The 72,089-nt window shown below is 37.2% G+C and overlaps 3 protein-coding genes across 3 annotated transcripts; 1 reads left to right on the forward strand and 2 right to left on the reverse strand.

Annotated features, from left to right (window-relative positions):
- The first annotated feature begins 1,094 nt into the window (after nucleotides 1-1,094).
- Nucleotides 1,095-20,958, forward strand: LOC131157873 (protein OS-9 homolog). The gene is made up of 8 exons (XM_058112303.1): nucleotides 1,095-1,389; nucleotides 15,350-15,426; nucleotides 18,190-18,393; nucleotides 18,617-18,688; nucleotides 19,207-19,322; nucleotides 19,715-19,781; nucleotides 19,858-19,964; nucleotides 20,492-20,958. The coding sequence occupies exons 1-8, from the start codon at nucleotides 1,290-1,292 to the stop codon at nucleotides 20,658-20,660; spliced, it is 912 nt and encodes a 303-aa protein (XP_057968286.1). The 5' UTR covers nucleotides 1,095-1,289; the 3' UTR covers nucleotides 20,661-20,958.
- Nucleotides 20,959-21,330: 372 nt separating this feature from the next.
- LOC131157874 (uncharacterized) lies at nucleotides 21,331-35,655 on the reverse strand. The gene is made up of 11 exons (XM_058112304.1): nucleotides 35,153-35,655; nucleotides 32,262-32,384; nucleotides 31,719-31,815; nucleotides 30,990-31,025; nucleotides 29,988-30,175; nucleotides 29,779-29,881; nucleotides 28,728-28,909; nucleotides 28,567-28,644; nucleotides 27,860-27,962; nucleotides 27,697-27,784; nucleotides 21,331-21,833 (listed from the first exon to the last, which is right to left on the reverse strand). Exons 1-11 carry the CDS (start codon nucleotides 35,452-35,454, stop codon nucleotides 21,475-21,477), a joined length of 1,659 nt encoding a protein of 552 aa, XP_057968287.1. The 5' UTR covers nucleotides 35,455-35,655; the 3' UTR covers nucleotides 21,331-21,474.
- Nucleotides 35,656-48,982: 13,327 nt separating this feature from the next.
- On the reverse strand, nucleotides 48,983-53,094 carry LOC131158756 (calcium uptake protein, mitochondrial-like). The gene is made up of 7 exons (XM_058113611.1): nucleotides 52,686-53,094; nucleotides 51,749-51,816; nucleotides 51,366-51,589; nucleotides 51,127-51,210; nucleotides 50,328-50,541; nucleotides 49,306-49,602; nucleotides 48,983-49,198 (listed from the first exon to the last, which is right to left on the reverse strand). Exons 1-7 carry the CDS (start codon nucleotides 53,092-53,094, stop codon nucleotides 48,983-48,985), a joined length of 1,512 nt encoding a protein of 503 aa, XP_057969594.1.
- Nucleotides 53,095-72,089: the final 18,995 nt, after the last annotated feature.

The raw sequence follows: 72,089 nt of genomic DNA on the forward strand, positions 1-72,089 counted from the left end.
GGTTTTAGATTTGGATTTGGATAATTTTTAATATAATTTTATATTGCATCTTATTCAAACCTAATATAACTTTAAATCCAAGGTCTATCCAAACATAAGGTAAGAACCTCTTGCATCTCATAATATAAAAGGTTCCAAAAAAATCAAACGATTCTTAAGCATGTCAACAGGTCAACTTGGTAAAGGCTCACGAGTTCATTTATTTGTATAATAAAGAATCTTGAGCAAGTATATTAAAGCATGGTTTGAGCTCAACTCAAGCTTGAGTTTGATTAAAATTTTACTAAATAAGTTTCAGCATGACAAAATTTGGCTTGTTTACAACCTTAGATCCATCGTTCTATGTATTTGTGTGGCTATTATTTATGTGCAAGACATGTAGCATATAAATTTCACTTCTTTTAATATAATGCTGATTATGAGCGAGACCCATTGTTTTGCCTTTCACATCGAAAAAATAGATAAAGAAACAATAATGAATGACTTATTAAATTAGACAGTTTAACCACATCAAATTTTAAATGGCCAATCACATTTTGAATTTTGAAGGAATTTGAATATAACTAAGTCACTTAATTTAAATTTTTTAAAAATTACTCAAAATTATTTAAAATTTAAAGATGTAAATTGTGACATTGTTGAAAAGATTAACCTAATATGTTTTTTTTTTATTTACATAGGAACTCCAACCACCAACGAGCCATTTGGACCCCCTGATACGACACCAAACCTACGGATCAACGTCCTCTGTCCCCAAGTCTCACTGATTAGGGTAAAGTCAGGATATGGACATGGTTTCTGTGCAGCAGTTGGACGTTCAGCCAATTCAACTCTCGAGACACATTTCCATTATCATCCATGGTTCCCGCTGACTCATAAAGCGAATTCTCACCATCCACGGTCCCCATTTGCTCACAGAATAAACTCTCACCATCCACAGGTACCACTGGCTCCATGAGTCTATCTATCTGAAATTGATCCCACGATACTCATTCTTATTTGCTAATGTCTTTCCATCATGCCATGCCGTGGGGGCGATTAACCTAATATTTTTTCCTATAAATTTGTGGTCCAAAGTTATAATTGGCAATCTGACTCTCCCTTGCAAGTTTTTTTATAAAATTTTTTTAAGCAACTGCATCATCAAAGCCAGTAGCCAACTGCCACGTTTCAAAAGAGAACAAAGGGGCACGTGGCGAGCATTGATTCGTCGGATCAGAGCAAAGGCAGAAGTCTTCTTCAATGTTCTCTTTGGTTCTTTTAGGGTTTCAGTCCATAGAAACACAAAGATGGAATTACTGTGGTGGACTCTCCATCCACTACTATTATTCTCACTTCATCTGTTCATCGGGCACGGCTTAGCCGATCAGATCTTCCCCACTCATGGAGGTAAAAACCAAAATTTCGAACACATCGTCTTTATTTAACATTTCCTATTTGATCGTGAATTGATGTTTTTGATTATGCTTTAACCAGTTTTTGATTTTTGCATCTCAATTTCATGCGTCTCTTTTTTAATTGTGTTTATCTGGTGTATGCGATAACTAGTTTTGGATTATCATTGGCTATTTTCAATCCTCCCTTTGTTGCATGCGACGGGAAATGATTAGTCTTTTAATCTATAAATTTTGGTCTGGACCCCATGTTAAAGGGAATTAGCAGTTCTGTGGGTGTGTAAGCTGGTGGATACTTCTGTGGTGTTTTGGAGGGTAATTTAATGAGTTGTACGTTGGGACATCACTCACCCATTAGCCCTCACTTCCTCTTTTAAGAGCATAAATTGACATGACCAGTGGTTAGAGGGCCTAGTAGACATATCGAGTTCTAGTTCATCATATCTGTTTTGCCTCTTAACCATTTGATATGAATTTTGATGGAAAGGAAAGCCTGACCGTTGCTTGGGCATGAAGATTAATGAACTTCTTTAACTGTTGCAAATTGTAATTGTAACAAGTTAAAGAGGAACTCAGTCATTTTTCAAATTTTCATTGAAAAATAATCAACAATTTGGTTAGGGATTTTGAGCCAATGAAGGGCCCAATATGGCAAGCTAGAGTGCCACCACAAAATAACCTGACCATGAATGTCAATTGTGTCTTATGCGTAGCTTCAGGTCATCAACCTTAGGGCTTTTGCTCTTCTGTTTAGGTTTTATGTTTTATTATGAATCTTGTAGTTTAAAAACCAAGCTTCATTTGGTAAGTGGCACCCACACAGCCCCCTTCTTGAACACTATGAGGCCCACTTGCCTATTGAATTAAGCATTAAGCCTTGTGTCATGGACCCCCAAAATGGAACTCAAGTAAGGGTCGTGTGACACTCGTTGAGAGCTCTCCCTCGACAAGTTAGCCAAATCTCACACGTTCAAGCTTGCAAGCACGAGCACCAGGTGAGTCTCAATACTCAAAAAAAACATGGAACAATATGATATTACACAAGCAATGTATTCACATACAGGGAATAAGACTATAACAATAAGGGATATCACAATCCAAGGCAACAAAACACCATAATGAAAAGGACTACTTGTATTATTCAAATCCAAGAGAATAACCATACAAACGTTAACACATATAATCATATATTCATTCTAAATCTCTGGAGAATACAATTATAGTAGTATCTCTCTCCCCCTTTTCCCCATTACATTGTCACTCCCTAACATCCTCCCCCACTCATTTTATCGACGTCCTCGTCGATGTGTTGTAGAAGGCCTTCTCACTCTGCTTATGTTGAAGCTAATGTCGTTGTCTTCGAATTTTTGAAATTTTCAATCTTCTGTATGGCATGCTGAAGGTTTTCTGCCTTTTTTCAACTATTCTCTTCTTCCCCTAGCCCCATCCACTGAACCAGATATTGTTGTTGTTGACAACCTTCAACATTGACGACTCTGTCTGCAATGATCTTCTAAACATCTTTGTTTACAGGCTGCCTTCTGGAAATTGCTGATCTTCTTATTTTTTGTCAGTGCGGATCTGCTTCATCTGTGTAGAATGACTTTAAATTGCTTACATGAAACACGGGATGGACTGGTCGTTTGTGGCTTTTCATCCACTCTGGTTGTTCAAGCTGACAAGATGCATGTCCCACATTCTCGATCACTCTGATTAGACTTTCGTAACAGCGTAAAAGTCTTTTATCCTTGCCGTGAAGAAATCGAAATGTCTTTGGCGGCACTTTTACAAGAACCAGATCTTTAGTTTCAAATTGTTGTGGTCGTCTCCCTTTGTCAGCCCATTTCTTCATGCGTTTCGATGCTTTTTCTAACTGAGTTCGGGTGACTTCGATATTTTGCAACCAATTCTTTGTGAATTGGTATGCTTTTGGGCAATTTTTTTTGTATGGACCATCCAGAGTGCACGGGAGAGTTGGTTGTTGACCTGTCACAATCTCAAAAGGGTTTTTATTAGTCGCAGAAGATTTCATTGAGTTAAAACAGAATTGTGCCGTGTCCAGTAAAGTAACCCAATTTTTCTAATTTGAGTTAACAAAATGTCGCAAATATTCCTCCAGCATCCCATTAAAACGTTCGGTTTGACCATCTGTCTGTGGGTGGTAGCTGGTGGACAGATTAAGGTTTGAACCCATCAAGCGAAAGAGTTCACCCTAAAATCCCCCAGTGAATTTGACATCCCTATCACTGATTAGGCTTTTTGGAACACCCCAATATTTCACCACATGCTTGAAGAATAGCTGAGTTGTCTTCTCTGCTGAACATGGCTTAGAGACTAGTATGAAAGTTGCATACTTTGAAAACCGGTCAATCACCACCAAAATTGTGTCATACTCCTCTACTTTTGGCAATGAGGAAATGAATTCCAAAGAGACACTCTCCCATGACCTGGCAAGAACTAGCAATGGCTCCAACAAACTTAAGGTCTTTTTTCTTTCTACCTTGTCTTGTTGACAGATCAAGCAAGTTTTGGTATAACTCATCACATCATCTTGCATATTCAGCCAATAGTACCCCTGTGTAATCAATGCATGAGTTCTTCGCCATCCCGGATGACCAGCCCACAATGTATCATGACATTCTTTTAGTAAGGTTTTCCTCAAGTTTTCAGTTTTGGAAACATAGACTCTCCTGCCTTTAGTCATTATCAGTCCATCTTCTACCCAGAATTGTCGTGTCTTCCCTTCTTCTATTAGTTTGCTCAATGTCTGCACCTGCTGATCTGTACTTAAATGTTTCGTGATAAGATTCTTCAAAGGTAACGCCACCCTACTAGTTGATAAATGACTTATGAGTTTCAATGCTGCCAATTCGATTTTTCTGCTTAAAGCATCAGCCACTTCATTTGTCTTCCTTGCTTTGTATTCAAAATCAAAATTAAATTCAACTAGCTTCTCCTGCCAATGGGCTTGTTTTGAAGTTAGTCCTGGTTGTGACAAGAAGTGAGTAACTGCCACATTATCGGTTTTTACCACAAATTTGGACCCCAAGAGATAGTGCCTCCACACTTGAAGACAATGTACCACCGCGAGAAGCTCCTTTTCCTGCGTTGTATAGTTTCGTTCGGCACTCGTTAATTTTCTACTTTCAAAAGCAACTGGATGCCCTTCTTGCAAAAGAACTCCCCCTAATGCAAAGTCTGAAGCGTCTGCTTGTACTTCAAAAGACTTTGTCACATCAGGAAGGATTAGCATAGGATCTGCTACAATCTTTTCTTTTAATCCAACAAATGCTGATTGACACTCTTCTAACCACCCTCATGGTGCCCCCTTTCTCAGTAAATTTGTTAACGATACAACTCTTCTAGAGTACCTCTCTATAAACTTTCGATAGTAGTTGGCTAGGCCCAAGAAGGATCGCAATTCTCTAACGGATGTAGGTACTCGCCATTCATTAATGGTTTGTACTTTAGCTAAATCTATTTGTATCTGGCCCTCTTCAATGATATGCCCCAAGAATTTAATACGCTTTTGAGCGAAAGCACACTTCTCCCCTTTTACATATAACTGATTTTTTTGGAGTTTTTGAAAGACCTTCCGAAGGTGATCTTTATGCTCTTCTAAGGATGCGCTGAAAATCATTATGTCATCAAGGTAAACGACCACAAATTGATCAAGGTAGTCCCAAAAAACTTGATTCATTAAAGAACAAAAGGTAGCCGGTGCATTTGTTAGCCCAAAAGGCATAACAAGGAATTCAAATGCTCCATACCGGGTGACACAAGTGGTCTTAGGTTCATCTCCCTTTACAATGCGCACTTGATGATATCCCGATCTCAAGTCCAGTTTAGTGAAATATTTAGCTGTACTTAACTGGTCAAAAATATCGGCAATCAGTGGAATAGGATACTTGTTGCGAACCGTCACCTTATTAAGAGCTCGATAATCTACACACAAACGCGAACTGCCATCTTGTTTCTTCTGGAATAACACTGGGGCCCCAAAAGGTGCTTTTGATGGGTGGATGAATCCTGCTGCAATTAGGTCATTTAGTTGCCTTCTAAATTCAACTAACTCAGGCGGCGCCATTCGATAAGGGGCACGTGCTGACAATTTTACCCCCGGCAAAAGCTCAATTTCGTGGTCAATCTGTCGTCGAGGTGGTAAAACCCTAAGTAGCTGTTCTGGGATTACCTCTTTGAACTCTTCTAAAACTTCCTTAATTTCAACTGGATATTCTCCTTTCTCTTCATTTTCTGAAACTACTAGTAGAACTACTAAAGAAGGTTCTCCTCTTTTTACACCCTTCTTGAATTGGAGGGCTAAAAGCAACTTTCTCTCATCGAAACTGTTGTAGGCTGTGGGGACTGCACAAGGTGTATCTCCCACTATCACAAGACAATCCGCAGTTGGGATCGGCATTGAGCGTGTCACTTTAAGAAAATCCATCCCAATACCACATCAAAGTCATCGAGGGGTACTACGGTGAAATCAATTGTTCCAAACCACGACCCCATTTGGTAGGCTACTTTAGGTGCCACTCCCACCATGGTTAACTCTTGAAAATTCACTGCTTTTAACTTTCCCACATCCTTATCTACTTGTAATTCTAACCGTTGGGCTTATGAATCAGCAATGAAATTATGGGTGGTCCCTATATCAATCATGGCCTTGATTTTCTTTCCATTCAAAAGTAGATCAACATACATTAAACCCTTTTCTTGAGACTTGTTGATTACTACTTGGCGCTCTAATGCCCCCAAAAATCTCAATGCACCCACCATATTCTGTTGTTCTTCTAGGGTTGCTATCGGGGTTTCAGTTTTCCCTTGAAGGGCCTTTAGAGCATTTAAAGTCTTTTGTTCAAGGCACTCTGCCACTCGATGTGGTCCCATGCAAAGAAAACATGAGATCGGCACTTGACGCTCTCCACCACTTGTTCGCCCGCCCCTCCACTCCCTATTCATGGGCGCTTTTTTATCCTTCCAAGAACTATTTGTCTTCCTGTCCCTACCCCCATTTGTGGGCTTATACATTTTATTGGGCCTGAAATCATTATTGGCGGATGTGGGGAAATTTTTCTTTCCAGAATTTTCTAAAAAATCATCCAACCGTTCAGCAGCAGCGAGGCGGAAAAGAGATCACTAGCACCTTGCCGGCGCAGTTCATTCTTTGGCCATGTCTTCAAACCCCGAAGAAAATGAAATAGTCTATCCGATTCGGTCATGTCTATGATGTCCAACATCAAGGCCTGATATTCTCGTACATAACTCCTTATTGAGCAGGTTTGTTGCAACTCCATTACTTTGCACCGTGCTATGTACTCCACATTTTTCAGGTAGAATTGGGACTTCAACGCCTGTTTCAACCCCTCCCAAGTAATGACACACTTATTGTGTTGAATATCATTCCATTTAGTTCTCCACCACAATTTGGCATCCCCAACCAGGTATACGGTTGTCATATTTAGCCGGTCCACTTCTAGATCCACTCGTGAGCACATGAAGTAGTGCTCTATATCAAAGAAGAAATTATCCTGTTCCTTTGCATCTCTTGTACCCCCCCTCACTCGGATCTGCAATTGGCCTTCGGGCTATCTGTGCCATTGCATTCACTTTCACCGTCATCTCTTGTAAATCCCTTTGAACCTAGTCCACAGCACTTTGGACATTGCCCATCTCCTTCAAATCTTCCTTCAAAGCAGTAATGAACTCCTTAACATCTTCTGCTAGGAAATCAAAATTATCTGTTAGCCCTCGTAAGGAGGCCTCAAGCTCTATTGGCTTTCCCCATTGGGACAAAGGAGATGGCAATATGCCCTCAATATGTTTCAGCCGATAAGACCTCAGGTTTTTTGGAGCCATTGTTAGTTCCTTCTAGGCTATGGAAGAGTGTCTCTTTGGACTTCATTTCCTCATTGCCAAAAGTAGAGGAGTATGACACAATTTTGGTGGTGATTGACTGGTTTTCAAAGTATGCAACTTTCATACCAGTCTCGAAGCCATGTTTAGTGGAGAAGACAACTCAGCTATTCTTCAAGCATGTGGTGAAATATTGGGGTGTTCCAGAAAGCCTAATCAGTGATAGGGATGTCAGATTCACTAGAGGATTTTGGGGTGAACTCTTTTGCTTGATGGGTTCAAACCTTAATCTGTCCACCAGCTACCACCCATAGACAGATGGTCAAACCGAATGTTTTAATGGGATGTTGGAGGAATACTTGCGACATTTTGTTAACTCAAATAAGAAGAATTGGGTTACTTTACTGGACACGACACAATTCTGTTTTAACTCTATGGAATCTTGTGCAACTAATAGAAGCCCTTTTGAGATTGTGACAGGTCAACAACCGACTCTCCCGCACACTTTGGATGATCTATACAAAGGAAATTGCCCGAAAGCATACCAATTCACAAAGAATTGGTTGCAAAACATTGAAATCACCCGAGCTCAGTTAGAAAAAGCATCGAAGTGCATGAAAAAATGGGTTGACAAAGGGAGACGACCACAACAATTTGAAACTGGAGATCTGGTTCTTATAAAAATGTCACTAGAGCCATTTCGATTTTTTCGCGGCAAGGATAAAAGGCTTTTACGCTATTATGAAGGTCCAATCAGAGTTATCGAGGAGGTGGGAAATGCATCTTATTGGTTTGAACAACCAGAGTGGATGAAAAGCCACAGACGACCAGTCCATCCCGTGTTTCATGTAGCAATTTAAAGTCATTCCACACAGATGAAGCAGATCCGCACCAACAAAAGATAAGGAGATCAGCAATTTCCAGAAGGCAGCCTGTAAACAAAGATGTTAAGGAGATCATTGCAGACAGAGTTGTCAATGCTGAAGGTTGTCAACAACAACAATATCTGGTTCAGTGGATGGGGCTGGGGGAAGAAGAGTATAGTTGGGAAAAAGCAGAAAACCTTCAGCATGCCATACAGAAGATTGAAGATTTCAGAAATTCGAAGACAACGACATTAGCTTCAACATCAGTAGAGTGAGAAGACCTTCTACAACACATCGACGAGGACGTCGATAAAATGAGTGGGGTAGGATGTTAGGGAGTGACAATGTAATGGGGAAAAGGGGGAGAGAGATACTACTATAATTGTATTCTTTAGGGATTTAGAATGAATATATGATTATATGTGTTAACGTTTGTATGGTTATTCTCTTGTAAATCCCTCTGAACCTGGTCCACAGCACTTTGGACATTGCACATCTCCTTCAAATCTTCCTTCAAAGCAGTAATGAACTCTTTAACATCTTCTGCAAGGAAATCAAAATTATCCGTTAGCTCCTGTAAGGAGGCCTCAAGCTCTATTGGCTCTCCCCGTTGGGACGAAAGAGATGGCAATATGCCCTCAATATGTTCTAGCCTACTCTCAAAGGCTTCCAACTGCTCGATACTCCTCTGGAAGGCCTCAAGCTCTCTTGGCCTTTTCTCTAGGGATTTCACACGTGGAATGAATTTTTCAAGTTCCTCAAGTCTCTCTACAAATTTTGATACCCCATAGAGATTTTCTCTAGGGTTTTCTTTAGTGGCCTCAAACTCTGTTGGCATGCCTTTCTCCTTTATCAATGTTGCCACCAACCCTTGGAGTTCACAGCATGTTGTCTCCAAGGTTACAAGTTTTGTCTCAAGCGCCTCAATGCGCTCCACTTTTCTCGACTTGTTTCTCATATTACCACTCATAGTGCTCGCACACACTGTGCTCTGATACCAACCGTCACAGACCCCCAAAATGGGACTCAAGTAAGGGCCGTGTGGCACTCGTTGAGAGCTCTCCCTCGACAAGTCAGCCAAATCTCACACGTTCAAGCCTGCAAGCACGAGCACCAGGTGAGTCTCAATACTCAAGAAAAACAAGGAACAATATGATATCACATAAGCAATGTATTCACATACACGGAATAAGGCTATAACAATCAGGGATATCACAATTCAAGGCAACAAAACATCATAATGAAAAAGACTACTTGTATTATTCAAATCCAAGAGAATAACCATACAAACGTTAACACATATAATATATATATTCATTCTAAATCCCTGGAGAATACACTTATAGCAATATCTCTCTCTCCCTTTTCCCCATTACATTGTCACTCCCTAACACCTTGCCTTGAATGCAATAGTTGCTGAAATGGTTAATGGTGAAAACTGAGCATGGCCAAGGAGGCAAACAGCTAGCTCCACTCCAAATACTATCCAAGAGGATCTTATAAGCTGGGATTCTCACCCCTTCAGGAAAGTTCTACTTCTCTACAGTCTGGAATTCAATTGGAGAAAATCCCCTCCGGTCAGTTGGGCAAAATGCATTTGATAATTGATACAATGCCCAAGCATAATCTCCTCGAACACTCTTTATTGTTTGGCTAGCAATTAGAGCCAAACTTGCTACAATTGGGAAACTGGTAGCATGAGAAAAAAAAAAGGACATCTGTTCTCCAATGTAAACTCTGTGGGACTGAACCAGAAACCCGAAGCCATTTATTCTTTTGCTGCTCAGTCACAGAACAGAAAGCATGGAGTTTGCTCTGCAGTCAAAATCCCTAGACAACTCAAATATTGGGATCTTACTGTCAAATTTCTAGCTATCTTTGGAGATTCTCCAACTGAAGAACTCTACAAGCTGGCCTGAAACTCTGCAATCTACCACACCTGGCGAGCTAGGAATTGTCTTCTCTATGAGAAATCAAATTTCAGCATTGACTCCATCATTCAAAAAGGAATATTGAATGTGAGAAGTGTTTGCATGGAAAGTAGGAACAACTGATTTGGTACTGAAATTGCTAAAAAGTCTCAAACTTGAAATGTAAATTTTTTTCTTCTGCTTGTTTCTATTTTGTAAAACCTGTATGGAGTCTTCCCTTTGGCAATAAAATATGCTTCTAGCCTTCTCCAAAAAATGAGTTTGGTGATATGGATACATGCTTTAAGAAGAGGCAAGAATATAGAGTGTCATTCAAGAGTGGAAAAATAAAAGCCAAATAGATTTCTCTTAACTAGTAGTGTAGATTGTTTGTCATGTAAGTATTGTAAAGCAGCTAAAAGCTTAGCTACACAACATAAGAGTATTAGTCTTAGATATATGAACTAAAAAAGATGGAAGAGAGGGGGTAAAGTGATCAATCTAAGAAAACTATGTGGTGGAACCAAAAGGGGAAAAATATAATAAAATTTAAAGTCAAATGATAAAAGATAGTGACTAAACAATAGGAGATAAAGTAGACACAAACACTCGTCAGAGTAGCATACATAGTTCTACTAAAGTGACAGGAAAAAATAGGTTTAAATGAATCTGAGAGGATTCTTGACTGGTAAAGAGAGTTGGTGGTAGGATCAATACGTCCGAAATGCCATTAATATAAAAAGAAATGGTTTCAGACATGGACAAAGTGTAGAAACATGGAAAATTTTGAAAAATATAAAGAGGCAAGAACATGCAAAAAAGGTTGCTGGTGAAACTAAACATGGAGCATAAAATAATATAAATATTAGACTAGTTATATGAAGGAGGGGGAAAAAGACATTTAAACTTGCTACAGTTAGACAAAGGAAGAGCACGAACTTCAGGAAATATCAAAAGTATTAAAAAAAAAAAAATGAAGATGGTAGTGTTTTAGTTAAAGATAAAGATATGAAAGAAAGATGTCAGGCTTATTTTGATAATTTATTTAACGAACACCAAGTAGAAGACCTAAACTTAGAATTGACAAATGATGAAAAGGCTATAAATTTGATATATATCCACAAAATTATGGTCAAAGAAGTTAATTTTTTTAATAAATAAGATGAAAAATGGTCATATTAATGGACTGGATGATATCCCAATTGAAGTTTGGAAATGCCTAGGTAATACATAATTGTTAGTTAACTAATTTATTTAATACAGGTATAAAAACGGAGAGAATGCATAAGGGATGGAAGCTAAAGTTGGGGTTAATATTACTCATGCGAGTCCTTGGGAGTTCATGTCTTAGATTTATGTTTATTTTTTTCCAAAAGTCCAAATAATGGGGAGTGAATTTGTTTTTGGGAGGATCTTTGGGTTGGGGAGATGCCTCTGGCTATTTCTTTCCTTTTCTTTATCGAGTCTCTATTCTTCATGGTATTCCAATTTCTGATTTTTTTTAGTTTTATAAGGGAATAGCCTCTCTTGGAATTTCTATTTTGGGGGAAATCTGACTCACATAGAGATTAATGAGTTAGCTCTATTAACCGTTTGTTTGATTCCTTTCATGCTCATTTGGGGAGTGATAAAAGATATTGGAGTTCAAATCCTTTTGGGGGGATTCTCTTGTAAATCTTTTTTTTCTCCTACTTGACTAGTGACCCTATTGTGGATCCTATTGATTTATATTCTTCGATCTAGAAAGCTAAAGCTCCTTAAAAAAATAAAAGCTTTTATTTGGATTGTGTTTCTTGAAACAATTCATACTAATGATTTGCTTCAGAAGAGGAAACCTAGGAAGGCCCTGTCTTTAGATATTTGTGTCCTTTGTTTGATGAGTGATGAAACTTGTTCGCATCTGTTTCTTCATTGCCCTTTTACTTGGGTTGTCTAGAATAAATTTTTTGGTATTTTTGGTGAAGATTGAGTTTGACCTTCCACTTTAAAGGCTTTTTGTATGATCACATTCCGGGGTTTTTGTAAAGGGAAGGATAGGAAAGCCTTGTGGTGATGGTTATTATTTTGTGTCTGGTTGGAGAGGAACTCTGGACTTTTAAAAGGGATGGCTATTGCTAATAATTTGTTTTGGAATAGAGTGGTATATCTTGTGTCACTGAGGGTGTTGGCTAACAGATTTTTTCATCATGTTTCTTTGCAAGACCTGCAGCAGGACTGGTTGGCTCTACTTCATTGAGCTGGCTTTCAGTTTATGATGAATTTTTCATGCAATGTATTGTTATTGATGTATCTGTTCTATTTTCCATTTTTTTCTTTTCTCTTTCTTTTTTCTGTTGTACATTCTTCTCTCTTCTAATAAATTCTCTTTCTATAAATAAATATAAAGAATGCTAGATGAGTGCAAAAAAGCACTTTAATACTTATGCAAAAATGAAGGAGATTTTTAAAATTATAGTAATTATAGAGGAATTGAACTAATTTCATACAATGAGACTTTGAGAAACGGCAGTTGAACAAAGACTAAGACTAGAAATGAGGTTTCAGAAAACTAGCCATGCCTGAGAGATCAACTTCCAAAGCTATATATATATATATTAAGAAATTAATGGAAAAAGTTTGAAAAAAAAGAAGAGGGATTTGCATGTGATTTTTATGGACCTAGGGAAAGCCCATGATGCGATACCTAGGGAAGTTCATGTTGGGTTCTAGAAGAAAAGGATTATGTAGCAGGTATAGAGCTGTCATTAGGGATATGTATAATACAGTAATGACTAGTGTTAGTATTATAGGTGGAGAGTCCTTGGGAATTTTCAATTGCAATAGGTACATTAGTGGTCTACTTTGAGTTCTTATCTCTTTTTATTTGTGATTGATGAACTTATTAGGGATATCCAAAATGAGGTTCTGTGTATGTTGTTTGCAAATGATATTGTCTTGATTGATGAAACTAGAGGAGGAGTAGAATCTAAGTTAGAATTATGGAGGAAAGCTTTAGAATCTTGATGTTTAAAGGTAAATTAGAAATACGAAAAAATATATATAATATATGAAATGTAAATTTAGTGATTTTAGGAGGAGAGAAAATATTAAACTAGATGGTTAAGAAATTATTAACACTGGTAGATTGCGATACCTTGGTTTAGTCGTTTCCTTCCTCTTTTTAAAGCAGGCAATGGGGATAAAATTCAACTACGGGAGGACATTTGAGTTGGTGAGTCTTCTTTGGAGTTGTTGGTGCTGCATCTGTTTAGACTTTCCACTGTTCACAATGCACCAAATCAGCTTTTTATTCTTTTGAGAGGGGCACTCTTTCTTGGGATTTTCTTTTCTTTAGAAGTCTCAATGTTAAGAGAGGTTGGTGAGTTAGCATTTTTACAGGGTATGCTTGATTCTTTCATGCTAAATTCACAGGGGAATACAACGCTTTGGATTGGGGATGCTTTAGGGTCTTTCTTTTCAAAGTCTTTTTTTCCAATCTCATAAAATCCACAAATCCCAGCACTTCCCTCTTACACAAAGCTGTTTGGAAAGCTGAGATTCCTTTCAAAATCCAAGCCTTCATTTGGACTTTAATTCTTTACAAGATCAACACAAATGATATCATACAAAACTACAAATAAGGAGGCCTTACAAAGCCTTTCGTTTAGACATTTGTATACTGTGCAAGGAGTTGAATGAGACTATTAGTCATTTGTTCATTCATTGAAAGGTAGCAAGATTGGAATAATATGTTTTCATATTCTGGTGAAGTTTGGGTGGCTGCAACTACAATTCAAGATTTTTTGAAGGTGAAGGTTTGGGATTTTGGGAAGAAGGAGAGAGAGGATATTTTGGGACTCTACTGTTTTTACAATCTCTTGGTCGCTTTGGCTGGAAAGGAATGGTAGAGTTTTTAGAGGTCAAAAGGCTTCTTCAAGATTGCTTTGGGATAAATTTATTTTTCTTGCTTCTTTTAGGGCTCATTCTTTTGGGGTTTTGGGTGGTATTTTGCTGTGCAATATTCAAATGGATTGGAAGGCAGCCTTGATGTAATTTTTAAAATTTTCCTTTTATTTTTTTCTTTTGCACTTTTTTTCTTGGGTAATTTTTTGTCTTCATTTCATTGTAATTATGTTTTTCTTTTTAATAACTTGTTTTATGATCTATAAAATAATAAAATGTAAAAGTGTTTTGGGCGACCATAGAATACCTTTAAATTAAAAAGGATGTTCTATTGTAAGACTAGCTATGTTATATGGATCAAAATATTGGCAACTAAGAAACAACATATCTGAAAAGCAAAAAATGCTAAAATGAGAATGCCGAGGTGGATGAGTGGTCTACTACTCTAAAGGATAAATTAAGGAATAAACATATTTGTGGTAAGTTAGTGTAGTACCTCTAAAAGATAAGGGAAGGGTGGTTAAGATGGTTTGGGCACTTTCAAATTGCAAAGTAGACCAAAGAGCAGATTAGTGAGGACAAGTGAGCTAGTTACTGTTAGTGGCATTAGGAGGGAGAAGGGTGGAGATATTGAGTAGTAAGTATTTGACAGCCCTCCATTTTTCAGAGGATATTCTAGATCCTGTGGGACTTAAGGCTTGGTAGTTGTTGTTGACCTATTTACCTAATGTTGTTCCATCCAAATACATTCTTTTATTCGGAATACTTTGATCTCCTTCAAAGTTTAGGTTTTTACGTGGACTGTTCTAGAACGAATCAGTACTGATTATATTTTATAAAGAAGGCCAAATAAAGTTTTATCTCAAGTGTGTGTGCACTCTGCTATTGGAACAAGGAGACATTCTCACTTGTTCTTGCATTATCCCTTTTCTGGTGACATCTTTAATAAATCATTTGGTTTCAGGGAGCATTGGATCTGGCCTCCCTCTGCACACAATATGTGCTCTTTCTTTTGGGGATTTTGGAGAAGGGTAGATCAGAAATTTTTTGTGGAGAAGTGCTATTTTTGCAATGATTTGGTGCACTTGGATGGAGCATAATGCTAGAATCTTCAAGGGTTCTGTCATCCGGTGTAGATTGGTGTTCTTCGTGCGAGGCACCGCTCTGGGTCTGATATTCAACTAACAGTTTCTTTAATGGAATGTTTCTGACTGACCTGAGGGACTGGAGTCCTGTTTTCATTAGTTTTCTTGTTCTTGTTTTTGGTCTTTCAATATGGCATATTTTTTTTAGTGGGGGATGCATCGTCCTCCCATTTGTATCTTTACTCTTTTCTTGCTTAATATAATTCTTTGTTTATCTAAAAAAAAAATTGGATGTTGTAGCACTATTTTTATTTGGCCACTGTCCTAAGTTCTGACTAACTTCTCATAAGCAGGTGGGACATTTGGTCGCAGCTCTCGTGAGCCGAAATACAAGATTGAATTCCATCCTGAAGACGCCCCTTTTCATCCTGTAAGCTAGCTTCGAAACTTTTAAAATGGTTGGAACTAATATCATGTTGTTGCACCCTGCTGACAAGAGTAGAAACATTCTTTGATATGGATGAATGGTTTGCACTAATTTTGGCGGTTTCTTAAGAAGTTTGTTTCATGATACTTATGGATTTGTGGTCTGCCTTTTGGAGTTTCCATTTCTCTAGCTGAGACTCAGAAGCAGTATTACCATAAAGAACTATAATGAGTTTAACACACATAATTATCACATAAAAGCTCCCAAGGCATAAAGTTAAATACAAAGCTCCTGGAGTTGGAGACTGTTCTTTATTTTAGCACATAGGTTTGGAAGAGATACTCTCTACCAATCAGAGCTGACATAGCATGTTCCAAATGAGGAATTGAAATAAGCACTACCCATATTGGTAGCCCCCCACTTCTTTTTTCCTTTTTTTTTTGTGAGTACTAATTTGTCTGTATGAAGCATTAAACATTAGTTCTCTTTCTCTGCAAAGTGTGAATTTTGTGTCAGTGCTTGATAAAGTTTATAAAGTCTATAAAATATTAGAAAGTGGTCGAAGAATAGTGGCGCAATATTTCTTTCTGCAAGATATGGGGTGTGGTCGGTGTCTAGAGAGATGAGCATATTCGCATCATTAAGCACTACATTATGATTGGTTCTCATAATGGAATTGAAATGGAAGAGGAATTGAGTTAGGAACAGAATCAAGTTAGGATTGTAGTCACTGTTGGAATGCAATTAATGCCTTTTGGTTATTCATTCAGAATGATTGCCAGAATTGCAATTTTGATTCCTTTTCTACATTTGATTTGATTTTTTATTTTTTCAATGGTGGCAGCAATGGATTGAAAACAAACCATTTTTCAAAAATGTCACTAATTAGAATTATCTAACTTTTTAATAATAATAATAATAATATATTATTGCTGTTGTGGTGGTGGTGACAACGGGGGCAAGGCTGACAGAGTCAAGAATGGAATTAACATTCTGACCGGAATGCACTTCTGCCCTCATTTAGGCTAAGCAACTTCAGAATGAGAATCTGAATTTTGTTCTCATTCGAGCCCAAATTCCGGGAATCAAACATAGTGTTAGTATTATTGGGGAAGGCAGTGGGGGCCTTAATATATGCAGTTTCGGCCAACAACAACGACGACAAACCAAGCCCTAAGTCCCACTAGGTGGAGTTGGCTACATAAATCCTTTTCCGTCAATTTGCCCAATGGAGGGCAGTTTCCTATGATAATTTAAGGGCTATTAAATCTATTAAGGTTTAATTTACAATGTTGCCCCATAAACTAATAGCTTAAGACTTTAGGTAAAATGGTAATCAAACAAAATCGTTACTTACTATCTTAATCAAATTAATTTAGGACTACCACTACCCTTTTTGCCACTAGCAGTTACTAGCTCACTCCTCCTCATCGGTGCACCGTTTGGCTGAAATTGCAAATGTCCAAACCATGTGAGTCGCCCCTTTTATCTTATCTTCTATAGGGCTTTGCATAATTTACCACAAATATGTTTATTTCTTAATTTTTTTGGATCAAAGATTTTGTTTGGTGAAAAGAAACGAAAAGAAAATAAGAAGGAAACTCATTTTCCACTATATTTTCTATCTATATCAAATACTATTCAAAATGAAAAATTGTTCTAATATGATTAAAAAATAAAAATAAAAACAATCAAATGTTAATGATGTGTGAAATTTATACTTTTGTTCATTGATTTGGTATATTTTTATTTCCTTTTTCAATTTCTTTGATAACCAAACATAAAAAAAGTGAATTCTTTCGTATTTACCTTTCTCTAACATTTGCCAAGTTCCCAATGGGGCGTTAATGTTATGCTGCTCATCCACCTTAGAATTCTCATTTTGGCAACTTTTCCTTTTTATATATGTTGTTTCTTAGTTGCCCAATATTTTGATCCATATATCATGGCTGGTCTTATAGCCGTCCTACATAACTTTCCTTTTAACTTTAAAGATATTCTATGATCACACAACACACCTGAAACAGTTCTCCATTTTGCTCATTTTGTTTTTACTCTATATTTAACATCGTCTTTGATTTCTCCTTTTGGCTTGCATAATAGATTCAAGGTATTGAAATCTAACAGTATTATTAATTTTTTGACCATCATGTTTGATCTTTTCACCATTAATCTTGCTACCATGACTGAAGTTACATTTCATATATTCTATCTTATTTCTACTCATCCTAAAACCTCTAGATTCTAAAGTTTCTTTTCATAATCTAACTTAAATTGTACTCCATCCCTAGCTTCATCAATCAAGACAATATCATTTGCAAACAGCATAAACCTCATTTTGGATACTCCTAGTAAGTTCATCCATCACTATTGCAAAATGATAAGGGCTCAAAGCAAATCCTTGATATAAACTTATTATGATTGGAAATTTCCTAAAATCTCCATATAGTCCTAACACTAGTCACTGTTCTATCGTACATGTCCTTAATGATATTGTATACCTACTACATACTCCCTAGCATTTTCTTTTCAGCTCAAGCAAACACTTAAGCTGCTAGTTAATCACAAACCAGGAAGCCCACGTTGGAGCCTTGTTTCCACAACTTTCTATTCATTTTGATGCGCTGCTGTAAACAATGACTCATCTTTGCTTTTGCTTTTGCTTTTCCTTCCTGTCTGTTATGTGTCTGGCTCATTTTCCATTTGTTGACTGCAGAAAGCAAAGTAACTATTATGACCTAAAAAATAGGTGAAATTCATTTTCAGGATGATGGCCAGGAGTCGGTGGTCATGCCAAATAAAAATGGACAGAATTTCTTATGTTTTTTACCTAAAATAGAGAGAGCCAAGACAGGGAAACCAGTCTCTCAAATGAATACGAGTAGCATGATTATGGAAACTCAGAAACGGGTTAAACTTAAGACACCAGATGAGCTGCTTGAAGTACTAAAAGATCGATGCTTTGTCAGAGTAAGGATCTTTGCCAAAACTGTCTTCGTTATGCCATTGCTTTGGATAATACTTTATGCTTTCTGGGATTTTCTGAAAATAAATAGATCCCTGTTTCCACTGGATTCTTTGGTGGCTGAAAAACTGTGCTTGATTTTTCTTTCCCTATTTATCAGAACTGCTCTATAAACATTTTGCTTTTTCCATTAAGTACTGCACTTACATTACCAATTCTTTTTTGCAGCAAGAGGGTTGGTGGTCATATGAATTCTGCTATCAGCAGAAGCTTCGGCAATTTCATTTGGAGGACGATAAGGTAGCCTCTGTGATAGAATACAGTAATATTTCTAACATCTTATGGTGTTCTGCTTCTTAGTCTTTTCAAGTAGTTTCTTTGACAGAATTGTTATTTTAGTTTTTTAAATTACTTTGGAGAATATCTTAACCCCAGTGTTGTAACTTCTCTTTCTCTCTCTCTTCAATAAATTCTTTTTATTAAAAAAAAAAAAAAGGAAAGAAATAATGACGAAATCATCCTGCTATTGAAAATTAACTTTTTCATACAAGTGTTTTTTGTATTATGTTATTCCCTTAGCGTTTTTATAATTTTATTTGTGTTATTTAATATATTTTCCTCCATTCTATGTAATTTTTTCTCTTTTCTGTTAATGAAGTTTCTATTCAATCAATATATCATGATTTTTTATTTGTTGTTCTTATGGTTGTTGTCACTGGCACTTTGAAACTGTTTCCCACTTCTCGACTCGTGGAATATTAACAGCAGATGGTTAAATGACCTACGGAATAGAAAAATATGCAATTGCTTTGTTACAGGTTGTCCAGGAGTTCATCTTGGGTTTGTATGATGATGAGGCCACAGCTGCTGTCAACCAGAACCTGTCTGGCATTTCTACATTAAAAGATCCTCACTCAAAAGATGCATCACAGAGGTATGATTTCCTTATTACCAGCATAGAGACGGATGAATGTGAGAAAATACTTGGTTTTAAGGGCCCATTTGGATCAAGGATTTTGTTTGGGGAAAGGAAAGGAAAATAAGAAGAAAATTGATTTTCCATTGTATTTTCTCTTTATATTAAATATTATTAAACATAAAAAAATTGTTCTAATATAGTTAGAAATTTTAAAAAATCAAATGTTAATAATGTGTAAAATTAAAATTTTGCTCTTTGATTTGGTATATTTTTATTTTCTTTCTCCCTTTGATAACCAAATGTGAGAAAATGGAATCCTTGGTATTTTCCTTTAAATTTTCTAAGTTTCAAACAGGCTGTAAAAGAAACTAGGGAAAAGAATAGTTTCACATTGCATTGTTATGCAGGTATCATGCTCATCAGTATACTAATGGAACTATGTGTGATCTTACGAACCAGCCTCGAGAAACTGAGGTATGAAGTAAAGGAAGTCTTAAAGTAGCTTGCCTTTCCCTTTTCTTACAAGTCCCCTCTCTCTGTTTTCTTGCAGGTGAGATTCGTGTGCTCAGAGCCCAGAGCTATGATTAGCTCCATTACGGAGCTATCCACTTGCAAGTATGCACTAACAATTCAATGCCCTATGCTTTGCAAGCACCCGTAAGTCTCTCTCTCTCTCTCTCTCTCACACACACACACACACACACATTTTTAGAGGTGAAAAAGGACCTGCTATTTGTCAATAGAACGAAGTTCTGTTATTGCTTGACAGCAGAACAAGACACTCTTGTTTCATTTCTCTCTCTATTAACTCGACATGCCATGCTGGAAGATTGGTAATAAATTAACTTTATTATTATTCTTCAGGGTGCAGTAGGTGTCTTTATCCCCGTTTTGAGATCTTTTTAATTATTTAGTCCTTCAATAATGGCAGCATATCGATATTGTAACACATTGATTGTACATTTCCTTACATTGTTGAAGTGTTCCACCAATAATCAAACCCTGACACGAAATTGTCTCCATTTTAGGCTGAAGGGAATTGGCTTCTCTTTGAAAGGAGTTTTCTTTGAAATGTGCTTGGCTCTTCATAAGCCAATTTTGAAGCCCCAAATACATGTGCCCAAACATTATTCTGTCTCCTTTATTGTGCGATGCCCTCTGATGGCTGGTTTTGATGCTTGCAGATTGTTCCAAGAAGAGAGACCAGTGTGGCATACCATTCATTGCAACGTGCTGCCTAAGGATTACAAAGAAATGAAAGTAGAGGAAGACGAAGTCAAAGAGACACAGATTACCATGGTTACAGATAATGGATATTCATCCACGTATGAATCAGAAGAGTATGCAACATAATATACAAAAATTGGAGTCTTATTGCGGATAGGAGCTTTGTCAACAGCAATTTAACAATAGCATAGTCTTGTGTCTGTTCTTTCCTTTCAACAAATTGATGTACTAGTCGAGATCACTTTTTTATTTTCGTTAGCTAGGTGTAATAGAAAGTCTACCACAGATTGGTCTGTTAGACTTTATCCTGAAAGTTACTTGTCCTTGTATTTTTTTTTTTTTTTTTGACTGATGCGAATCTGTATTATCAAAAATTTTACACTGAAACTGGTACAGAATATAAAAATAATTTTGCTACCAAAAAGCTTCCTAGCACCATCATGTATGATTGGAAAGGCTCAATTCTTCCTATACTCTCAAATAAGGATGGGAATAAGACTCTTTTAACTGCGGTATTAGGGTAAACAGTCAATCAGCACTAAAGCAACGTAAAATGGCCCATGAACAAACGGAAAGCACTAATGGCTGATGACTCCAGTTCAGCTGTTATATTTATGTATTCAAAGAACTTTCACACTTCGTACTCAAGTGTCCCTTTTCACTTCATGGCTTCAAGCCTCAGCAACTCCAATGTTAGAAAATGATAAATACTCTTAAAAGAAAAAAAGCCTCAAGGGTGTTTATAACCATATAAAGGAGAGGGGTGAGAGAAGAAAAAAGCAAACCATTCAGGACATTATATGAACAGCCAATGCATTATGATAGCAAGAACTGACTTCATTTCTCTCTGTAATCGGTGTCCAATACAAACATAACCACAAGGAATAAGGTACATTCATCACCTATACAAGTGAGCGATTATATTCAAAATATTTTACTCTTAATGATGATCTACTGGGAAGCTGATGCTCTCACAGTTGCCTGCAGATGCCAGCAGAGCCAAGTACTCATTCAAAGCTTCTCCTTCCTTCGTGACTTCGATGTCATAATCCGACAGAGCATCCCCTTGTCGAAGTTCTTTAGCAATCTCATCCTCCATCTCAACATCTCGCTCTTCTGCATCATTGGCACTCGATGAACCTCCAACACTATCCTCATTGCTCAAACTAACTGGGGCTGCATCAGTTGGTGGTGCAACCGAACCGGATAACTCTGCAATGGGAGCATTAAACTCAGATTGTTTGAGCAGTTTACTCAAAGCTTCCTCTGGTGTGCCATAAGCTTGGACGGCTGCAACCACTGCAGACATTAAAATATCAGAGCCCTGTAATGCACCTTGAATTGTTTGGTACACAATAATAGAATGAAATTGGTCTTTATAGTTTTACGTATTCACAACGTAACTTTTCATTGCATTACACTCCCAATCCATTCTATTCTAGCATACTGATCATTGGGTGGCTATATTTGAATCAGCTTTGGTCAGTCACAATTTCTGTATGAACATTTGTGAGACAATCTTCAATGGCACCTTTTACTTCCCACCTCTCCCTAAACTATTTCAATTCTATCAGAGAACATAAAAAACAGCACAGAACTATACAATGCAACAAAGAAGGATGTTTTGTAATTTCAATTTTGTAAGCATCTGGTACAATTAAGGATGAAAATATCAAGCTCAGTGGGGAAAAATAGTGAGAAAATACAACATTAACAGTTACAAATTTAATATATATCTATATCTATATCTATATCTATATATATATATATATATATATATATATATATATATATATTCGTAGCAAAGTAATCTACATCTTCATACTCTAATGGTGGGAAGTCACCATCATAGTTCGAAGGTCTTAGCATAGATGCGCTCCCTTGGGAATGTAGGTGAGGCGGCTTCAGAATGTTCCAATATTTCAATTCAATTTTCTAAAATTTTTATTTTTTAATTCAATGAATGTGGTCCAATGGAACCTTCCTCTTAAAAGAATCTTAGCAAATGAATAATTAGTAGTCATATATTTTATGTTTTACAAAAAATATATATATAAAATAAACATGTTTTCTTTCAGAATTTTTCTACAAATCAAAGGGGAAAAATCTAGCCCGGAAAATCATTTCAAAATCAAAGTCAGATATATGAGAGAACGACTGTGCGGGTGCGTGTGATAGTTTGGCTCGTGATCATGACCAAAGAATTAGAATTCAAGCTCCAATTCCTGTTCAGTCATTTGGTTCCCATTTAAGGTTTACTACTATTTTTACAAGATTTGTTTGATGAATACATGTATAACAGGAAACATTATTTTATTACATCTGTGATGCACTTAATGCCCTAATTTTTTCACACACAGCCTAGTCCCAAGTCTGAGTAAAGGAGGGAGGTTGCGTTAGGTAGCTGACAGCTAGTGTAAAATTTGTCAGATCACTATAATATGAATCCTTACTGAATATTTGCTAGGGCATCCCCTACGAGCGACGCGTTGCACTTGTACCACCCGGGTGTAGCGAAAAGTGGGCGAGGGTGGCCTAAGTTGTCGCCCTGAAGTGATGCGCCGTGTTGGCGCCCAAGTACGGTGTCAAATATGCGAAGGCTCCAGCATCACTCTGGACGTGGGTAGGTAAAGAAGTTAGTTAAGGAAACTAGGATTAGATTAGCAACTTAGAATATAAGGACACTAATGGGTAAAAGCATGGAAATTGTGGACACAATGATTAGAAGAAAAATTAATATAATTTGCCTTCAAGAAATTAAGTGAGTGGAGGAGAAAACTAGAGAAATTGATAAATCAAGATTTAAACTTTGGTACACTGGAAAAGAAAAACATAATAATGAAGTAGGAATTATTGTAGATAAAAAAGAAAACGTTGTTGATGTAAGCAGTGTAGGGGATAGAATTATAAAAATCAATATGGTATTAGGCCAAAGGATAATAAATATCATTAGTGATTATACTCCTCAAATAGGCTTAGCAGAAAATCTTAAGAGAAAATTTTGAGAATTTATGGATAGTATTATATAAGGCATACCGGGGACTAAGAAAAAATTTAAAGGAGGAAATTTGAATGGACACATTAGAAGGGAGAATAAAAGTAATGAAAGGATACATAAAGGATATGGATATGGGGACAAAAATGATCTTGGGGAAATAACCTTAGACTTCACTATGTCATATGACTTGCTTTAAGAAGCGAGAACACTTAATAACCTTAAAGTGGACAAAATAGAAATCAAATATATATATATACACTAGGAGGGTAGATCGTTTATCATGCAAGGATTGTAAAGTTATTCCAGATGAAAGCCTAACCACACAACATAGAGTCTTAGTGTTAGATATATGTATTAAAAAATGGAAGAAAAACGATAAAATAAATCAGTGTAAGAGAACTAGGTGGAACCTAAAGAGAGCAAATATAATAAAATTTAAAGATAAAATGATCAAAGATGAGGATTGGACTATAGAGGATAGGATAAATACAAATACTCTTTGGAGTAGATTAGTTAGCTCTGTTGAAAAAATAGCAAAAGAGTTATGTGAATCAATGGGAAGATTCTCGAATAGCAAAGAAAGTTGGTGGTAGGATAAAGATGTCCAAAATGCCATAAAGACAAAAAAGAATTTAGTATAAAACATAGCAAAAATGTAAAAACATGGATAACTTTGAAAAGTATAAAGAGGCGAGAAAAGATGTAAAAAAGGCCACTAGTGAAGCTAAATATAGATAATTTAATAGTTTGTATGATAGATTAGATACAAAAGAAGGGGAGAAAGATGTATTTAAACTTGCTAAAGCTATAGAAAGGAAGAGTAAGGACTTAGGAAATGTAAAATGTATAAAAAGTGAAGGCGATATGGTCTTGGTTAAGAAAAAGACATTAAAGAAAGATAGTAAAGTTACTTTAGTAAATTGTTTAATGAAAACCAAATAGAAGGCTTAAACTTAGATTTGAAAAATAAGGAAAAGACTGAAAATATGAGATTTATTCGCAAAATTAGATTTAACGAAATTAAGTTTGCACTAAAAGAGATGAAAAATGTGAAAGCTATAAGACCAGATAACATCCCAATTGAAGTTTGAAAATGCTTAGGTGATAACAGAATTATATGGTTAACTAATTTATTTAATACAATTATAAAAGACTAAGAAAATGTCAGATGAATGGAAGAAAAACACTTTAACACCTATATACAAAAATAAAGGAGATATTCAAAATTGTAATAACTATCGTGGAATTAAACTTATGAGTCATACGATGAAACTATGGGAAAGAGTAGTTGAACAAAGATTAAGGTTAGAAACGAAGGTCTCAGAAAATCAATTTGGTTTTATACTTGGGAGATCTACCACAAAAACTATATATCTTTTAAGAAGATTAATGGAAAAGTTTAGAGAAAAGAAGAGGAACTTGCATATGGTATTTATTGACCTAGAGAAAACATATGATAGGATATCTTGGGAAGTTCTATAGTGGGTTTTAGAAAAAAAAAATGTGTATGTAGTAGGTATACTAATGTCATTAAGGAAATGTATGATGGAGTAATGACTAGTGTAAGGGCTATAGATGAACAAAGTAGAGAATTTCCAATCACCATAGGTGTACATCAAGAATTTGCTTTGAGCCCTTATCTTTTTGCTTTAGTGATGGACCAACTGACTAGAGTATTCAAAATGAGGTTCCATGGTATATGTTTTTTGCAGATGATATTGTATTAATTGATGAAACTAGAAGCGGAGTAATTTCAATAATGGTAAGAGGAATATTGGAGACGAAGTTAAACTTGATGATGAAGAAATAAATAGCACTTGTAGATTTCGATACCTTGGATCTATTATGAAAGCTGAAGGAGAAATTGAAGATGATGTAATGCATAGAGTTAAAGTAGGTTGGGTAAAATGGAGAAGTGATTCAAGCGTGCTTTGTGATCGTAGAATTTTCTAAAAATTAAAAGGGAAGTTTTATAGAACGACTATAAGACCAGTTATGTTATATGGATCAAAATGTTGGGTGACGAAGAAACGGAATTTCCAAAAAGTAAGAGTTGTCGAGATGAGAATGCTTAGATGGATGAGTGGTATAACACTGAAAAATAAATTAAGAAATGAACATATTCACTGTAAGTTAAGTGCTCCTATAGAAGATAAGATAAGGGAGAGACGACTCAGATGGTATAGACACTTGTGACGTAGGCCACATAGTGCGCTGGTGCGAAAGAAGTGAGTTAGTAATTGTGGGGGGCAGTAGAAGGGGTATGGGTAGCCCTAAAATAACTTGGAAGGAGATAGCAAGTAAGGATTTAATACTCCTAAATCTATCAAAAGAAATGGTCCATGATCACATAAATTGGCAGAAAAGGATTCATATAGCCGATCCCACCTAGTGGGACTTAAGGCATGGCTTGTTGTTGTTGTCATCTTTTATATTTTACATAATTCAATTTTTTTTATTATAGTAAATTTTTCTGAGCGAGTTTGTTGATAGATATTGAGTATCATTTTAAAATATATATGCAACATTTCGTCTGCAAAATAAAGGATGAGATGGAACAAAATTAAAGCTCTGAGTGTTAGTCCCATTCAATCCTTTGGTTTCCATAAATAAAGGCAAAATGGTTCAACACTTCTAGTTTTGCAAGTTTTTCTTGATGGATGGAAACATGATTGACTATGTATACATGAAATAATATTTTAATACATGTGCCTTTCATATTTTATATAATTTATGTTCTTATTCTTTTTCATAATACATTTAATTTGATTAAAGAATATGTTGATAAATATTTGGAGTCTTTATAGACCTATATGTTACAAGTTTGATATAAAAAAAATTAATCAGGCCATTTGATTCTTTATTTTTCCATATTCAAAATCGTAATATGAGTTGTCCAATTCACAAAGACGGAGAGGAAACTATAAATGAATCATACAGGTTTAAACAATTTTAAATACATCATGCATATTTAATTATAAAAAAAAAAAAGAGGGGAGCATGGATTTAACTAAATTTTAATTGTCATAATTCTACTACAGTATTTGCAATACAAATTTTACATTAAAACTCCTAAAATAAATAGTTTACCATATCGGTGCACCCAATTTTTTTTTTCAAAAAACTATGAAAAATAAGATAAGAAAGTTTAGAGAGATTATAGAGAGACTGAAATAAGCAAAATTTAAGTTATTTAAAATTTAAATTTAGAAATTATTCTAAGATATTTTTTATTAAAGTTGAGAATGGGACTATAGAAAAATAACATATACATTCTTGCTGTGCTTAGCAAGAGACTGCTCTAGTGTGTGTGTGTGTGTGTGTGTGCGCGCGAGCGCATGAGTGTGAGCGTGCATGTGTGTATTGGTAAACAAATTGAAGAGGAAAAAAGATAAGATGGCAATAGAATAGTTTTTTACTTGAACAAAAAAATGAGAATAAGAATGCTTAGTCATTGATACTAGGTATTTCCATGAATTTTGAGAAGCAGGGACACAGGAAATAAAATAAGGAATGTTAACAAGAAAATTACTGATTCGTCCAAAATAGTGAACTGGCCCACATTGAGCTTGCATGATTGTTAACTATCTTATGTTTGCACCTTTGTAGGAGGTCAAATTGGCAGCACAAATGCCCAAGATTGGTCATGGACAGCCTGATATGATCCAATTAGGGTCCATTAGTGGAAGCTCTCACTCACTAAGCCTTTTCCTAGGTTGCTCAAGCATCCCCAACTTGTCGTTTGTGACACATGCCTCTTTTTCTTCTCCCTCATCTTGATTATGTGTTTCTTTCTCATTGTTGATACCTAACATAGCATCATCTTTTTGGAAGAAGACAACTCAGACATGTTTACCCTACCTCTCCCCTATAAATATTGCCGACCATGCTTCGTCGGGGTTCTTGCCCATTGGAATTCTTCCAAATAGCCACCCTTCAATCTTGGGCTTCCTTTCTAGAACTAATGTTACTTGTACGCAATGCAAGCTCCCCCACTTCAAGATCCCCCACAACAAGCATTCAGTGAAAATCCAGAACGCTTGTAGCTTAAAAAAATATAATTGATACAAGTACTTAAAATAAGTACTCACTGCAAAAGGTACTTAAGAGGGGCTAAAAAATTTGAAAAACTGGTGCCACAATATACAGCCAAGAAACCAGTACCTCTTGATCTCTCAAAGCCCATGGATACAAGCTCTTCAATTTCAGCATCCTGCCGCTGTCTCTTCGCCTTCCTTGATTCAATATCAAGCTGCAAGTTGAACAAAGTTAGAGGCATGTCTCCTAAACTGATTGAAACTAATCACTTCACGAGAGCACATCTAACCTGTATGGCAGAATTAGTTTTGGGATTTGTCAAGTCATCCAAGGCCTTTTGAATGTCATTTTCATTTCGTCGCAGGGCTTCAGCAGCAAGTTCCTTCTCAAACCTACAGAAGTATAAATTAGCTTGACTCGTGAGTAGTGATTAAATTGTGCTCATGCAATGCAAATGGATGGTTACAGAGAATGCCTCATAAATGGTTTAAATTTCAATTCAACAGTATACGGCCCTCGGAATCAAAGAATCCAATGAATTTCTTTTTTAAAAAATTTGGAGTTCCCAAAGTAAAATTGCATGCAGCACAAAATTCTAGTGTCAGTAAACTCGCCTACTTGTTTACAATGTATCCTCATGGAGATCTCATAAACAAGCTTTGATATTTAAGAACTACATACATAGCTCCTACTATGTATGTAAAACTAGTTTTCTCCATTACTCAATAAAGTTTTGCTTCAAAAATTAGGAGTTCCCAAAGTAAAATTGCATGCAGCACAAAATTCTAGTGTCAGTAAACTCACCAACTTGTTTACAATGCATCCTCATGAAGATCTGATAAACAAGCTTTGATATTTAAGAACTACATACATAGCTCCTACTATGTATGTAAACTAGTTTTCTCCATTACTCAATAAAGTTTCAATTAGACCCTCACAGAAAAAGATTCAAACAAACTATAGTATGTTCAACTTTGTATTCATAGGCCTCCTTACTCCATCAAGACCAAATCCTGCAACCTCTGGAGATCCACAGCTTTCTTAAGGGGCGTCATTCCATATCGTTTCTGCTCCCTGAAAATTTTTAGGGTTATATGACAGCACTGAAAGATAATTTAGCAGGTACAGAAGTTAATATTACAAGAAATGAAACCTACACAATTTCAATTTTGCGCTGAATATCTTGCTCCCGTTTCTGTGCTTTCTTTGCCTTCTCATCAACCAGAAAATCAATAGCACTTCCAACCTCTTGATTAGTCATTCTCAGCGCCCTTTTTGCAGCACGTTCTTTATATCCCATGCTCATAATCAATGATAAGGCTTCATCTGGCACCTGCAGCTGTATTAACAACAGGAAATTGTACAGGAATCAGGAAATTGAAAAGGGAAAAAGATACATTTTTTAATCACTATCACAGTATCATAAGAAATTTGACATATTTTGAATTAATTAGTAAAAACAAAGGTCAGGGTGCTGGATTTGCCAAGAGAAGATTCAATAAAAAATCTGAGACTACCAGAAAAGAATTTGAAACAAAACTCAAAAACAGACTAGATGATATCTACGAGTAATATAATTTTTTACTAATACTGATTTTTGAGATTTAAACTAACCTACTCTTAATAGACAATGCAGGTAATTCATGATCACTCACACAGTTTGCAATTCTACCCACACCCAGACTAAAGCCGACATGTTACAGTCAATTTTCATGTGATCATTGCAACAATGTCATACAATAATGACAAGTGTCAACAGAATCTTCAACTCTGCCACTTGGACCCTCATGAAATACCCCTCCAAATGTGAAGTAAGCTGATAACACCAAATGAACCATCCAATAGTATCATTTATACCCATCCTCTGAAGTGCATTATTAGATGTTGAAGATGGAATGATTAGGTAAATTGGTGGTCTTTCAATGTGCAAGAAAAGAACCATGGCTACCACATCATAAACTAAAATACTGAAAACAAACACTTCCTCAGCAACCATTTTCCTGTCCATCCATGCGAGAGACAGAGAGAGAGGGCCACTAATTAAGTAACAAAACATGTCCAATTTCTTGAATATAAAGGACAAAAGAACAGAACCAAAAGGCAGAAGGAAAGGTATACAAATATTCTGCAGTTATTGTGTTTGGTGTAACCATTTTTCTGAGAAAGTTTCCAAAATTTAAAGTCACCTTAAATAAAAGAAAGATGAACCTGGAAGTATTTAGCTTGCGCAGATGTCAATGACTTCCTAGATTTTTCGAACTGACCACTGTGATATGCCACCACTCCTTCCAACAGCTCCAGTCTAAGGTGTCTGGAGGAATGTAACAAAAAGGAATCACCTTCAAACAGAAAACGAATAATCTTCCAAATTATAACAAGGGAGATGCAGATAAAAATAATCAAAGAAAATAACTTACAAAGCGATCTCTGGATGGCGACCTGCTTGAAGGAGTCTAACACGGGAGGAGTCCTTCCCATGAGCGTGTTCAACTCCTTCTCTAGCCTTTGCAAGGCGTGTTCCCGCCACTGACAGTGAGCTGATGTCTTGAAGCATAAAATAGCACCACACCATGTCTATTTGCAGTATGGGTGCATTGTCAATCATCTGGAAATCAAAAGCATATGGGCTTAAAAAACATAAATAACTCATGATGCAAAGCAACCTTACTGCGGTTCGCAAAGTGCATTAAATTTAAACTAAATGCAGCCAATGTCATAGTTCACCTTGTCATGTTGCTGAGGATTTCTTCAATAAATTTAGAATCTTTCATTAATAAACAGAGTTAATTAGGTCATTTTGATATTGCAGCTGAGGTGCTGCCTAAATGCAGTTTCAGATGAAAAATGTTTCCAAAGTGTAGGGGTTTGGCAATTCAAAACCAACTCAACAGGGGAAAAACACATGCACACACACAGGTATGAGATTCGTGTAACTGCTTCTCTTAAGGAATGAGCAGAACAAACTTTTCTTGTAACTTCATCTTAAAAAATGAAAATGAATTATGGGCAGTTTGCCCATCAATCCTCAGAGTCCACTACACAACCTGAGTTTTAGTTTACTTGATTCCTGGAAGCATATGATAGATTATACCGTCTCTTAAGGAGCCAACACAACAAACTACTTCTCTGTCATGAATTACTTCTACTAGAATAAGAGAAACAATGGCAGATGGCCTACCAATGTTTACAATTCAATAATTCATTACCAAAGTGCAAGTTTAGCTCAGTCAAAGAGGCTTCCTTTGGTTGCTTTCTATGGCAGAAATTGAACTCAAAAGTAACTCTCAGGTATTTCAATCATATGACAAACAGAAGAGCATGCCATGACATGGCTCAATGTGACAAATATTTAGTGAAATAACTCCAACAGTTCACCTTCCAAATTCAAAATTCTATGGGAGAAGAAATGACTCACTCACTTCAATGACCTTTGGGTTGCAGAGAGAGAATGCCTCCTGCAAAATAGATATTAACTTAATTGATTGTGAGTTAAACCAATGAAAAAATGTTTGCAAAGCTTAAATAACGTGACAAAAAATATTCATCACGGCTGTCTAGACATTTCCTAAGCATGTCTGTCTAGCAGCATATACAAGGTTCTAAAATGTGTGGTTTATGCATTGAAACAATCCAAAATCTGGTTTGAGAAAAAATCATAATGAGAAAAGCTAGCTTAGAGTCACAAGCTTGCTCTAGCCCTAGAGTATTTCTTAAACTTCACATCAAATATCTACTCCAGCACAGATCATAAGAAATTCATTTATTTGAGATCTGGGTGATGAGCTCAATAATGAAAACAAGTCTTCACTTCACTATATAGTTCTCCTAAAAAATCAAGAGACAAAGCACAGGAACAAGATAGAGGACAGGTAGTGAACACAGTTATGATTATTCTAATAGTTGGGCTTTGATAGATAGACCACAGCATCACACCAGATAAGGTAATATCCATAATTGGATCTTGCATTTGATGCATTAGAGTCCTCAGTATCAAATACAAGATCTCAAACTTATGGAAGCCAATCAGGTTTTCCTAACTTTAATGTCAGGATGAAATCACAATAGAAAACTTTCTTTGCAACCATAAACTAAGCCAAAAACTTTCGACCACTTAAAACTTTAAAGCATAAGCAGGCCCAATAACAAACCTCGCCCATAGCAAGCACTTCCAATGCATCTTTATAATTTTGCTTTCGAATTAGTTGCTTTCCTTTTGCATGAAGCATCAAACCCATCATTACTGCCCTGCAATGATGGTTACAAATGTCACCTTATAATTGTACTTGTTAGATTACCACTTTACCTAAAAGCTTAAGCTGTTAGGTTGTAGGCCAACAATGTATATCAAGCTTAACACTCCCCCACATGTGCAGCTCAACAAGCACGTGGAGAGACAATCACATGATAAATAACACCTATGATAGGGAACACAATAAGTTTTTTAAACACTTCACAATAAATGTGAGCAACAAGACTAGAACCCAAGACCTCCTGGTAATAAGCTCTGATACAATGTTAGATTACCACCTTACCAAAAAGCTTAAGCTGTTAGGTTGTGGGCCAATAATGTGTACCAAGCTTAACAGTACCAATGGGGCAATAGACTATAAAACCACTCATAAAAGGAAAGGAACTGCTGGCCTTTTCCAATCCCAAAATTATCAGAACCAAAATCAAATTAGGTATCATACCGCTGGTCAGTCTCTGATCCCAAATGTACTTTCTGTCCACTCTGATCTTCAAGTTCTATGTCAAAATCCTCAATTGGCAAGTAACCATCTGCATGTCTCTTGGCCAGCGCAGTGGCAGCTGCCCTGTCAATTTCATAGTAATGCCAAAAGGTAAAAGGAAACAAATGTTGTGAGTTTTGACAGAAATAAAAATGATAGTAAATTCAAAGGATAAAATTAAGCAAAGAAAAACCGAATGACTTCACACAGGATAGAGGTGCCCCCCCTAAAAGTTTTGACAACTTTCTAATGTTTACAAATTCATTGTTTGGGTGGTATATTTGGACCAAGAATTTGAAATGCATGAAAAACAGCAACAACGACCAAGCCTCAAATCTCACTCAGTGGGGACGAATTTGAAATGTGTGTATTAAGAATTCACTGTTATTAATTAAAAAAAAATGGCTTATGCATTGAATTTGTATTTAAATTTGGTATCAAAGATGCCTCAAATTATAAGAAGGGTTCAGTAAACTCTTGCCACAACCAAGAATCAAGATACCGATTTAAAGTGCATCCTCACATTTATTTTGCACAGCAAGCAACTCCAAAATCACAAATGATTCCTTTCCAGAAAGATAAAAACCTCAAATTAACAACTCCAAACTAAAAGTCAAGGCAACAAATTTAATAGCGATAATGAACTGTCCAAATTCAACAATTCAATCGAATTGGAAACCAAACGCATTCATACCATTGTACATGTGTGGAATTGAACAATACTAGATCAAATCTAGAAGCAACCTTCTTCAAAACAAAAACCAAAATCTGAAAATATATATTTAGCCACAATAAATGATTAAAACCCATCAGAACCATAAATACAAACATCCTATATCTGATCAACTGCTGAAATTTGAGAATTCTTTAATTAAAATTGTATGAACAGAGACCCAAAAAAATATTTTTTTAAGAAATGAATCAACTGCAATAGTCACTCCACACACAAAAAACAAAAAAAAAAAAAAAACCCTGCAATACAGTTATTGAATCCTTTAAAAAGGAGACTACGACAGTGCAGGCAAGCTTGTGGGTGATCTTGGCAATGATTACATCAAAACCATTGCCAGGGAGGGAGAGCTTGATGTCAGCGTCACGCTTGTCTTCGTCGAAGAGGGTGCAGGAAATTACAGCAGACACATCACAGCAGTCAATGAGGCAGAAGAGGTGGAAGGCCGTGGCGATGGTGCTGGTGATTTTTGTTTGTTGGTGACAGTTTCCTGCATGATCTGCTCAAATATTGATTGCGATTTCTAGAAATAATTAGTGGTTAACCTCAAGTCCAAGTGGTAATTTTGAATCTGAAAAGCGTGGGAAGCTGGAGAATTCATAGATTCAGCATAAAAGTGCCGAAAGCTTGGTAATCTTGAATTAGTTGTTGAATTCATAAATTCATCAACTTATCATCCAAGCATGGCTTCCTTGCTGGTGAGGTTTGGTTGAAACTAGAGAGGAGTCCGATATGAATTTGAGTTTAAATTAGATGGTGTATATTTGACCCAAATTCAAATTCACACTTCAAACATTAAAGACAAACAGTGTATTTGTTTTTAAACTCTCCAAATTCAAGCACAAAAGTCTATATTCACTTTCCCAAGCAGCTCAAAAGAGTATATCCTACTATAGCCAAATAATTAACCCTCTTCATGATCATGACCTTTTGGGCTCCAAGGACACCAGGTAAGTACCCAACATGCCCTGCATTCGAACGTAATCCAACTGGTAGGACAAAGAATGACCCTGAAAAATCAAGGCAGACATCTCTATTGCCTAAGCAAGGCTTAAGATGTTCACCCATTATGATCTCTAACAAGGCCTCATATACCAAGCAGGTTATGGTTCTTGAGAGAACAGCCATCAGACTTCAACTTGGGACTTCCCAATATAGGCCTCCAAAGTCCTCTAGTAACCTGAACATATCTCCAAGAGGAGAACAGTTACTCATAACTACAGATGATGGTCCTCCTAGCAATACTATGTGTTTGGAAGCAATATCTTAGAAAAAAAGGTTAGAAAGATCTTATGTCATGGCCTCATCACCATGGAACATAACATAAAAAAAGCTGAGCATTTTCTTTCAAACTCAATCTTGTAAAAATCCATTTTAATAGCTGTCTAGCAATGCCTTTTTTATTTAAAAAAAAATTCCAATAACTAGTTGTATTCAAGTTCATCCGCTATAAAGAGTACATAAGGGCTACAGCATCTTGGTGCCTTTTTTCTCTTTACCAAAAATGAGTATATACAGATAGAAATACATATCTAAAGGAATGATCCCTCCCCCAAAAAAAAGAAAAAACTCGCAAAAGCATATGTTTGAACATATCTTCAGTAACGAATTTGGTATGATTAGGAGCAGCAACAAAGACTACGTAGCCTGAGCTGTTTAATAAAGGGCAGTAAGAGACTTGGCATTTTTGAGCATTGACATTATTATATAAGAAAAACTACAAAAATGTAAAGCTGAATTGTGGTCACCAATAAGCATCCATACGCTGTACCCACCTCCACGAGATAAATCATCAACTAGAAGTGACCTGATCAGATGATTGTACAATCAAATGCGCAATATTCACTGGTGCAATTTTTTTCACTCGCCTTGTAAAATGTTCCTTTCATGTCCAGATACTCGCACAAAGTTTTTCACAATCTCCAAAGAATATCCAACAGCACTCACTAAATCTTGGGAGGGTAGATAAATTTCTTTGATAATAGACCAATTACAAATGTTTGGAGAGGAAGAACTTTTCCTTGCTCTTATCTTTCTTTGAATCAATAGACAAAACCAAAAACTTTCCTTCTTTGTTTTACTTTCTTTTGGGATGGAAGGGTGGGGGTATTGAAACACTTACTTGACTCGAGCAAGTCTGCTGGAGCGATCTTCCTCAGCGACCAACTCCTCCTTCAGCGACTTCCCTTCATCACGAGAGACACGAGTGGCGAGAATTTTACCATTGTTTTTAATACCCAATTCGCTCAATTTCTGATTCCCATCTCCGTCCTTCAAAACCTTACCTGCACAAATCAGATTGATCGAATCCGGCCCACAGCTGGAGCGCGTCGCCACCTCATTTCTCAACATGGGTATCGTCCATACCTCCAATTCCACCTCTAAAACGCCCGACCATGCTCCTGCAATTTTCAGTTTCGCCATGGCAGTGAACTTTTGGTATTGCCTCAGAAGGGCTTTGGAAAGAGTATTAAGTAGCAATTTTTGGGTGGCGAGCTTTCTTGGGGAAGAAGGATCTACAATATATTGCCTATACAAATAATTATGAGTCGATCGACTATTCAAGAATGGCGATCACCGCTGTATGCTTGTATGATTTGGCATTTTTAAATTTTTTTTAAAAATTGCTAGGAAAACTATTTACAAAAAATATATGCTAGAAGTTAAAAAAATAAAAATTATTTTACATAAATAAAGGGATCCTAATTAAATATGAAAGGACCAAAGATATACTTTTCCAGAGGTTTCAATAATTCCAAGGACCTCTTTTGAGGTTTCAAAAATTTCAAGAACCTCTTTGAGATTTCAAAAATCTCACCGAACTCAAATTGTCAAAAAGTCACAAACTTTCTATTATATTTTGTAAAAAAATACTTTTTTTTAGCAAATGTTTGTCTTTTTGACAAAGTTTAAGAGAGATGTATGACATTTTTTTAACTTTTAAAGAGGTTTGTGGCATTTTTAACGAATCTCAATGGAAGTCTCTTAGATTTTTGAAACTTCAAGAGAGACTTTTGAAAATTTTAAAACCTCAGGGGAGGTCTTTGTCTTTTTGCTAAAGTTCAGGGATTAGGTGGATTAACTTTTATCCTTTTTTTCCTTATAATTAGAATTATTGGTTCTAATATCACCTGCTAGCACCATGAGAGCTTTCAACTGCACTAGGTTGATATACATGAGAAAAGACCAACTTTACCCAAAAGTTTAATGAGCCACTAGATCTTGTATCGCTAATTTTTTTTCCCAAAATGTGGGGCAATTAATGATTGGATATCTTTAACAAGTAGACAAATAGGGTCTTTACCTCTTTGGTCACTTATATTAACATAAAATAATTTTTATTATTCAAGGGTTTTCCTAATTAGAGGTAGTGGCCATAACTAAGGGATGATCTTTCATTTATCTTATGAAAAGACTTTTTGTAAGGAAATCAAAATTAGTTTATATCCTAAAATCCATATTTTCTTAAAAATTCCATTTTTTCATAAAACAAAAGCAAATTCTTTTCCAAATTCGAAAGGAAGATTTTTAGATTTTTTCTAGCAATAAAATTCTCTCATCTTTGAGTGGCCTCGAGGTAAGAGTCCACAATTTCCTTTTTGGCACATTTAGCTTTTTGGTTTAGTAAGCTAAGCTAAGTTCAACATCATTTGCCTATGTTTGGTGCAACAATTGATTATTTACGTGTTTGTAAGATTTATCAACCCTTTTCATTGGCTAGCAATAGCTAAGCAATGAAAAGATTACATTATCCTGAGATGATGTTTGGGAATTGAATTTGAATTTGTGTGAATTTAGGTGAAATTCAATATAATTTTGTATTACATCTGTCCAAATCAACACAAATCCAAATCCAAAACTTGAAATTTAAACTCCCAAACACATGGTAAGTGTCCTTTATTTATTTTATTTATTTATGATTACTTGTTTTTTTTTTTATCAAGTTTGTTTTAGTTTTTTGAAAGATTGGCAACCTGGTCTAGTACCTTTTATTCTAGTCTCGTAAACCTTCACCGCCTAACAAAATGCACATGTCATCTTAAATTTTTAAATACTTTAATTGTGGGTATCAAGTAGGGTAAAGAAAATGATGAAAACTTACACAGTATTAATCCTGTGTTTGGGATGATAGATTTTGGGCATTAGATTTTAATTTGGATAAATTTTAATATAATTTTATATTATATTTTATCTAAATTCGAACAAATCTAAATACCGGACCTCTTCCAAACATAAGGTAAAAGTAGCCCTTTCTTGGCATTTGAATGCATTGTCCTATTACTTGTAATGGTTATAATATTAAAGTGCATTTTGACAATTAAAGAATGAGTAAAAGTTTTCTCTTTTTTTGCATCATAGAACCAGTCAAAGAAACCATTCTTTTTGTCTTCCTATTAGTTGTTAGTACATATTTTATTATTTTATAACTTCTAAATAAAAAGACACTAACATCTCTTAAGGTTTGGTAAAAAGATAGTGATCTCCCTTAAGATTTCAAAAATCCCAAGGATCACCCCTAAGATTTTGAAATACCACAAACCTTCCTTGATATTTGATTCTTAAGACACTTACACCACTCAAAAAGAATATAGGGAGGTTTACATATTTTTGGCAAATCTTAGGAGAAGTATGTGGAATTTGTGAAACCTTAGGTGAGGTCCCTAGGATTTTTGAAATTTCAGGAGAGATCCTCGTCTTTTTGGTAAACCTCAAGGGAAGGTTAGAGTCTTTTAGACTTTTACCCTAACTTCTATTGCTTGTTTAAATGGAACAAAAGTGTTGGGGCCGCCTCATTTAATAAAGCAAGATGAGCTTGTTGTCATTTGCTGCAGTCGACCACTTAAATAATTAAAAGTAAAGGAGGCAAAGCTGCACATGGGGTCAAATATGGTAGCAGGATTGCTGCAGGCAGCTGATTTAATTAAATAATAAATCAAAGGGGAAGACTTGTTGGAGGCTGGTCAGAATTAGCTGGTGCAACATCTCCACCCACCGCTTTGAAAAATAAGGACAATTGATGCTAATTTTTTGGAGGGAATTGGGTTGCAGTAATCTCCTCATTCTCTCTTCTAAAAGGAGCACGTCCCTTCCATTGTGTTCTCTCTTCTAAAAGGAGCACGTCCCTTCCATTGTGTAAATACAGAGAGCGAGAGTGAAGATACAATAATTGTGAGTGTACTATGAGTATGTATTATGGTGAGTGAGTTGAGTGCGTTGTAATCCTCCTCCTTCTTCACTATATACTCTATATAGTGAAGTTACTCCTCTCCCGTGGGCATAGGCTAAATTGGCCAAACCACGTAAATCTTGTGTGTTATTTGTGTGTGTTATTTGATCTTAGACGAGATTCATATCCCAACAATTGGTATCAGAACTACTAGTGTACCGCCTTGTTTGCAGGTTTTATTTTTTGTGTATTAATACCGCCTTGATGGCAGGTTTTATTTTTATGTATTAATACCGCCTTGATGACTAGTCTATTGATACCGCCTTTATGACTGGATCTGTTCTTAATTTTTGAGATTATACTGTCACAACATTGTTCACTACAGTTGCCCACGTACAATACCAAAGCATATTAAATGGAGGAAAGTACAAGTCTTGGTAGTAGTTCCATGATCAGACTTACAGAGACAAATTATTCCATCTGGAAGACAATGATGGAAGATTTGTTGTACTGTAAAGAACTATTCGATCTCATTGAATGCAAAGGGGTCATGACAAGTGGAAAAACTGAGTCAAATTGGAAGAAACTCAATAGAAAATTTGTCAGTATTATAAGACAGTGGGTTAAGGCGAGGGCAATCCGTGATACAACCAAAGAAATGGATGCCTATAAACTTTGGCAACATCTGGGAGAGATGTACGAGCCAAACAATGCCCAGAACAAGGCCTTCATGATAAGAAGGCTTGTGAATTTAAAATTATGTGATGGACAAAATATTTCAGATCACTTGGATAAATTTAATGAAATTCTTGATAATCTGGAAAAAATGAACTAACTATTGTAGATCAAAGTCAAGCATTGATTTTGCTAAGTTCATTACTAGATAGCTAGGAGACACTGGTGGTAGCTCTCAGTAATTCAGCACCAAACGGAAAGGTAACTTTAAGTATGGTGAAGGATAGCATCACAAGAGAAGGTAAGAGAAGAGATGAGCAAGGCTTTCCCACTCACTCTCAAGGACAAGAGATAGTTATTGAGAGGGGTAAAAGTAGATATTCCCAAGGAGATAAGAAGAATACAGGCAGGTCCAGAAGCAAGTCTAGAGGTAGATCAAAATCAAGGGGTAACTTCACCTGTTATTATTGTAATAAGCCCGAACATATAAATAAGGACTGTTGGAAATGGAAGGCAAAACAAACCAGCAAAGACAAAAAAGAGGAGGACAAAAGTAGTGCAGTTGTGACTTTTGATGAAGGTGAAACTTACATGGTGTGTGAGGAAGGATGCGTTAACCTCACTTGCCAAAACACAACATGGACGATTGACTTTGCAGCATCATTCCATGTAACAGCACAAATAAAATTCTTCTCATATTACAAATGCGGTGATTATGGCTTTGTTAAGATGGGAAATGAAATCAAATGCAAAGTTGCATGTAAAGGAGACGTGTTGATAGAAACAAATGTTGGCTGTAAGCTACTACTGAAGGATGTTTGGCATGTACTAGACATTCACCTTAACTTGATCTCCACAGGTTAACTTGATGACATGGTTTATGAAAGCTATTTTGGTAATGGAGTCTAGAAGCTCAAGAAAGGGAATTTGGTGGTGGCCAAAGGAAAGAAGGATGCTAGCTTATACTACACTCAAGCTAAGCAACTTTGTGTAGGAGATGTGAATGCTATAAGACATAAAGTCACCATTGAGTTATGACACAACAGATTTGGCCACATGAGCAAGAAGGGACTCCAGATTCTTGTAGGAAAAAAACTCCTTCCAAATTTCTCAGGTAATTCTTTAAAGAATTGTAACAACATAAAGTTGCATTTCAAAAAGACCCCCCCCCCCCATTTAGAAGAAAACATATTCTAGATCTGATTCATACTAATGTGTGTTTTATGAATGATAAAAGAATTGATGGATCATTGTATTTTGTAACATTCATTAATGACCACTTTAGAAAAGTGTGGGCTTATCTTTTGAAAAATAAAGACTAGGTGTTAGATATGTTCAAAAAGTTTCAGGCCAATGTTGAAAGACAAAGTGGAAGAAAGCTCAAATGTGTTCATTCAGACAACAGTGGTGAATACATTGGGCCATTTGAAGAGCATTTCAAAGTCCATGGTATCAAGCTTGAGAAGTCAGTTCCCAAGACTCCTTAACACAACGATGTTGTAGAAAGAATGAACAGAACCATCTGCAACAAGATTATCTGCATTCTCTCATATTCAAGGCCGCCAAAATCCTTCTAAGATGAGGCATTAATGATAGCAGTTAACCTCATTAACCTTTCTCCTTCAGTTCCTTTATGAGGTGACATTCCTGAAAGGATCTGGACTGGGAAAGATGTATCCTATAAACACTTAAAGGTGTTTGGTTATAAAGCTTTTGTCCATATTCCTCAGGATGAAAGGACCAAACTGGATGCAAAGACAAAAGAGTGCGTCTTGGTCGATTATGGTATTGATGAGTTTGGCTACAAACTATGGGATCCAAAGAATAGGAAAGTCATCTGAAGCAGAGATGTGGTGTTCTTTGAAGATCAAACTATTGACGATTGTGAGAAGGCTGACAATCCAAAGCATGTCCTTAGGAATCCAATCGAGTTGATTCTAGATTCACAACCACAACCACAAGAAGAGCATGACGATAAGGGGGAAGTTGATGAACCAATAGCCGAAAGTGATCAAGAAGCTCCAACAACAGAACCGCAAATAAGAAGATCCACCAGGGAGCGTCAACCTTCTAGCAGATACTCACCAGATGAGTATGCGTTGCTAACTGATGGGGGAGAATCAGAATGTTATGAGGATGTCATGTCATATGAACAAAATACTGAGTGGTTGAAGGCAAGAAAAGATGAAATCCTTGCATGAGAACCACACTTATGATTTGGTAGAACCACCAAATGGAATGAAAGCACTCAACAACAAATGAGTGTTTAAATTGAAAAATCAAGAAGGAAATTGTAACGACCTACCTAATTTACCATAATAATTTTTTCCCCATAATATCCAATATAATAATTCTAAAAAATCATAATCAACCTAGACCCATGGGTACCAGAGATATACCTGAAATACAACACGGATACCTAAGCAGCAGGAAACTTAAAATCATATACACATCAAATTATCCAACCAACACAATACCAGAGTTTACCACAACTGTCACATACATACACACATTCCAAAATATCCAAAAGTGGCCTACGGTCACCATCCAAAATTCTATCAGACCCTAGAAAAATGACTTACCCTCCAATTAGGGTAGAACAGCTGAACTCTGACGCTGCGGAGCTGTAACGACCTGCTTATCTTAATATATATATAAATGCAATAAATCAAATAGTCAACCCGAACCCGTGGGTAACGGGGACACTTGTTATTCACAGCAAAAACCTAAGCAGTAGTAAGTATAAAATTACAACCATCCAACCATAAATCATAATACTAGAGTCAACTTACACCAAAATATCATACATATATTTTCAATCTCCTATAACATTCCAAATATAACTAGGATCTCACAACAAAATAATTCTGATCCTAGTACAAAATCTTACCCTCCTAGTGGGGTAACTCAATAAACTCAATGGCAACCACGACCCGCCAGTCTCTCAGGGTCTCTTGAAAAATTAATTAAATTCGGGGGTGAGACACTTCTCAGTAAGGGAAAATAAACTAAATACAATTGTGTGGCAACATGAACATTTAATGATAATATAGATATACAGTACAATTTTCATACTAGAAAACATTCATCATTTAATAATTGCAAAAACATATACTTTCATATTTCTAATACATCATACTAATCGTAACTGTTTGGTATAGCTAATAATACTGAAAACAAACCCAGGATGAATAACTAGCTGATGTCATGTATTACCCCCCATGACAGGTTGTGCAGCCCAAAGGCGGGACCCGACAAAGACTGGCTGACCACTATTGAGTTAAAAATGTCTGTAAGTACGATAGGCCCGCCACACCCTGGTCTGGACTGCCAGGTGGACATCCACACTCTACACTGAAAGCCACATCGACTATCCATCTCCCATCCCCTCATGGGGTGGTTAACACCAATCTGATTATAGATATCTGATCTATAAGTTACGGTACCGTGCTCCTGAAACTCAACTAAACTAACATCCGGGTTCTGATAACATATAGTACATGATAATATATTATTTAACATAAATAGATTGATAGAATTTCTATAATTTCATAAATATGGCCTCGTTCCAAACACTTCATAAATACGGCCTTGTGCCGAACATTTCATAAATACAGCCTCGCGCCGAAATCATACATAAAACACAGTCTCGCGCCGGCTATCAATCACAGCCTTGCGCTGAATATTTCATACATATCATTCTGAATAATAAATCAATTATCATGTACTTTCAACATCATTTTGTACTGTATATTTCATATTCCTGAAAACATGCTTCATTCATAACATAGTCATATCATAATACGTCTCACGTAAAATAATATTCATGCCACACATTTGCTGCATTAAAACCATACATTGTATTCTAAAATTATAATTTCTGGCATCTCATACATACATATACATTTCAACATAATAGTAGTATTTTCCCAAATGTGCATTTCCTTCGTAATATTCAGATATAGTAGATACTTTTCTGAAAATAAATTTACTGATAAATAATAATAATTTGCATGGAAAATAACTGTTTTAGTTTATTCCCTTAACTCGCTACTAAGAAAAGCCCCTATAAATTCTGGACTCACACCCGTAGGATTTCCTAATCAATACCCTGAAAATGAAAACTCTTAGTACTAAACTTCAGTATTTCCACATGAATATCATTTCCTATAACTACAGTAGGACCAAATTCGGCATAAAAAGCCTTACCTCAACTTAGGGATGATTTTCAACTGAGTTCCACCGACGATCCACTCTGGCAGATATGCAAAGAACTTCTCCAGGAGCGTCGTGGTGGCCTCAGACAGTCGATCTGGGGAGTGACGGAGCCGAAATCGAAGAGAGAGGAGAGAGAAACCAAAGGGGGAGAGAGAGAGAGTGAGAGATTTCTATTTTTCTGCGTTAAAATCTAATTTTCAGCTATTTATAGGGCTGGATTCGTCGACGAGACACGTCACCTCGTCGACGAGTCCTGTAGAAAGTTCATCAACGAACCTGCACCTTTGTCGACGAATTTCAAACTTCCCCAAAACCCCCTCTCGGTATCTTCTCGTCGACGAAACTTGGCTTCGTCGACGAGGCCCTCTTATACCCTCGTCGACGAAGTCTGCTGCCTCCTTCTGTTTCTGTTTCCATTTCCCTTCCTCTCTATTTAAATACCATTTTTATTATTCGGGTCATTATAGGAGCTCTATCCGCTTTTCTTTCTAAGGCTCCTGAAATATTTATATAGTTGGGATGAGACACCTCTTAATAAGGGAAATAAACTAATACCAATGTGTGGCAACATGAGTATTTTCGTGTTATACATATAACAGTACAAAAATCATACTTGATAATACTATTCGTATCATATCTGGAAAAACATATTTTATCATAGCATGGTATAACATATTAAATTTCTATACATATAAATCATCTCATATAACTATACATAAAAACACCCTAGATGGATAGCTGGTTGGTGTCATGTCTTACCCCCACATGACTGGGTAGTGCGGCCCGAAGGCAGGACCTAGCAATGGCTAGCCGACTATACTAGATCAACATAAGTCTGTAAGTACGATGGGTTTGCCCCTCTTGGTCCGGACACCAGAGGGACGCCTGCGCTATAATAAACCACATCGACTGTCGATCTCCACTACCCCTTACGGCAAGCGATAGCACTAACATAAACATGATCGTTATCATATAGCTACGGTACCATGCTTTGTGAAAGCCTAAACCAAGCTAACCAGGTTCTGATAACATATAATATATTTTCAAATAATGATACATGACTATTTCATAATAATACCTGTCATGTTATTATCTTCAGAAAACTTTGCATAACATATCATATAAAATTTACGGCCCTTACGCCAGCATTTTGTATCTTGCAAATGATGGCCCTTACGTCGGTATAACATATCATAAAAACCTTCGGCCCTTACGCCAGTATTTCATATAAAACCTTAGCCCTTATGCCGATATATCGTATAAAATCCTTGGCCCTTATGCCAGAATATCATATAAATTCCTTAGTTTGAAAAATCCCTATATCATTTTAACATTTTCCTGAAAGTAGTAATAACATACTTATTTTGTAAATATAATATTTCATCATCATAATTTCCATGGTAAATATTACTGATGCCACACAAAAGAGATAATAATCTTATTTATGATATTATACATGAAATCCATATTTCTAATCAACAGCATTATTTCAAACATAATTCTACAATATACATATTTATCTAAAATTAAATGCTGTAAAATAATAAATACATTTTCATGAAATCCTGACTTTGTTTATCCCCTTACCTGACTTCTGGAAAGCCCCTAAAATGATCAGTCCTGCACCTGCAGGGTTCCCCATTCAACAGCCTGTAACCAACATCCCCCCAAACAAAACTTCAGTATTTCTTCGAGTGCTACCTATTCTATAACTGTCCGAAAACCTAATACTCAACAAAAAGTCTTACCATGAATTTGGGATGAAGTCCAAATTAACCCCACCAACGATCTACTCCAACAAACTTGAAGAGAACTTCCCCAGGAGTAGCGTGGCGGCTTTGGATCATCGATCCGGTGAAGAATGAACCCAAAATCTTAGAGAGAATGAGTGAAGGACGAAAATGTAGTGATAGAAAATGATGCTTGCAAGTTTCTGCGCTAAAATCCGAATAGGGCTATTTATACACTTGCCCTCGTCGACGAGCCACGTCACTTTGTTCACGAGGACATGAAGGGAGTTTATCGACGAATGCTTATTCTTCGTCGATGAAATTCAGAGCTGAAAATAGCCCTCAATAATAATAATTTTCATGAAAAATTACTGCTTTAATTTATTCCCTTACCTGACTACTAGAAAGCCCCTAAAATGACTAGTCCTGCACCCGCAGGGTTCCCAATTCAACATCCTGAAAACAATATTTTCCTGAACAAAACATCAGTATTTATTCAAAAAATACCTTTTCTACAACTATAGGAAAGTCATATACTTAACATAAAGACTTACCCTGAATTTGGAATGAAGTCCAAATTAGCCCCACCAACGATCTACTCCAACAGACTTGAGGAGAACTTCCCTAGGAGTAGCATGGCGGCTCCAGATCATTGATCTGGTAAAGAACGGACCCAAAATCTTAGAGAGAAGGGAGAAGAACCGAAGAGGAGAGAGAAACACTATTTTGTATGAAAAATTCTGTGCTGAAATCCGAGTTTAGGGCTAGTTATACTCCTGCCTTCGTCAACGAGCCACGTCACTTTGTCGACGAGGATATGAAGGGAGTTCATCGACAAATGCTTATTCCTTATCGATGAAATTCAGAGCTGAAAATGGCCCCTCGGTAACTTCTCGTCGACGAGACACATGTCCCTATCGACGATCCCATCAAGCGTATTCGTCGACGAACGTGCTGCGTTCGTCAACAAGACCCCTATTGGATTCCAAATTCAATTTCCTTCTCTCTCCATTACCTTATTATTTAATTAATATAATTCACCAGGTCTCTACAGAAATCCTTAGGTGGTTGACCTAAGGCGAGGACGTAGGCTGGGGTAAGCCGAACCTCGTAAAAACACCGTCTCGCTCTCTTCTCTTATTCTCTTTAAATTCCAGCAACAATATAAACTACGTGGATGTGTTAATGCAAACAACCTTGGATATTAAATAAACCTAAGATTAAAATTGATTGGGTTGATTATTATTGATTACGGAAACCAAAAGGGAGTACATTGGTTGATCAACTCCTAAATTCTTATAACTAAGGGTTTATTTAAAATCTGAGTTATTGAAAAGAGTGATTAGATGTTATTTTAATTTTCAGTTCAAAGGCCAACTACAGGACTTGCACTTTCATATACAGGGCTGCTGAATATTGTAAAGCATATATTAATTACTTGTATTGTGATTGTTTGGTTTGAAAAGTTAATCAATTGATTGTGTATGTTGTGGTTGTGGATTGAATAGAAGAAGTAAATGTTTTTTGTGGATTGCCTAATCAACAAGAATATAAGAAGTCTTGAAAAAAATTGTAAAATATCAAGAACTCATACAAAGACTCTAAGGAATTTTAAATAACCCAATTCACCCCCCCTTGGGATTACACCTTAGGTTTCATGTTATATTATATGTTGGATATAACGTTGGCAGGATATGAGAAGTTCGTTATATTTGTCGTATATATATACCAATATAATGTTGGTAAGATATGAGGAGTTTGTTATATTGATATTATATAACACTATGTAAATAGCAATATATATATGAATTAAGAACCCTGGTGGACGATTGATGTGAAGAGCACGGTACCATAGCTACAGTAATAAAGGAGTGAGTGCAACCACACTGACTTGGGATGGTAGTGTAGGTGATGACATTCGATTGGGCCTGCGTAGAGTTGTTGACCGCCCTGGGTCTAGACCAGTTGCAGCCCTGAGTCTAGACCAGTTGCAGTAGGCCAATCGTACTACAGACATATATGGAAGTTTGGCTTAACCTGGTGGTGGCCTGCCTCCGTTAAGTCCAGCCTTCGGGCCGCACAACCCTATCATGGGGGGAAGCATGACGTTAGCCAGTGAGACCTTACGGGGGTGGTTCTTGATGGGGTATATATGTTGATTATTTACATGGAAGTATTCTATTGAAATTGAACATGTTTTGAGAAAAGAATGTTTTATCAATATATATATATATATATATATATATATCTGTGTGTGTGTGTGTGTGTGTGTGAATTCAGATTTAGACATTTTTATCAGATTGAATTATTGACTAAATAAATGTGTTTTGTGATATTTAAACTCACGTCGCCACACACAGATGATAACCTTTTCCGTCTTACTGAGAGGTGTCTCACTCCAATATTTATTCTAACATTTCAGGACCTCGAGAGGATTGAGCCTAGCACTTCAGAGCAGGGCATTGAGAGAGAGTACTAAAAGTAAGTATGGGAGAGAATTATTTTTGTTTATGGAGATGTATCCATACACCTAGGATTAAGATAGCATTTTGGGGAGAGCGACCTATGTATATAAAAGATAGCACTGGAACTCTGGTATATTGTATTCTGGCTTGATATTTATGATTCCACTGCATGTATGTATTTTTGGGTTATACAATTATGGTATCAGAGGTGGAAAAAAATGGTAGTAATTTTGGGGCATTACATATATATATAGTGAAGTTACTCCTCTCCCATAGATGTAGGCTAAATTGGCCGAACCACGTAAATTTTGTGTGTTATTTGTGTGTGTTATTTGATTTTGGGTGGGATTCATATCCCACCACAAAATTAAGTACCATCTTGATGAAGGCTACTACTGTTGGCTGCGCAATTATCTTACGTAAATGATCAATTGGTTGTGATAACTGCCACAAAGGTGAAATGCTGATGTTTAATTAGTGATAGCCAATATGGTACATTTAAATTATTTTTCTAAATATGATCTACTACTGAAAAAGTTTATTCCGAAAGGGTAAGAACTATGGAAAGAAGCCCCAATATGTGAAAATTTATGTCATTTAAATCACTTACCTACCTTGGACTGCGAGATTCGCTCTTTGGTGCCAAAATAAACAGTAGTATAGGAAAATATGCAAAATGCAATTCTAACATGGTCAGAAGAAGAAAAAAGGGTTTATGACAAATTATGTTCAGAAGACATCCAAGATTGATAATTTTTATTAGTGTTCCTCAATTAACTTCCTTGTAATTCCCTTTTATGTCAAGTTCTAACCATTTGGGGAATTGTGGTGACATAGGCCCCTTGCTATTGAGCCATGCAGTTATAGTGTTTCTAGCAAAAAAAATTGTTCCCTTATTTCTTCTCCATGCCCCTCAACTACAGACTTCTAGGAAATAACAGAAGAAATACTATGCACATCCTAGGAGGTAGGAGGGGGGAAGCTAAGGCATAGTGTCATTATATTGTTGTATGATGGTATTTTGAGATTTCACGTGGGATTATATACACATAATTGTAGCCAATTGAAACGTTAAGGTGGTTTTCATTGAAGATATAAGGGAGATTTGTTAGAGGCTTCGTGGACGGTGACACACTATATAGCCCTATAAATCTTTGTGCGCTTCTTACTTCTTTCTGTTTTTCTTTCGATTTGCTATGTATGTGCATAACCCTAGCTAGAGTGTGTCTTAAAACAAACACCTTATTTTTTGAGGAATTACTTGCAATGTAAGGTTTGTTATCTTTGCACTTGGCTGTGATATGGTCTTGCTAATTGAAATTGTCTTGCTAATACTTTGTAAAGGTGTGTTTTCTTTTTGGACATCAAACAATATTACATATTGAAGGAAGTCATGTAAGCACTCTCTGAATTTGGATGCTGAGCACATACTATAGCAATATAAGCTCTTCTAATATAAAAAAAATACTTGAGTAACAACATCCAAACATGCACTCTATTATGGAAATACTTGTACATAAAAGTGTTTATATCGAATCACTTACAAGAGAAGTGATTAAGTGTTTCCAACACAACCCAACCACTCAATTAGTTCGTCTTTTGTAGGTACATTGAAGTAAAGACTAGAGTCCCCAACATGTAAAATCTACAAAAAATGTTGTCAAATGAAAAAAAAAAAAAAAAAAGATATCTTACAATTAAAGGAGGAGCTTTGAAGAGGAGCAGTTAGTTGCACAGTTCAACCAGCAAGATATCAATCCCATGAAGCCAGCCTCCCTAGGCTGAGACACATCCCTTTCCCTCCTTTGCAACACTTTTACAAACTCATCTGAGCTTAAGTTTCCATCACGATTTGAATCAAACACGTGGAATATTATGTCGACCACTTTCTCTGTAAGAGAGATGCCACATACCTTGTAAGCAAAAGCATCCGTTAGTAAAAGATGGTATGCTAATTTATGGGATAAAAAGGAAGAAGCTATTGCATGTAGAATGACAAAGGACAATGAGGGATGTTTACCTGGGATGCAGCTCTCTGGAAATCTGTCTTTGTCAACAGTCCATTCACTTTCCCATAACTGAAAATGGCCAAGGACAAAGGCTGCAGTTGCTTGCGTAGCTCTGCAAAATCTTTGAATTCTTCAAAGGTGATGCGGATTCCCTTGAGACGTGGTTCATTGTCAAGTTCATCAACCCGATCAAGAAACTTGTGTATGTGGCTGATATCTGCTGATGCAACTAAGGACAAGGCAAAATCTTTGGCTGATATTGTTCCACACAGTTTGTAGTCATAATGAGCAAACTCCAATTGCAAGATCTATGAAAGCCAAAGAGATATTTTTCACTATCTGCAGGTTACAAATCCAGAAGTTGACATGAAGTGCAAACTAATATGCAAATCAAGTGTATGAAATCTCATATGCCTAAAAACCTGAAATCAGAAATTGAAAGTGCATGTCTTGCTTGAACCATCATTAGTCACTAACACTGAACCTTATGGGCATCGTCATGGCAGAAATCAGTTAGTCAATTTGTGGCTGGGGCCCTTTGTTATCCCCCAAAAAAAACACACTAGCATGAATTTCCATATGGGTTCAAGTGAAACCTTAAGAACGACTTTAGTATGCAATCCCATATAGGTTCAAGTATCCAGTCAAAATGCAATACAAAACAATTTAGACCTTGGATTTGGATTCGTGTAGATTTCAATAAAAAGAAATTTGAAACTATGCCAAGTTGTGTCCAAATCCATAGGCATCCAAATCCGAGGTGAGAAAGCTTCTGTATAACAATTGCATTGTGCTATGCCCCACATAGCTCATGGTGGGAGGATGCCTGCTAAACTCTATTGACCACTAGAAGTCATTCTTCCTCAAGTTGGTTAAAGCATCAGCAAATATTTAAAAGGGCATGCCATTAAAACATCCAGTAAGATAAAAACTGACATCCATATACAGAAAAATGGGATTAATTTCAGAATTCATCTCTGTGTGTGTGTGTGTTTGGGGGGGGGGGGGGGGAAGGAGAGAGAGAGAGAGATACTTCATTATGCAAGTCTTTTAAGAATTTAACAAATTTCCCATGCTTAAGGCATGTGTTGCCATCTTTGCCAAAAAAGTACTCCACCAGGCCCCCATTCTCTACAGAATCTGCAACCTTGAGCCCAACTCGGAGTCCATCCCTATGCTGAGCCCCTTGTCTGTTCTGTGTTCGCATCAAATCCATTACTTTCTTGAATTCTTCCCTATCTATTGACCTGTCATTAGATTACACGGTTGGCTAATAAACCAAAATCAATGAATAGACAAGTGAAATTAAGCAGCAGCCCTTTAATAAATGCCAGTATACCAGACACCATCTAGACAAATCATTCATACAAATTTAGCCGCTGAAATAAATTTGATTCAATCTATTATCTGTGGTCATATAAATAAAGAAGTCGTTCATCGTGCAAATGCAGAAAAAATATTTTTGTACAAGAGAAATGCCACACAATTCTGTTGTTTAATCAATCCTCCATGGTAAATCCTTCACCACATTATCTGTATCAAGCTTTTGAATCACACTTCTCCTTGTGGACTAGGTGTCCACTTGTAACAAGAAAGGTGGCAGCCAAGTAAATGTTTCCGTTACATTATGCATAAGATAAAAATCAATAACCAAAGCTGCTAATGGAACAAAAGCTCCTATTGTAGTAAAGAAATAAAACTAATGATTTAAACAACTAGAGAACAAGCCAAGCAAATTTTAGTCATTGGCATCTAAAGATGATAATAGTTCATGAACTAGCTTGACATACAGGTCACAGATTAGTGTTTGACAGAAGCAAAAAGGCACCCACCCGTTATTGTCAAGGTCGAACATTTTAAAAGCTACAGAAAAGCTTGATTCAGGGATGCTGAGGAGTGTAACAAAAAAGATGTACCTGGCATGATGAGGAGACAATGAAAACACAAAACTGTTTCATCAGCTCAAGGGGTTAGTGACCCAAAACACGATTGCGGATGTGTTTGAATTCATAAAAAATTTGAACGTGAATGAGTTTCAAGAAAGATTCAAGAGATAAATCAGCACACTCACTCTGCAAATGATATGAATCCATCATTGTCAGTATCAAAAAGCATAAAAAATTTTGAAGGAGCACAATGTAAATCTCCTGGAACGCGCTCCCCTCTCAGATTTCCCTCTCTGACTCGATTTGATTTGGAGGGAGGAAATACCGGAACCACGGCTCGCATCAAGTCTGCCGGTGTCATAAAGACCTCTCCTTCTGGGTTTCGAATAGATGCAAAGTATTCAAACACCTGGAACAAAAAAAAAAAAAAGCCATGACATGGTTCTTGGTCATCATTAAACTTTCACATTTAGTTCATCTGAACAATGAAAAATATCCCAGCTTATAAAGATCGAGTGAATTTATTTAAAGAACTCGGCTTTCCTGTTTAGGCATTGTACTTGCTGACCTTTTCTGGGGGACTTTGCATCCTGATGCGTTTTTCATAGTTAAAGAAAATCCTTCTCCTGTATGCATCTGAAAACACAAATAATTTCATTATCTCTATAGATACTCTGGTAAAAGTAGAAACCCAAAGGCAGCATACATCATTGAATTGATCATTTACTCATGCTAGAATAGCTGGCTTAAACCTTTCAACCAAAATGTAAGATGCTTAATAATTAATAAAATGTGTAGATATCAGTTGAAAGGTTAACAAATAGTGCAGAATAGAAGAACTGAACAAGCATTCCTTGTAAGTCATATTTTGAAAAATAAAACTGAGACTCACTATAGATTTCATTTTCTTTCTCACTTTCCTACATAACCAAACTTGAAATAAGTGAATTCTTTGGTACTTTCATTTCCTATCCCAAATGTTTTCCAATTTGAAGAGGCCTAAGAGTGACCGCAAGAAAACTGTTTGGGATAAAATTCAGAATAGCTTCGTTTGTTTTTATTAAATTTTCTACTGGTGCTGAATCCATTTGCAAACTGTTCAAGAATAGTATTGAAGAATGTGCTAGCAAGTTCACCTTGCGGCTAGAGGCAGTGGTTTGGTTCTTGGGTATGCAGCGGTTTACCCTGCAGCCCTGTGATTTGTGAGATGGGGGTTGCAGGGTTTCCTAATCACCCAAAACCAAAAGATGAAAAAAGTCTTAAAGAGTTCATTTGAATCCATGGGCTTCGAACAAAAATCTAATCAGCTAGCATAAAGTCATAAGCTTGATAAATGAACCTCAAATTCAGGAAACTTCAAAAGGAAATCAAATGCGTATTGTACACAACTACACATCAGTCCAACTGATTGAATACAAATTGAAACTACGCCCCCCAAAAACAGAGAAGGAAACTAATAGCTGCACATGCTCTCCCAAAAATCTAGAGGCTTTCAAAGGAATTACCTCCAAAGAGATACCTAGGTTCCTTCTCGGGATTCGAATCCTCAGACCCAGAATCGTTTGTTTCTTTCTGGCTGTCTGCTAAAGAAAAGAAAGTACTCCTATCAGAAGCAGAAGCAGAAGAAGAGGATGATGATGATGACCAATGACAATAAGCCAAGCTAGACCCAGCAATCAGGACCATCCCAGATGACACCCATCTCAGAAAAGAATCGAACTTATCTATGCTGCCATCAACGTACGCATCAAACGATCCCGAAGAAGAAGAAGAAGAAGAAGAAGAAGAAGCTTTGGATGATGATGAAGATAAGGGTTGTGATTGGTGGAAGAGTGGGGGAGAGTTCAGCCTTTGAACTACAATGATTCGGTGTAAGGAAGGTGAGGATTTCCGGAGAAACGTGCAGGAGTACATAGCACAGTTCGTCTTTCTATGGGGTACCCAAGAGAAACTGGGGAGGGAAACAGGGGAGGGCTGGTTGAGAAGAAAAGGAATGGTGATATAGAGAGAAGAGGGGGCTCTGGACCGTCTGGTGCAGCTCTTGACCGGGAAAAGTGCCTGTTGATTTGTTCTCAACGGTTTTTATGAAAGTTAGTTAATTTGTTGCTTTGTAATGGCGGTTTTACACTCCTCCGCTCTTTCAATCTCTTGGGTCTTCTTTGTGGTTTTTTAGATGATATGTATCATAATTTTATTTAAAAATAAATAAAGAAGTTATTCAGGAGATCCATTCCTCTACTTTTTCAAAAAAAATATATATGATATTCTTTGAGCATACTCATCCTCTACTTCTTAAGTTTTGCCAGTTGTAATTGTATTTCGAGTATTTTTAAGTTACATTATTACCCATAGCCTCTACTCTTACATGCTTGTTTTTGTTGAAAATTTCACTTGTGATCATGGTCTTAAATTTCCACGAAATTATCGAAATTTTCAATTTCCGTCACCCTCGAAATCAAAATGGCAGTCGATTTCCATCTTGCATAATTTCCATCGAAATCTCAACAAATCATCCGAAATTTATCGAAACCTCGAAATATTAGCGAAATTTGTCGAAATTTTAACTACACAATGAAATTTTGTCGAAATTCAAACGAGAGATTCAAGAGTGAAGTGAAATTTCTCTTTTAATTTATTTTATTGAAACTAAAGGTTACCACAAGTGCATTTGAAATAATATGAAAAAATAAACTTATAGTAATATTTTATTTAACCATTCATGTCTAAATTATCAATATATTTTATAACTTTTCCACCCTATACAAAACATAGATGTATTTAATTTGTAATATATTAGTCTTAAAACATAATTTTTATATTTGTCAACCATTTCTAAAGTTTCACAAAGAATTCCATGCTTTACAATTAGTTTCCATTATTTTTTCAAATCGAAATCGAAATTGACATCGAAATCGAAATTTTTGTTCTTTTGGAGCTTCGAAATTTGAGTCGAAATCGAAATTTAAGACCTTGCTTGTGATTTTGTCTCATATTGAAAAAAGTGAGTGAATGATGGGTGCTTATATACATGGTTGGAACCTAAGACGGCTTAAACTTTTAAGTCAAGTTGGTGCTCACCCATATATATCATGTAACGACTTGCTCCTTTTTCACATATATATATTTTTTTATATAAATAAATTATCATCACATCATACATTCCAACTCAGCAGGTCACAATCCATCTGGGCCCGTGGACACCAGGGATATAACAAAACATACAGCAGAAGCCTACGCAACAGAAAGTATAAAATCATATACATCTCATCATAATGTGCATAACACATACCAGAGTCACTACAATTTCTATCTCACAGTATATAGATTTCAAAAATGAAATCTAGGGACAATCCCCACAAAACCTAATTGTCCCTACCAAAAACTTACCCTTCCAAAGAGGGCAAACAACTGATCTAGATCAGCGGGGCTTTTCCCGCTCTCCTATCAGGGGCTTTTGAAAAATGTATAAGATTTAGGGGTGAGACACCTCTCAGTAAGGAAAATAAACTAATACCAGTGTGTGGCAACATGAGTATTCTGTGTTCTACATATACCATACATAACATATTTAATACTGTTTATCAAATCTGGGAAAACATATGCATATCAAAACATGGCAGAACATACTGCCTTTTCATAAACATTTCTCATCTTATATCATAATAATAATAACATAAAAACAACCCTAGTAGGTTAGCTGGCTGTTGTCATGTATTACCCCCACATGACTGGGTTGTGTGGCCCGAAGGCGGGACTTGACAATGGTTGGCCGACCACTGCCAAGTCAAACAGTAGTCTGTAGGTCCGATGGGTCTACCCAGACTGGTCCGTACACCAGGGGCGATAACAGCACACTTCTTGAAAATAACCACATCGACCATCCAATCTCACACCACTCCGTACAGCGGCGTTAACACAGATATCATGATCACGAGGACCATGGACACATAGCAACGGTACCGTGCAAGTGCTAGCCTAGACCAAGCCAACCAGGTTCTGATATCATATACATATACTAAAACCGTGATACATAAATATCTCATATCATTTATTTTCACATCAATCATATCATTTCACATATATACGTGTATCATGAAAATCATCGGTCCGTACGCCGGTATTACACATTTTAACATAGCACGGCCCGTACGCCGGCAAATCACATAGCACAGCCCGTATGCTGGCAAATCACATAGCACGGCCCATACATCGGCAAATCTCATCCACATAGCACGGCCCATACGCCGGTAAATCACATATACATATAAAAATATCTCGGCCCGTACGCCGGTTTTCCATCATAGAAATCCATATCGTCCCCATTCCAAAAAAAAAAACAGTATTTCACAACATTTTTATACTCATGCCACACTAAACAAATTTTCTACGTATTCAACATATCATCATTTAAACAGTATTTTCCAAATATAAATCATATATATAAATATATTTATTTTTCCTGAAACCAGATGCTATATATATATACATACATTTTCTCAAAACAAAACTAGCTTAGTTTATCCCCTTACCTGATTCTTGAAAAACCCCTAAGAAAATCTTCCTCGTACTCACAAGGTTCTCAACTTAACTCCCTAAAAATGAAAATTCGCAGAATTAAAGTTTAGTATTTTCGTACATATAACATTTTCTATAACTACCACTAAGTCAAATTCGACTTAAAAAGTCTTACCTCAACTTAGGAATGATTCCCAACGTTCCCAATCAACACCTTGGAACTGAAAATTTTCAGTATTAAAGTTCAGTATTTTTACGCGTATATCACTTTCTTCAACTGCCAAAAATCCAAATATTAAATATAAAGCCTTACCTTGGATTTGGGATGAAATCCAACTTCATTTCCCTGACGATCCACTCCGGCAGACTTGTAGAGAACTTCGTCAGGAGCGTCGTGGTGGCTTCGGTTTGTCGATCCGGCGTAAAACTAGCCTGGAATCGACGAGAGAGAGAGTCGTAGGAGAGAGGGAGAAGAGAGAGAGAGAGAGAGAGAATGAACTCAAAGCTTCTTAAAGAAGCTTGTGTTATTTTATATATATAATAGTAAACATTTATTAAAGTGTAGCTTCTTGAAGAAGCTTTTATACTTTATATATATATATATATATATATATATATATACACACACACACACACACATATATATATATATATACATGCTTTAATATTTATATATATATATATATTTGTTCCTTATCATACTATTCATTTTACTTGTTAATTTAATTAATTAATTTTATTTTATTATTTTTTTATTATTATTATTATTATATATATATTTTTTTTCCCGGTTACTACATTCCTCCCCCCTTAAAAGAATTTCGTCCTCGAAATTTGCTGTTTCCGTAACTTGCCATCCTTTAATTAGGAAAAATGGTCTACTCATTTTATTACCTACCTTCACTTATGACGGAGGAATACCGTGGTTACATCTCGAGTCTTGGAAGATTACATATACAAAAGAAAACCATTCTCCCAAAACTAAAGTACTACACTATTCAACCATTACATGTACCTGCAACAGAAAACTACTTAACTATTTACATTTATTCACTCAAACTTCTTGAAATAAATGCGGATACCTCTGCTTCATCTGCTCCTCAGACTCCCAAGAAGCCTCTTCTACTGTATGATTCCTCCACAAGACTTTTACTTGAGGAATCGTCCTGTTACGTAGCTCTTGCACTTTCCTATCTAGAATCTGTACTGGTACCTCCTCATATCCCAGTGAATCACTAAGCTCCAACTCATCATAATTGATGACATGAGAAGGGTCTGGGACGTATTTCCTCAACATAGCAACATGAAATACGTTGTGAATCCTGGACAATACAGGTGGCAAAGCTAGCCTGTAGGCTACCGGTCCCACTTTATCTAGAATCTCAAATGGACCGATAAACCTAGGACTAAGTTTACCCTTCCTCCCAAATCGCATAACCCCTTTCATCGGAGCTATCTTCAAAAATACGTGATCACCTACGTCAAACTCTAAATTCCTGCGGCGATGGTCGGCATAACTCTTCTGTCGACTCTGAGCTGCACTGATTCTGTCCCTGATAAGATGAACTTTATCACATGCCTGCTGAACCAGCTCTGGCCCCACTACTCGCCGCTCACCCACTTCATCCCAGAACAAAGGAGAACGACATCTCCTACCATACAAAGCCTCAAATGGTGCCATGCCAATGCTAGACTGATAACTGTTATTATATGCAAATTCTACTAATGGCATGAAATGAGTCCAACTACCCCCAAAGTCTAGTACACACGCTCTGAGCATGTCCTTTAATATCTATATCGTCCTCTCAGTTTGCCCGTCTGATTGAGGATGGAATGCCGTACTAAACGATAACTGAGACCCCAGAGCCTCCTGCAGACTCCTCCAAAATCGTGATGTGAATCGTGGGTCTCGATCCGACACAATAGATACAGGCACCCCATGAGAACGTACTATCTCCTGAATGTAAATCTCTGCTAAACGGCTGAGGCAGTAGCTGATCTTGATGGGAATAAAGTGGGTGGTCTTCGTCAATCAATCAACAATCACCCAGATGGCATTATGACCATGTAACGCCGTCGGCAGTCCTGACACGAAGTCCATCGATATGTGATCCCACTTCCACTCCAGGATGAATAACGGCTGCAACTGCCCTGCCGGTCTCTAGTGCTCAGCCTTTACCTGCTGGCACGTCAAACACTGCGTTACATACTCAGCAATCTCTCTCTTCATACCACTCCACCAGTATGACTCTCGCAGATCTCTGTACATCTTTGTACTACCAGGATGAACTGTATACAAAGATCTGTGAGCCTCCTCTAGAATAGTCTTCCTGATCTCAGTATCGGCAGGAACACATAATCTAGAACGAAACTACAAAGCTCCGTCATCTGCGATACTAAACTCCTCCCCCTACCCACTCTGTACTCTGTCAATCACCTCCACTAGCTCTGGATCTTCCTTCTGGGCAGCTTTAGTTCTCTCCTGCAGGGTAGGTTGTACCACTAGGCTGGCAATACATACTGGGAGATCACTCTCCACCAACTCTATGCCGAGTCTCTCCAGATCCATTATGATCGGATGCTGGATCCCCATAGCCGCCAACACTGGCTCCCTGGATTTCCTGCTCAACGCATCAGATACCACGTTTGCTTTCCCTGGGTGATAACTGATGGTACAATTAAAATCTTTAATCAGCTCCAACCACTTTCTCTGCCTCATATTTAGTTCTTTCTGCGTAAAGAAATACTTCAAACTTTTATGGTCAGAGAAGATCTCACACTACTCACCGTACAGGTAATGCCTCCAAATCTTCAGTGCGTGTACCACTGCAGCCAACTCAAGATCATGGGTAGGGTAGTTCTTCTCATATTCTTTCAATTGCCTGGATGCATAAGCCACTACCCTGTCATGCTGCATTAATACACAGCCAAGTCCCTTCAAGGACGCATCACTGTAAATGGTATACCCTTCACCCCCACATGGGATGATCAACACTGGTGCTGTAACTAGTTTCTGCTTCAGCTCCTGAAAACTCTGCTCACAACTATCGTCCCACTCAAATCTAACATTCTTCCTCATCAGTCGTGTCAAGGGCCCTGACAAAGCTGAGAATCCCTCAACAAAAAGACGGTAATAGCCTGCTAGCCCCAAGAAACTCCTGATCTCGTGGACATTTCTCGGTCTAACCCAATTCACTACAGCCTCAATCTTGCTAGGATCCACAGAAATACCATCTCTAGATACAACATGCCCCAAGAACACGACCTTCTCCAGCCAAAATTCACATTTACTAAACTTGGCGTACAACTTCTTTTCCCGAAGTGTCTGCAAAACTTGCCTCAAGTGCGTCTCATGCTCCTCATAGTTCCTAGAATAGACCAGTACATCATCAATAAAAACAACAACAAACTGGTCTAGGTATTGGTGGAAGACTCTATTCATCAAGTCCATAAATACCGCAGGAGCATTCGTCAAACCAAACGGCATCACTAGAAACTCGTAATGTCCATACCTAGTCCTGAAGGCCGTCTTTGAGACGTCTTCTGCTTTCACCTTCACCTGATGGTAGCCAGATCTAAGGTCAATCTTCGAATACACCCGTGTACCTTGGAGCTGGTCAAACAAATCATCGATACGGGGTAGAGGATACCTATTCTTGATTGTCACTTTATTTATCTCCCTATAGTCTATACACATCCTCATAGTCCCGTCTTTCTTTTTCACAAATAAAACTGGAGCTCCCCACGGAGATACACTAGGCCGTATGAAGCCCTTATCTAGCAGATCTTGCAACTGATTCTTCAATTCTGCTAACTCCACTGGCGCCATTCGATAAGGTACTTTAGAAATCGGCGCTATACCGGGAGGTAGATCAATAGAGAAATCCACCTCACGGTCGGGTGGCAAGCCTGGTAACTCATCTGGAAAAACATCCACAAACTCCTTCACTACAAGCGTGCTAGCAAGTTTCGACTCATTCTCTGACATCTCTTTCATAACCGCCACAAACCCCTGACAACCACTCAGCAGTAGTCTCCTGGCCTGAATAGCTGAAACTAGCTGAGGCGGGGATTGTACATGCGACCCTACAAACTTGAATTCTGTTTCCCCCCGGGGGTCTAAATATCACCTCTCGTGCACGACAATTTATGGTGGCAAAATTAGCTGCTAGCCAATCCATGCCAAATATAACGTCAAACCCATGCATGTCTAACACTATCAAATCAGCAGACAATGTTTTCTCCTGAATCTCTACTGGGCAGTCGCGGAATACCCTATCACACCTCACTACCGACCCAGTCGGTGTAGATACCAACAGTTCAATATCTAATGATTGTGTTTTAGCCTTACATAATTTAATACACCCCAAGGACACAAACGAGTGTGTAGCTCCTGAATCAAATAATGCAATAACTTTAAAAGAAAGCATAATGACCATACCTATCACCACGTCACCTGACGCCTCAGCCTCACCCGGTGTCAGAGTAAACACTTTGGTTGGAGCCGTATTCCTCTGCTGGCCCCCCCCGGTGGTGCCTGATAACCTCCCCGGTATGGTTTAGGAGCTGGAACTGCATCTGGTGGAGTAGGGCAGTCTCGTACCATGTGCCCCGATCTACCGCAGCGATAGCATACCAGAGCTGCATCTGGCGGGGTAGGACAATCTCGCACTATATGTCCTGATCTACCACAGCGGTAGCACACTACACCACTAGCTCGACACTCTCCCCAGTGTCTCTTACCACAAGTCTGAAAAACTGGAGAACCCTGCCCTGTCTGCACCTGGCGTCCTCCCGTCTCCTGTCTCCGCCCTCTACCATGATTACCTCTCCTCCACTGACCCAGCCTGTGACCCTGCTGGTAGCTCGTAGATGCAGATCTCTTCCTCTATTCCTACTCATCCGCATCAAGACGCTCACCAATCTCTGCCAAGGCCACCCTGTCGACCAACTCAGCGAAGTCCTGGATCCGCAGCACCACCACTTGCCTAAATATACTCCGCCTCAAGCCTCTCTCAAAATGCCTCGCCTTCTTCACCTCATCAGAAACAATGTATGGGGCGAATCGAGAGAGCTCGATAAAACGTGTTGCATACTGCTGGACGAATAGTTGTCCCTGCTTCAGACTCAGGAACTCTTCTACCTTAGCCTCCCTCACAGTAGCTGGAAAATATCTTTCAAAGAATAGATCTTTAAACCGGTCCCATGTCATAGCTATTGGAGTCACCCTCTGCTGCTCTAATAGTCTCATCGCAGTCCACCACCTCTCAGCCTCTCCTGTCAATTTATAAGTGGCAAAGAGGATCCTCTGTTCCTCAGTACATTGCAGCACAGCCAAGATTTTCTCAATCTCCTACATCCAGTTCTCAGCAGCTACAGGATCAACTCCACCTGAGAACGCTGGAGGATTCATTTTTGTAAATTTCTCTATAGTGCACCCATGGCCTGTAGATGGACCACTCTGCTCCCTCGAGCTCCTAGCAATCTCAGCCATAACCTGCTGAGCCACGCTACGTAATATCGCATCAGAGTCGGTCCTAGCTGTACCTAATGGTCCTGCTCCATCACTGCCACTCGCATGGGCACTATTTCCTTCTAGATCCATCCTGGAAAATAGCAGTTGCAATTCAGTAATCCTATCCTCATAATTTACCCACCTATCCTCACCACTCATCTCAACATTTCTAACTCATTGTTAATCCCTAGTCCTACATTCTAGGAATACAACCCGACAATAGCTTACTATGGTTTTCCTGAAATCGTTACCCCAGGAAAAACATAGAAACTACCACGGAAGTCCTGCTTCTAGATTGTAGAACAAAACCTCAAATCATTTCCTAAACTCTGGTATTGTTCCTACTACACTCTAAAGTCTACAGAACCTAACAACCTAGGCTCTGATACCAACTGTAACGACCTGCTCCTTTTTCACATATATATTTTTTTTATATAAATAAATTATCATCACATCATACATTCCAACTCAGCAGGTCACAATCCATCTGGGCCCGTGGGCACCAGGGATATAACAAAACATACAACAGAAGCCTACGCAGCAGAAAGTATAAAATCATATACATCTCATCATAATGTGCATAACACATACCAGAGTCACTACAATTTCTATCTCACAGTATATACATCTCAAAAATGAAATCTAGGGACAATCCCCACAAAACCTAACTGTCCCTACCAAAAACTTACCCTTCCAAAGAGGGCAAACAACTGATCTAGATCAGCGGGGCTTTTCCAGCTCTCCAATCAGGGGCTCCTGAAAAATGTATAAGATTTAGGGGTGAGACACCTTTCAGTAAGGGAAATAAACTAATACCAGTGTGTGGCAACATGAGTATTCTGTGTTCTACATATACCATACATAACATATTTAATACTGTTTATCAAATCTGGGAAAACATATGCATATCAAAACATGGCAGAACATACTGCCTTTTCATAAACATTTCTCATCTAATATCATAATAATAATAACATAAAAACAACCCTGGTAGGTTAGCTGGCTGTTGTCATATATTACCCCCACATGACTGGGTTGTGTGGCCCGAAAGCGGGACTTGACAATAGTTGGCCGACCACTGCCAAGTCAAACAGTAGTCTGTAGGTCCGATGGGTCTACCCAGACTGGTCCGTACACCAGGGGCGATAACAGCACACTTCTTGAAAATAACCACATCGACCATCCAATCTCACACCACTCCGTACAGCGGCGTTAACACAGATATCATGATCACGAGGACCATGGACACGTAGCAACAGTACCGTGCAAGTGCTAGCCTAGACCAAGCCAACCAGATTCTGATATCATATACATATACTAAAACCGTGATACATAAATATCTCATATCATTTATTTTCACATCAATCATATCATTTCACATATATACGTGTATCATGAAAATCATCGGCCCGTACGCCGGTATTACACATTTTAACATAGCACGGCCCGTACGCCGGCAAATCACATAGCACAGCCCGTACGCTGGCAAACCACATAGCACGGCCCGTACGCCGGCAAATCACATAGCACAGCCCGTATGCTGGCAAATCACATAGCACGGCCCATACGCCGGCAAATCACATATACATATAAAAATATCTCATCCCGTACACCGATTTTCCATCATAGAAATCCATATCGTCCCCATTAAAAAAAAAAACAGTATTTCACAACATTTTTATACTCATGCCACACTAAACAAATTTTCTACGCATTCAACATATCATCATTTAAACAGTATTTTACAAATATAAATCATATATATAAATATATTTATTTTTCCTGAAACCAGATGCTATATATATATATATATATATATATATATATATATATATATATACATTTTCTCAAAACAAAACTAGCTTAGTTTATCCCCTTACCTGATTCTTGAAAAACTCCTAAGAAAATCTTCCTCGTACCCACAAGGTTCTCAACTCAACACCCTGAAAATGAAAATTCGCAGAATTAAAGTTTAGTATTTTCGTACGTATAACATTTTCTATAACTACCACTAAGTCAAATTCGACTTAAAAAGTCTTACCTCAACTTAGGAATGATTCCCAACGTTCCCAATCAACACCTTGGAACTGAAAATTTTCAATATTAAAGTTCAGTATTTTTACGCGTATATCACTTTCTTCAACTGCCAAAAATCCAAATATTAAATATAAAGCCTTACCTTGGATTTGGGATGAAATCCAACTTCGTTTCCCTGACGATCCACTCCGGCAGACTTGTAGAGAACTTCGTCAGGAGCGTCGTGGTGGCTTCGGTTTGTCGATCCGGCGTAAAACTAGCCCGGAATCGAAGAGAGAGAGAGTCGTAGGAGAGAGGGAGAAGAGAGAGAGAGAGAAAGAATGAACTCAAAGCTTCTTAAAGAAGCTTGTGTTATTTTATATATATATATATATATATATATATATATATATATATAATAGTAAACATTTATTAAAGTGTAGCTTCTTGAAGAAGCTTTTATACTTTATATACACACACACACACACACACACACACACACACACACACACACATATATATATATACATGCTTTAATATTTATATATATATATTTGTTCCTTATCATACTATTCATTTTACTTGTTAATTTAATTAATTAATTTTATTTTATTATTTTATTTTTATTATATATATATTTTTCCCGGTTACTACATATCAAGCACACTTATGAACTCCTCCGGTGTTAACAAATGGTATCAGAGCCAACGATTCATAACTCTGGGTTAGAGAGTGTGTGATTGAGACCAATAAGGATTATTTAGACTGTTTGGAAGATGGATCCAAATAGGATCAAGACGTGGGAGGTAGGATTGGTTCGGAGGCCCACGTGGAATACAATCTGAAACACGTAAGACGTGTGGTAAGGCCCGCTTGAGCAAAACTGTTGGAGAATTTGTCCTATGAGGGAGAAGATGACTCCCGTTCAAAAGGGGGGGGGGGAGCAGTTGGAACTCACAAGTGAGAGAGAGATTGTTGAGAATTCCACTTGTGAGTTTGTCCCACATTGAAAAACATGAGTGGATGATGGGTACTTATTTTTGGGAAAAAAATATGAGTGATTTTCGCAAGTAAATCAATGGTGTAATGCAAATAAATAAATAAAATGAGACACAAGAAGTTTGACGTGGTTCCCTCTGATATTGAGGTACGTCCATGGGACACGATGGTCCAAATCCACTATCACCGAGTTCGTACAAAATGGGTATAAAAGGCATAAGCCTTACAAATACACAAAAGTGTATAAAAAATGTAGTAAGATGAAAAGACCTCACCAAATATTGTGAACAAAGGTCCAAGAGATAACCAAAATCAAGCACAAATGCAGCCAGAGTCGCAGGAGGGTGGGGAGGTCACTAGAGAAAGGGCCGCAACTGTTGGCGAAGAGTCGTAGCTACTGGAGAATATGACAGGTAGCTTTGCAGGCGTGAGGAGCTGCTGCAAGCGGAGGAAGTGCTATAGGCGTGAGGAAGTTACTGCAGAAAAAAATGGAGAAGGAAATGAAGGGGATGCTAGCTGCGCATGAGGCTTGGGTTGCTGCGGGCGTGAGACTTTTTGTAAAACAAAAAGCATGCACCAGACCTGCTTCCAAAAGAAGCGAACAAAGCATTAAAAATGGAACAACTTTCAAGTCAAGGGCCCTACAAGGAGGGACACCCAACAAATCTCTCCCTCTCAATTTATGGGGACGACTCCACTAATTTGGCCAAAACTCGACACTTCATATGCTTGTCTCTAGATAATGCTTTTGTCATCATATTCGAACCATTATCATTGATGTGAATTTTGTCAAGGTTCAACAATTTCTTATCAAACAAATCCCGAATCCAATAATATCTAACATCAATATGTTTTGACTTTGAATGGAAGATAGAATTCTTGTTCAAATGAATGACACTTTGACTATCACAATAATGAACATACATTTCTTGTTTCATGCCCAACTCTTTCAAGAATCTCTTCAACCAAAGCAATTCTTTGCAAGCTTCCGTAATGGCAATAAACTCGGCTTCCGTAGTAAATAGAACGACACATTTTTTTTATTTAGATTGTCATGCCACAGCTCCCCCTGTAAAAGTCATCAAATAACCCAAAGTAGATTTTCTAGAATCAACATCACTGGCCATGTCGGCATCCGTAAATCCATGGAGCATAGATTTACCAATTCCAAAGCACAAACACACCTTCGAAGTGCCTCTAAGGTATCGGAGAATCCATTTTACCACTAACCAATGCTCCTTTCTCGAATTAGAGAGAAACCGGCTAACAACTCTAACAGCATACTTTAAAAAACTAATGACCAAAGCGTAAGGAATTTTCTTCATCTCTTCCTTGTCTTTCTCACTTGTGGTACTTTGTTTTGTACTAAGCTTGAAGTGGCTAGCAAGTGGGCAACCAACGGGTTTTGCTTTATCCATATTGAACCTCTCAAGCACTTTTTTAATGTACCTTTCTTGAGACAACCAAATTTGCCCTTTTTCACGATCATGAATAATTTTCATGCCAAGAAATTGCTTTGCAGGTCCCAAGTCTTTTATAGCAAAAGACTTGCTCAACTCCAACTTCAACTTGTCAATCTTGGAGGAGTCTTGTCCTACAACAAGCATATCATCAACATAGCGTAAGAGAATTGACTTAGTTCTAAAAATGAGTAGTGCAATGGCAATTCGAAGTATAGGAGTTACGTCGTGTAATAATTAATCCAAAGGTTAGATCGTCTATTCAGGGAATGCAAATTAATTTCAACTTGTGTTAAAATAAAAAGAAGAAACTAAGAAAACAAAGGCACACTGAACATGGTTCAGATTCAGTTTCTTTGGGATTTTGAAATATTTATGACAAAATTGAAACAAGAAAAATCTAAACTATGAACCTAACACGCACAAAAATCAACTAACAACTCACTAAATAAACATTCAAATAATAAATCAAAGCAAAAACCTCAATTAACTTAAACAAATATTTAATTTCAACACACTAATAACATACCAATCATTTAGTTTCAACACTAACTTTAAATGAAAACGACTAAACTCTCAATAAAAATAACTCAAGCAAAAATACTAAACTTCAACAGTGACTATAAAGAAATAAACTTAAACAAGCATTAAAGTAACGTTAAAGTGAAGAACTACAATGAAATAAACTAACACACTAATTATCTTAAACCTAAAAAAATTTCAACTCTAACATTAACTTTAGGTGAAGGCGAACTAATCTCAAGAATGAAATTAACTCAACTAAATACTTCGCACACTAATTAACTTAAACAAAACTCATATCCCAACATCAACTTTACATGAAGACAATAACCCAATCAACAATATAAATAAAAATTAAAATCAACCCAACAAAAAATTCGAACAAAAATTAACTCAATATCTTAACTATTTAAATGAAAAATAACATACCAAAACATAATAAAAACTAAGAGTTTCAAATAAATTGAAATTAAAAATAAATATAACCGAACAATTATTTAATATTCTAACAAAAAAATGTAAATAAAATTGAAGATGTTAATGACTTAAAAGTAATGTAAATGCAAGAGAGTCAGAAAGAGAGAGAGAGAGAGAATCCAAACAATGATTCTAAATGCAAATAAATAATACAATACTCAGCTCATATTCAATGTTAAATGAAGACAGCACAATAAAAAAAACAAGTAAATTAAGCTGTTTAATGAGAGAGAGAGAGAGAGAGAGAGAGAGAGAGTGGCCACGAGAGAGCTCGGGTCCCCAGGTGAAACACACTGTGTGCGGTGCTCTCCCCAAGAACCCTCTGTGGCGCTGCCAGGAAAACCCCACACCCAACCCTCAAAAAGCCCTACGCCCTTTTAAACGCTAGCTGCCCCTCCTTTATTAAAGCTTCACTTTTTTTTGTTTTTTCATTTTTAAAAACCCTCCAGCCGGTCTTCCCTTTTTTGTTTTGCTTCAATTCGGCTGCCTTGCTACCAATTGCCCCAATGCATACAAAGACCTAGCCCCCTCTCCTTCTCTTGCATGCCTAGGTCACATCATGACCCAACCTCCCCTATTGTTTTGTTTTGTTTTTTTTTTTTTTTTCTGTTCTCAATGCCTACACTGTCCACAACAAGGCCCAGCTCACGATGAAGCCTAGCATATCATTTATTCATTCCCAACCCACATTGCACAATATATATATATATATTACATGTATTTTTATTTTTGATTTTTATTTAAAGGTCCAAGAAAACCCTTGGCGCATAATCTCATTTGATGCTCACGGATTACATGGCTCCTTCACGGGTTCAAGTTCACGCATGCATGGCCCGGTTCCTTCACACACGCACATGATTCACGTACACGGCCTATCTTTGCGCACATGACTCGATTTTAATTTTCAAAAATTATCCTGCAATAATGAAATACGAACATCCGTAAATTTACGGTAAAAATAGGATAATTAACTCAAATGAGCTCAATGTTGAAATACTGAACATAACTAGGCATTTAATTAGAATTAGAATTCTTAATTAATAATTTTAAATGCCTAATTGCGCATTTTTGACACGTAATCACACCCTCCAACTAACGTTTTGGTAGTCTTTAGTAAATAACATGAATGCATTCAAATCAAGGGAGTAGCAACTAAAATTCCAGTACTCATGAAAATCATATGCTATGAAATATGCTTAATGAGTTTAGAAACACAGGACACAGATTAACCCAAGTTACGTATCAACTGAAAGATCTATACACAATTTAGTAAAACAACCAAGATAATTGAGTGTAACAAGCTCAGGTGTATAAGAGATGATCAAAATTCCAAGATTGACCACCAGCAAACATTAACGGTTTCAAACACACCAATTGATCTGAGACAACAACATGATCTTACTCTAATTCAAAACCATTGCACTAGCGGCTTTCACACTATTACACTTTAAAAGGCACCCACTTTCTTGATTAGTTAGAACCCTGGTAGTAGGTAGTCATTTCCAGTGCATGAATGTACAAAGGTGGCTTTCACGCTACTACACCCTAAAAGGTACCCACTTTTTTGTTTAGTTAGGACCCTAGTAATAGGTAGCCCTTTCCAATACACAATTGTTACCTTATGTTTGATTTTTTTTTTTCTTTTCTCTCTTTTTCTTCTTTTTGCAATTAATCCCTGACTTGTTTCTTGTTTTCATTTGCTTCAAACTTTTTTTTTTTTTTTTTCTAAGCCATTAGGATATGGTTCATTAGATTCTCAAACAACTGAAGTGTATATAAACCAGAAATGATCTAAGGTAGTCTTTCTAAGTCTTCTAACCTATGTAGTGTGTGTAACAAGACTTTCAACATCCTTCCCTTGGTTGAAACTAAGTGAAATGGATAAAATTATCTTTTGATTTAAACTATGATTTGCACTATATCCTACATGTTCCATATCCTCAAAAAGAGAAAAAAAAAAAATTTGGCATGTAACGTTCACAAATAAGGAATTTAATATGCTTTGAGCTCAATACCAGTATTTCCCAAAAGGTGGACCTAACCAACATGCAAACATCATATGCAATTTTCATATTGAAATTCTATCACATGGAAGCACACAATTGCACATGCAAATTCTCTCCTCCTAACTAAAATGAAACATTGTCCCCAATGTGAAAGCATAAGGGAAATGGAAAAGATATGCACGGAGGAAACAAACCAATAGAAAAAACAAAACAACAGAGAGTCACAACCAACAAATGCAGTAGAAAAAGAAAAGAAAGATGCAAATAAGAACAAATAAAACGAAAGAAAAAGAAAGACAGTAAAAGAAAAAGGTTGAGGACTCCCCTGGGGTCTTGCAGAAGTAAGACCTCTTCATGTGGATTGAATGGAGACATGAAAGGCTTGAGATGCTGTCCATTAACTGTGAATCTGTTGCCATTCTTTGGATCGACAATTTCTACCGTGCCATAAGAATGAACTTTTTTAACAATGTAAGGGCCACCCTACCAAGACTTCAGTTTCCCAGGAAACAAATGCAATCTAGAGTCATAGAAAAGCACTTGCTGAGTAGGGAAAAGTTATTTTTTTTTATTATTTTCCTGTCATGTAGCAACTTCATTCACTCTTTCGCTAGGAGAGCATTGTCATAAGCTTTCCTCCTGGATTCTTCAAGCTCGCACACCTACAACTTTCTCAAACATTTGACATTATCAAGTGAAAAGTTAATCTATTTTATAGCCAATAATGCATGATGCTGAATCTCAATAGGTAAATGACATGTCTTACCATATACTAACCTATGGGTAGACATCCCTAAATTTATCTTGAATGCAGTTCGGTAGACCCAAATTGCAACAACTAGCTTTTTTTATTAGCCTTTTCGATAAGGACGAACCGTTTTCTCAAGCATGATCTTGATTTCTCTATTGGCTAGCTTAGCTTGACCATTAGTATGAGGGTGGTATGGAGCAGAGACCTTATGGGTCACTCCATACTTTTACATGAGTTTTTCAAATGGTTTGTTATAAAAGTGCAATCCTCCATCACTAATGATCGCCTTGGGCATGCCAAAATGTACAAATAATTCCTTGAGAAACCAGATGACGACCCTATGGTCATTTGCCCTACAAAGTATAGCCTCCACCTATTTTGAAACATAATCCATAGCCACTAAAATGTAACAGTTTCCAAAAGTATTTGGCAAAGGTCCCATAAAATCGATTCTCCAACAGTCAAAAATTTCAAGAATCAACATAGGGGAAAGAGGCATTTCATTCTTTGTTGTGATTTTTCCAACTTTCTGATAAGCCTCACAAGTTTTACAAAAATTCTCCACATCTTTGAACATGGTAGGCCAGTAGAGTCCACTTTGCAAAAATTTTGAAACAGTTTTCTTTGTAGGAAAGTGACCTCCACATGCTCCACTATGACAAAAATGCATCACGGAAGTAAATTTGTCATTGGGCACACATTTGCGAACTAATTGATTAGAATAGTATTTAAACAGTAGCGTCATACCTCTGCAAGGAACTTACGCTTATCCTGAGTTACCCAATGGTTTGACATTCGGTCGGTGAAAAAGGAGTTCACAATATCAACAAACCAAGGAGCGCATGACACTGAAAAAAGACGCTTATCAGGAAAATCATCATTTAAGGGAGAAAGGGATACAAACACATCAAGTAGCTGCAAACGAGAAAGATGATCAGCTACAACATTTTCTGTAATGTCTCAGAATGATATGTTTGAGAATGTATTACAAGGACACGTAGATAAAGAATTTTCCAGTGAGATAGATCACCAAAGAAGCACTACTGAATATGTCTTCACGGTAGGTGCTTGATTACGCGTCTAAATTGTGTAATTAGGTATTTAAAATTATGCATTAATGATTATATTTTTAATTAAACGCTTAATTATGTTCAATCTTTTAACATTGCGCTCAATTTATAATAATTAATTTTTATCCAATAATTTATGGATTTTGTGTATTCTATTATTGCAGGAAATATTTGGAAATTAAATCCAGAATTAAAAATGTTTGTGAACGGCAGTCCACGTGAGTGGGCTGGTGAAGAGCTTGTGAAGAGTGGGCTTTAACCGTGGGCTGTGTTGAGAACAAGAAAAAAAAAAAAAAAAAAAAAGTCAAGGCTTGATTTGACCTAGCCATGCACGTGAGGCCGGGTGTGGGCTTGGGTGCGCTGGAGTAGGGCTTCATAGGAGATTTTAGTTTTTTTTTTCTTTCCTTTACTTTTCCGTTTTTCCAGCGCCTCCTCTCCTCTCTCTTAATCTCAACTTTCCTCATTCTCCCCCTCTCCTCTCTACCTTCTCTCCCCCTCAATCTTTTCTTTTTTTTGTCTTTCCCTCCCTCTTTCATTTCCCTTCCTCTGTCTCTCTCCCTTGCTGCCCCTTCTCAGTTTCCTCTCCTTTCTCTTCTTTCTCCTCTCTCAACCCCTCTCAGTTTTGCCCTCTCTTCTCTTTATCGCCTTTTTCTCATAACTCTCTCTTTTTTTTTCTTTTTCTTTTTTGTCTCGCCTTCTCTCCCTCTTGGTTCTGTCTCTCTTTCTTTCGGCTCTCCTACTGCCTTGCCTGCTGCTGTGGCTAGTTTCTCCTACACCAGAAAAAAAAATCAAAGAACCTGAGGCTGTTGTCTGCTACTGCTAAAGGAGAAACTTGAGGCTGCTGTCTACTGCTACTGAAGGAGGAACCCGAACAACTGCTACGAGCCGAGACAGAGGAAGGTCGGGAATTCCGAGCAAACGACTAGAGAGGAGAGGTGGCTCAGGTGGGAGGCTATGAGTAGATGACCAGAGGGGAGAAGAGACTTGGGTGGAAGGTTCCGAGCCGATGACCTGAGGGGAGAAGGGGCTTGGAAAGATGACGCGTCGTGAAGGGGCTCGGACGGAATGACTAGTTGCAAGGGAGCTCAGACAAATGGTGCTGAGTTGGGGGTGTCAGAAGAGGCCGAACAGAGTGAGTGCATGGGCAAGCCGGCCATTCGCAGTTCGGCTCTTTGCAGCTCGAGTCATTGTGGGCCAAGGCATGGATCACGTGGCAGCTGGGCTAGGTGCTGGGCTGAAATCCCTTAACGGCTCATTGTTGTCTTACGTGTAAAGGGGCCAACTATAGTAGATCGCAGGGGAGTATTCCAGAATAGTTAGTTAGAGTTTGTTATGTATAAAGCCAAGGGTCAGCAACAATATAAGGGAGTAGAAAATTGGGAATCAATTTGTTTTTTGTTTCTGGAGATGGCTCTCTTGAACCAGCCAACCTATTCTTTCTTATTTCCATTTCCTTTGTATGCATTGCAGTATAAATTCAGTTTATCTCTGTAATTTCATTCTCTTGCAAGTAATTCATTCAATCAAGGCATTATCACTCGCTTGAGTTCATTACAAATTGTGTTGAGTTCATTCCAT

This window comes from Malania oleifera, chromosome 6 (assembly GCF_029873635.1).
Source record: "Malania oleifera isolate guangnan ecotype guangnan chromosome 6, ASM2987363v1, whole genome shotgun sequence".
Lineage (NCBI taxonomy): Eukaryota > Viridiplantae > Streptophyta > Magnoliopsida > Santalales > Ximeniaceae > Malania > Malania oleifera.

Bases quoted from the DNA above. Each gene is read 5' to 3' on its own strand.
- LOC131157874 (XM_058112304.1), bottom strand. From the start codon at position 35,454: ATGGCGAAACTGAAAATTGCAGGAGCATGGTCGGGCGTTTTAGAGGTG. The intron at 31,026-31,718 runs GTTTGTTATTGG...TCTATTTTGCAG, and splicing joins AAGTGCTTGCTATGGGCGAG to GAGGCATTCTCTCTCTGCAA. The intron at 28,910-29,778 runs GTTCATCTTTCT...TTGTTAATACAG, and splicing joins CGCAAGCTAAATACTTCCAG to CTGCAGGTGCCAGATGAAGC.
- LOC131157873 (XM_058112303.1), top strand. From the start codon at position 1,290: ATGGAATTACTGTGGTGGACTCTCCATCCACTACTATTATTCTCACTT. The intron at 15,427-18,189 runs GTAAGCTAGCTT...ATTCATTTTCAG, and splicing joins AAGACGCCCCTTTTCATCCT to GATGATGGCCAGGAGTCGGT. The intron at 19,323-19,714 runs GTATGATTTCCT...ATTGTTATGCAG, and splicing joins TCAAAAGATGCATCACAGAG to GTATCATGCTCATCAGTATA.
- LOC131158756 (XM_058113611.1), bottom strand. From the start codon at position 53,094: ATGTACTCCTGCACGTTTCTCCGGAAATCCTCACCTTCCTTACACCGA. The intron at 51,590-51,748 runs GTCAGCAAGTAC...TTTTTGTTCCAG, and splicing joins TGCAAAGTCCCCCAGAAAAG to GTGTTTGAATACTTTGCATC. The intron at 51,211-51,365 runs GTGAGTGTGCTG...TCATCATGCCAG, and splicing joins GGATTCATATCATTTGCAGA to GTACATCTTTTTTGTTACAC.